This window comes from Lithobates pipiens, unplaced genomic scaffold (assembly GCF_037356315.1).
Source record: "Lithobates pipiens isolate NorthernLeopardFrog02 unplaced genomic scaffold, aLitPip1_a1.2 Scaffold_16, whole genome shotgun sequence".
NCBI lineage: Eukaryota > Metazoa > Chordata > Amphibia > Anura > Ranidae > Lithobates > Lithobates pipiens.
The window spans coordinates 115,812,136-115,884,224 of NW_027507748.1; the positions used below are offsets into that span (position 1 = coordinate 115,812,136).

The following is a 72,089-nucleotide window of genomic DNA, read 5'->3' on the forward strand; positions in this document are numbered from 1 at the left end:
GGACCAGTCATCAGTGCTACCTGTGATCTCCCTGTAAATTATCTTTCCCCCGTTACTGACACATAATACCTTGTTCTGCACTGTGTCTCTATATCAGGGGTCTCAAACTGGCAGCTCTCTCCAGCTGTTTTGCGAAACTGCAAGTCCCATCATGCTTCTGCCTGTGGAAGTCATGCTTGTAACTGTCAGCCTTGCAATGCTTCATGGGACTTGTAGTTTTGCAACAGCTGGAGGGCTACCAGTTTGAGACCCCTGCTCTATGTGGAGGCAGCCATCTTGGTAGAGGTAGGGTTTTCCTTCCTCATGCCACAACCACAATCAGAGAGAACAGTGAGCAGCACTAAAGTGACATCACTAAATCTCCCTCCACACATGGTGAGACCAGCAGCTAGAAGCAGCAGTGCATTAGATCTCACACTGCAGATGTACATCTCTAAGGCCCTTTTCCCCACCTATGTACTATATGACAATTCACTAAAACATTTCCCTACCTGTTTCATTGATCTTTGGCATCTTCTTCCTACTCTTACTGTCAGTCTCTTCGAAAAATCGGATCTTCTTCCTACTCTCCTCGGCAGGCTCTTCGGAAAAACTGATCTTCTTCCTACTCTTATTGGAAGGCTCTTCGAAAAATCCGGTCTGCTTCCTCCCCTTCTTGGCAGGCTCTTTGAAAAATCCAGTCTTTTTCCTCCCCTTCTTGGCAGGCTCTTCGAAAAATCCGGTCTTCTTCCTACTTCTCTTGGCAGGCTCTTCGGAAAATCCGGTCTTCTTCCTACTCTCATCAGCAGGTTCTTCAAAAAATTTAATTTTCTTCCTACTCTCATCGGCAGGCTCTTCAGAAAATCGTATCATCTTCCTACTCTCATCAGCAGGCTCTTCAGAAAATCTTATCATCTTCCTACTCTCATCAGCAGGCTCTCCGGAAAATCTGATCTTCTTCCTGCTCTCATTGGTAGGCTCTGCTAACTCCTCTCTGCTCCTTTTCCTCGGCACCTCATCTCTCTCTGGAGAGATCATTGCTTCCTCCACTCTGCGTCTCTTCCTCTGAACCTTTCCTGTCTCTGAAGAATTCATTGCGTCCTCCCCTCTGCGCTTCTTCCTCAGAACTACCCCTGTCTCTAGAGAGTTTGTTGCGTCCTCCTCTCTGCACCTCTTCCTCTGAACCACCCCTGTCTCTGGAGAGTTTATTGGGTCCTCCTCTCTGCCCCTCTTCCTCTGAACCACCCCTGTCTCCAGAGAGTTAATTGCTTCCTCCACTGTGCGCCTCTTCCTTGGAACCTCTCCTCTCTCTGGAGAGTTCATTTCATCCTCCTCTATACGCCTCTTTCGCAGACCTTTGCCTCCCCTGTCTGCAACCTCCTGTCTCCACTGGTTATTTGTATACATTATAATAAATTGAATACAATGAAAAAAAAACTCAGCAGAATTAATAGTAAAACCTCTTCTCTTCTGAAAGGTTGTACGCGCTATCTATATTATTAATAATACAATTGTATACTGAGAAAGTCAGAGATCAGAAATCTGTGTCTGCACTCTTCAAGCCTCTAGTGTACACTGACCGGCTGCCTGCCTGCTCTGCTATTTATAGAGGAAAAAAAAACGGCTGTGCTATGACATCATCACAGCCACTGTTTGCCATGGAGACAGGTAAAGAGCATGACTAAGCTTCTAACTGCCACTGTTGCCATGGAGACAGGTAAAGAGCATGACTAAGCTTCTAACTGCCACTGTTGCCATGGAGACAGGTAAAGAGCATGACTAAGCTTCTAACTGCCATTCAGCTTCTCTGTACAATCACTCTTAATATACATCAGTTAATCTCTGACACATATACATAAAAATATGCACTTGATAAAGAACTTTACAAATATTCTGTGAAATAAACAAATGTCAACAGCCACCATTTTATTTACCAGGACAATTTATTTCAGAAAATATATTATGTGTGTGGGTTCTAAGCCATTTGACAAATGCTGATTTTTAACAAATATTTGAGGAATGTCAACGCCCACAATCCGCCCGCAACGTGTAGAAATCCGCCCATCATGGGCATAAAGTGGCCACGGGAGCGCGGGCCACAATCTGACAGAAAATAAAAATTTTGTCGGCCATTGTGCGCCTGCGCCGTATCGCCGTCACAACGGCTGATGTTAAAATCAGCTGTTGCGGCGTTATCGTAGGGCGCATGCGCCCTTCAGCCCGGGCGCCATCTTATTGGGGGCGGGGGCACTTCTCGTCAGCGGCCTGGCTTCAGCGCCTCCGGGAGATTACCCAGCAGGCTGCGCGTTGCCCGGAAACTCGTGGGCAGTGTACAGTATGGCGGAGACTGGGCGAGTGTGCAGTAAGGAGGAACTGTCAGTCATGTTAGGAGAGCCGGTTGGTCCAGGAATGTTTGAGGATGGATACTGCCTTGGTCAGCCCTTCTCCATGGAGTAAGAGGACCTGTCCCCGGTGTGCACGGCGCTGTGTGGGCCCCGTTCCTGTCACCACATCCTATGGCACTTATTTTTCTTTTATTAACATTAATTTTTTTCTTTAAACACCAGGTACAAAAATCTTTATATACATATTCATGTCTTGGGCTTTGTGGTGACCTAAACTTTATATTATAATTGTACTATTATTATAATAATAATTTTATGCTTAATTTTTATTTTTTTTTCCCCAAACAGAGGTTCTAGAGCAGGGGGTCGTTAACCAATGTCTGCAGCCAGGCCACGGGTGCGGGCAGCATGAGACACCTGGACGGGCGGCATGAAAGAGGCTGGGTGGATGGAAGAGGCTGGTGGGCAAGCAGGGATGACATCATCTCTTCCACCTTCACAGCCGGATGTGCGGTGGGGAGCAGAGAGATGACATCTCTCACCACCTGCCCCACATCACGGCTCTCTTGCCTTTATTCGGAACCCTCCACTGCAGAGGCCTGCCTCTGTGCTCAATGGATCGGTGCTGCCACCAATGCAGTGGTGGCAGGCATGATGGCAAGTGACATTCTGCTTCTGGTGATCGGAAACATGGCAAGTGACAATCCACATCTTGTGGCAGGCAGCGTGGCACGTGACAATCTGCATCTGTTGGCAGGCAGCGTGGCAAGTGAAATTGCGCATTTGGTGACAGGCAACGTGGCAAGTGACATTCCACATCTGGTGGCAAGTGACACACTCATGGCTCCCACTGATTCTGGATTATGGTGAGTTGAACTATTTCATTTATTACTACAATGTAATAATAGAAATAATGCGCTTCAATCTCCCTGACACCATATCAAGCATGGTGCAGTGATGATTGAAGTGCTAACACCAGCCATTGCCTGCAAGAAATCATTTACCTTGCATGCATCACGTTCCACCCCCTGACATTGGCACAATATTCTTCCAAAAAAAATTTTAATGCAAAAAAAAAAAAGCAATACAAAACTTTTTTTTTTTTTGTAAATAAAATATAAGAGGTAATGTTGTAAATGAGTAAATAGATACCAAACATGTCACACTTTAAAATTGTGCACACCTGTGTAACAGCGACAAACAACGTAAATTTTACTATACATAGGCCACAATTTTAGCCACTTGCCAACCAGCTGCCGCAGATATGCTGCGGCAGAGTGGCTTTATTAAGCGAATCTTCATACCGGTATGGCGCTTCACGTAATGGCTATAGCAGGCCTGCCGCTGGAGCCGATGCGCAATGTCCGCTGGCCACCTGTGATCACTCCTCGGGCTTTCACACTGGAGCGCTGCTCTGGCAGGACGTCAGGAAAAGTCCTGCCAGCAGCTTCTTTGGAGCGGTGTGTTTACGGTTCCTCCACCGATATTCCCCTAGTGAAATCAATGGGGCAGCGCGGCAATACCGCCGGCAAAACGGTGCTATTGCGGCCGGTTTTAACCCTTTCTCAGGTTGCTAGCGGGGGGTAAAACACCCCCGCTAGTGGCCGATATGTGCTACAAATCCGATGGTAAAATGCTGCTAAAATAGCGGCGTTTTACCGCCTACGCTATGGGCACGACAGTGTGAAAGGGGTCTTACAGTATTTAGGCCTCATGCTGCTGGTAAACGGATGTTTAGAAGCAGTTGGGCATTTGTTTTTCAACTGCTCCTGAACTCTCCTCTTATCAGTACATGTACACAGGGTCGTTTACAGTCGTTTCTAGGCAGTTGAGTTTAGATGCCCCCCCCCCTCTTTTTTTTTTTTTTTTGGGCAAAAAAATGAGTTTAGAGGCATTTCAAGCGCTAAACGCAGTATCTAGTTTTGTTTACAGGCGTTTTTCATTTTTGGCTATTTAACCCCTTGCCGCCGAGCGTACGCAGATATGCGCACTTGGCTTCCGGGGGTTATACCGCACCTGCAGGCATCATCCCGTTACCGATTTTTACAGCGGGCGATTGGCTGTTATGCCGGAGGAGCGGGAGGGGACGTCCCCTCCGCTCTTACCGGTGCTCCTGCTCAATCCGGAGCTCTGATGCCTCCGGCTGCTGGGCAGGGACAGGAATGAAGCCATAAGCAGCTTCATTCCAGTTTCCTAATCGTAAACACGGAAGCGACGTCATGACGTTACTTCCCGTTTACTTGGCTGCCAATGGCGCCGGATTTAAAAAAATATATACACTATTCAGAATCGCCGAAAATGGCGATCTGAATACTGTGAAGTGTAAAGGAGGGATTGGAGGTCTTTTAGACCCCCGATCCCTTCATAAAGAGTACCTGTCACCACCTATTACTGTCACAAGGGATGTTTACATTCCTTGTGACAGCAATAAAAGCAATAAAACAAAAAACAAAACTACAATATATTAATAAAAAAGTGTGTGTGTGTGTGTGTGTGTGTGTGTATGTATGTGTGTATGAAAACTCATACGGAAGTCGTGCCCGCATATGTAAACGGTGTTCAAATCACACATGTGAGGTATCGCCGCGATCGTCAGAACGAGAGCAACAATTCTAGCACTAGACCTCCTCTGTCATTCCACGAGTGCGCGCAATTATAAAGTGTGACATGTTTGGTATCTATTTACTCGGTGTAACATTATCTTTCACTTTATGCAAAAAAATTGGGCTAATTTTACTGTTTTTTTTTTTTTTTTTTTTTTTTTTATTTATTCATGAAAGTGTCCCTTTTCCCAAAAAGTTGCATTTAAAACACAGCTGCGCAAATACCGTGTGACCTAAAATATTGCAACAATCGCCGTTTTATTCTCTAGAGTCTCTGATAGATATATATGTATATGTGTTTGGGGGTTCCAAGTAATTTTCTAGCAAAAAATATGGATTTTAACTTGTAAATGCCAAAAATAGGCTTAGTCATGAAAAGGGTTAAAAAGAAAAAAATATGAACACACCAAAGTTCCTCCCTTATCTCCACCCGGGAGGCTGCCAACAACTTGGGACATCATTCTCACCTAGGAGAGGATCCTGTAAGTGTAGGGAGAGGGAGGATCCAGAGAAAGGCATTCAAAAAGAGGATCCTCACCTTGGGGAAAAAAAAAAAAGTAAATAAAAGCCAGCATCTATAAGGCTTCATGTACACAGGAGGTTTTTTTTTTTTTTTTTTTTTTTTTTTATTATTTTTTTTTATTAAAACTCCACTAACCGCAGCATGTAAATGTTGTAAAACTGACATTTTCGATGTGGGTTACTATCTGTCAAGTTAAATCATTCAGGAGAGGTTGTAAAAAAAAAAAACAAAAAAAAAAAAAAACCTCCTGTGTACATGAAGCCTTATAGATGCTGGCTTTTATTTACTTTTTTTTTTTTTCCCAAGGTGAGGATCCTCTTTTTGAATGCCTTTCTCTGGATCCTCCCTCTCCCTACACTAACAGGATCCTCTCCTAGGTGAGAATGATGTCCCAGGTTGTTGGCAGCCTCCTGGGTGGAGATAAGGGAGGAACTTTGGTGTGTTCATATCCTAGTGTAGTACGGGTCTATATTCATAATTGCTTTACAAGAAATTTAGTAATAGTTTTATGTTGGTGTATAAGTAGTCACTTCTATCTATATACAACATGTTTATTGCAGGAGACATTTGCTTCATTATGCTATGGGAAGCTGGGAACCTTTTCTTTTCACCAGTTGTAGCTATTGTTTTCCCTGCCATATATATGACTGGAAGGCCAGGGATTGAGTTGGAGTTGGATTCAGAAGGAAAGTATGAATCAAGGACCATCGTCTCCAGGAATGCCTTCTATTGAGGGAGTTATGAACTTCCCTGGTTTGAATATGCTGTATTTATCTGTATTTTTTCATCTGTAATAAATCTTTAATCAAAGCTAAGTAAATCTCTTTTATTACCATACTACTTGTGTGTTGATTTAATCATTCTACTACTTCCACAAATCTGAAGGGAAATATATGAACCTGCCAATAAATGTAACATGGAATTTAACCCCTTGTTACACCTAGTCCCTCCAAGAAGCTGTCACTGCACACCGCCAATCATAAGGGCTCATTTACACTTGTGGTGGGGGCAGTGGTAAAACCTCATGGTCGGTGGCAGCTGGTGCTCAATATTTTGGGGTTTGGGGCAGCAAACCAATGCTGTCGGACGTCGCAGAGCCAGTCCAAACTCTGGAAGGATCCTGGCCATATGGTTGGGATTCACCAGAAGCCTGACCGGCAGCTGTCTCGGCCTGTTAGCATGGTTCTGAGAGCCTGAGCCAGCCACTCCTGCCCTCTCCATAGCCTGGCACGTGAGTGAGCGCTGGCAGGGCAAAGAGCCCATGACTGACAGTCACTGCCCTCTGCTCGGAGGGGAGAACTGAGCAATCGGTGATGTTTGATCACTCAGTTCTCAGTTGAGAGTCAGCCAGGGACAGATGCAGCATTGGATTGATGCTGAATTTGCCTAGGTGAGTACAGTACTGTGCAAAAGTCTTAGGCAGTTGTGAAAACAGTGGTAAATTAAGAATGCTGTCAGAAATAGAAGTTTTACTAGTGTGTTTTTTTTTTTTTATCAAATCAATCTTTGATGTGGCCATCCTTTGCCTTGAAAACACCATCAATTCTTCTAGACTGGGGTCAGTAGCCTGTGGGTCAAGGACGGGTGACTGGTAGATTGTGGCCTGGGCTTGCTGAATGGCCATTGCAGAGCATCACAGTGCAATGCAGAGGAACTAATTGTAAAGTTGTGGCGCTGGCTCCTGTTCCATCCTGAATGCAAGAGTTTTGGTGTGCTTTCTGAAAGTGCACCATATCTGCAGGATATAATAGAAGTGTATGGCAAAGTGTAGATGACCCAGCAGCATTTTAGGGGGCTTAGAGCAGTAATGGTCCATTTACGTTTGGGGTTTTTACCACCACGGCCCCAATCACACTCCCTTTAGCTGTAGTGGCCAGGGGTGTACACATGTCACATAAGTTATACGCCTTGTCATGGTTGGTGGGTGTAGCATCTGTCAGGCATGACCCATTCAAGTGAATGAGGCCACTCTGCAAGTGTCCTGCAACTTTGTGCAGAGAAGCAAATAAGGTGTTAAAGCAGGCAACATTGCTTTCTCACCATCTGCTTTGACCCCTAGAGGCATGCAGTGGCAGGGCACTTGCAGAGTAGCTCCAATTACTTGAATGGGTCGTGATTGGCAGACTAGCTCCCACCAAAGCAACGGGTTTAATTTTTTTTTTTTTTTTTGCTGCAGCATATGTACATCTTTTGGCTGCTGCCTCAGGCTCACCTGATTTAAACCCATGATTGCTGTGCACTGCATGCGATTGCGACACGGTAGTGCAGTAATTAGAGGTTTCAGTCGGGTGCGAGGAGGCGACACTGTGTCTGGTGATCTTTGACTTTTTTCCCATGTTGGTTAGGGAGATCTCCACCTCTTTAAGGTTACCTACCCCTGTTCTAGACAGTGAAGGAGCTTGGTAGGTAGGTTGCTCCAAACATCTCGGAGAATTAACCACAGATCTTCTGTGGATGTAGGCTGCCTCAAATCTTTCTATGTCTTCATGTAATCCCAGACTGACTCGATGTTGAGATCAGGGCTCTGTCGGGGCCAAACCATCACTTCCAGGACTCCTTGCTCTTTACCCTGAGGATAGTTCTTAATGACAACTGTATGTTAGGGGTAATGTCCTGTTGCAGAATAAATTTGGGGTCAATCACATGCCTCCCTGATTGTATGGCATGATGTATAAGTTATCTGCCTGTATTTCTCAGCTTTGAGGACACCACTGATCCTGAACAAATCTCCAACTGAAGTGCAGAAATGAAATGTAGCCTCAAACTTGCAAGAAGCCTCCACCATACTTCACTGTGGCCAGACACTCGTTATTGTACCGCTCTCCAGCCCATCAGTGAACAAACTGCCTCCTGTTACAGCCAATTTAAAAAAAAAATTGGATCAGCCCAGAGCACCTGCTGCAATTTTCTGCACCCTATTATGACAAGTGATTGTGTAATTGAATATTGAACACGTACAACTTTGATATTTGTGCAGTTTCATGTAAATTTATATTCCAGCGTAACATAAGAAAATATTTTCTCTGAACACTGCCACCAATAAATCACATGGGTTATAAATTAGTACTTTGTTTATGGTTGAATTATAACTACCATAGAACTTAAAGCAATGCTTAAGATTGTTGTTAATCTTACCTGCTCTGTGCAGTGGTTTTGCTCAGAGCAGCTTTGATCCTCTTGTTTTCTGGTCTCTCGCTCGCAACATGCTCGCTCCCAAATCGCTGCTCTGTCTATAAGATACATAGAGCCGCGCACCCCTCCCCGGCTCATTATCTGTGATTGACTGCAATGGTAGCCAATATGAGCTCCTGCTGGTGTCTGAGGCAATCAGGAGGGAGAGTCCCCATCCAGCCAAGGCTGTCGTGAAGATTGCTGGATTGGAGGGTGCTCAAGTAAGGGTGGGGTGCTGCAAACAGAAGGTTTTCTGGTAGACCTTCAGCCGTTATATGACTTTATGCCAGCTTTAAAGTGGTTCTATCTTTTCATCCTAAATACACATAACTAATGTGACATATGGGTATTATCTCTCGCAGGGCTCTCTGCTCCCCTTTATAATGGTCTTGTCTGCCTATTTCCCTAGATGACTGGTACCATCTCTTTGTTCAGACTTCTCCAAGGGCCATCTTAGATGCTTGCCCAAATATGGCACAATCATTTAAATATGGGTGTCTGTGCAGTGTCCTATGTTATTGGCTTTGGGTATACAAGTCTTTCACACAAATCAATTTGCTGCTTCCACTTCCATACTGTGATCTGCTAAATATGTGCATTTTGACCCACTAACTGAGAAAGGAGACTGAGAAAATGTTTTCCTTTTATCTGCATACCAATCACATCATTGTCAGGCAGAATTCTCAATGGTTGTGCCTAGGCAGGCTTTTCTGTGCTGGAATGCATCGGTGCGCCTTACTGGCTCCTCCCAGCAGTATGACAAAGTTGACAGCTGATATGACATAAATAATTATACATACCATACCTACAACCACACATTTTCCAGACATCTATGCTTACACTTGTAGACCGTGCTGTGACAAGGTCATCCATCGTTGAGGGGGAAGATGCTAAACTGTACCCATCCTGGGTGCAGGAGGGGGCGCTGTTAAAAGTGGCATGTGCAGTGCATGCACCAAAACGTATGTGTCATATAAGTTTAATAGCGGTACACATTCTGTCTCAAAGTAAAATATCGGCTAATAATAAAAAAGAAAAAATCATTCCAGTGGGAAGGTCTGCTCTGAGAAATAATTGCTCTTCCATCAGTGTAAAGGAAAATACCCCTGCATCAGTGGCGTCACTGTAAGTAACAAACAATGGACCTGCATTGGTTGTGACAGTGGCAAGAAAAGATGCCCCTGTGCCTTGTGTCACTGGAAGGAAAAATTGCACTTGTGTCTGTAGTGTGAACGTTAGGAAAAAACTGTTTTGTCACGGGAAGGCTTAAAATGTCCCTGTGTCAGTCTTATCACTGGAGAAATAAACACCCCTGCATCAGAGGTGTCACTGGAAGAAAAAAACTATCCTGCACCATTGCTTCGTGGCTGGAGGGTGGCATGTCATCAGATCTCCCTCTCTGTCCTATCTTACCATGCCCACTGTTTGCTGGTTTCTATGTTGTTCTCTGTTTTAAAGGTAAGTTTGGGCAAAATACATGCTATGGATATTGTTAATAGGCCCCTTTCACACGACTTGAGACTGCAAAGTTGTGTGACAAGTTGTACCCCATGGTTTCCAATGAGTACCATTCGTATCTGTACGACATAAAGTCTTCCCTGTAATACTTTTCTCTGACTTTTATGCAAGTTTACACAGGCATTCCCTGAAATTGCTTCAAAATCCCGTCAGAGAAATCGCAGCAGTGTGAAAGGGGCCTTAGAAAAGAATTATACTAAGTAAATATTGAGTGCTTTAGCTTATTGTAGCGCCCCCTACACCCTTAAGCCTTAGATTTCTCAGTGGGCTAGCATTTCAACTCAGGGCAGAATCTTTGACTCTTGAGGGGTAAAAGAATTAGACATGGCTTTTGGAAGTTTTAACAGAGTTTACTATAGGGCCAATAAACTCAGTGAGAAAGAGATTAGAGCGGAGGATAAGCCAAAAGACCAAACATGCACTCAGTATCTCTACCCAGGCAAGACAGATGAAAGGACCTTTAGGCCAGATTGACACTGCATTCTACGGACTTTAGCATAGCAATAATGCAGCACATGTACTCTTTGGATGATCCACTAGAATGTCCTGCAATGTTCACAGCTTGTACCCAGCTTTGTAGCATCATCCTAGAAAGGATGTTAAGTAAAGTTAGTTTTTTTGTTGCAGCTATCAATTGCTTTGGGCTGCTCTGGATCTCCCAGGCTACAAGTTTGATTGCTGCCTTCCGGAGGCTTCTACAACATACCAGGTTGAGCAAGGTAATTGGCAACATGAATATTTATTGTGCTGCAGCCTTTCCCTGGGGGGGTTGGCACAGTAGGTGGGACAAATAAATAGAGCTTTAGAATAGCAAGGGATCCCTGTTGGATGAATTCTATGCATCTGGATGGGGATGGCTAAGCCCCCCCCCCGCAGCACTTCTACTGATTCAAGCTAATGTTCCTCCAGGTCCCAGCTGGGGGGGGGGGCTATTTCTAAATCTTCTGGAGCTAAGTATCTGGTCTGCAGAACTCATCCGTTTGTAAGCTGAAGAATACATACTGTGGCATCGTGAGCATTAAAGCGGGACTGTACTGGGGAAAAAAATATTAAAAGCCAGCAGCTATAAATACTACAGCTGCTGACTTTTAATAAATGGACACTCACCTGTCCCGGGGTCCAGCGATGCCGGCAGCCGAGGCCGATCGATCGCTCGGCTCTCGGCTGCTGCCGCCACCATTCTAGGTGAGGGAATCAGGAAGTGAAGCGAATTGGCTTCACTTCCCGGTTCCCTACTGTGCATGTGCGAGTCGCGCAGCGCAATAGGAATTGTCCGCGCTGTCTCTGGGACCCATGTGTGTCCCAGCAGACAGCGCGGCTTTGACAGGTATCTCCACCCCCTCCCCCCTGAAAGGTGCCAATTGTGACACCGGAGGGGGGGAGGGTTCCGATCAGCGGAAGTTCCACTTTAGGGTGGAACCCCGTTAATATCTCCCTTGTTGAAGTGTGTCCAGTGGTTACTGGAGGAAGGTATCCAGCTTATCCTGTAACACTGTGAGAACAGACCTAATAAACTTCATGCCCTAGTGACTGAGTGCTGGTATTCTTTGGGTGAGAGTGCCAGTGGTGATTCTTGCTGAGGCAGCTTCCACAGGGACCCAATCTGGCTACCTTATTTTGTTCCTGGCATAAAGACTGTTCAGTGAAGCCTGGCTTGTTGAAGTGTGTCCTCCTGTTGCTATTCAGTGTTCTTGGAGTATCCCATATTTCCACAAATCTCCTGTTACCAATTGTACAAGCAATTAAACTTTAAAATGACAGCTCCTTGACTGTTTAATGAGCTGGAGTGAATGGACTGTTGCTGTGTACTCATCTGCCTCTAAAATGCACCAGTTCCTTTGGGGGTAGCGCTACAAATGCTAAAGTAATATCTACAGCTTACGGTACGTTAGCAAGATTGTAAATTATAAAAAATATTATAAAAATTATAGAAAATTTCAAATATTGAGAATGAAGAATGTGACATACAGTTGTGCTCATAAGTTTACATACCCCGGCAGAATTTATGATTCCCTGGCCATTTTTCAGAGAATATGAATGATAACACAAAAACTTTTCCTTCACTCGTGGTTAGTGTTTGCCTGAAACCATTTATTATCAATCAACTGTGTTTACTCTTTTTAAATCATAATGACAAGAGAAACTAGCCAAATTACCCTGATCAAAAGTTTACATACCCCAGTTCTTATTACCGTGTATTGCCCCCTTTAACAGCTCGAATTCTTTTGTGGTATTTGTGGATGAGGCTCTTTATCTTCTCAGATGGTAAAGTTGCCCAGTCCAATTGGCAAAAAGCCTCCAGTTCCTGTAAATTCTTGGGCTGTCTTGCATGAACTGCACGTTTGAGATCTCCCCAGAGTGGCTCAATGATATTGAGGTCAGGAGACTGAGATGGCCATTCCAGAACCTTCACTTCATTCTGCTGTAGCCAATGACAGGTTGACTTGGCCTTGTATTTTGGATCATTATCATGTTGGAATGTCCAAGTAAGTCCCATGCGCAGCTTCCTGGCTGATGAATGCAAATGTTACTCCAGTATTTTTTGATAACATACTGCATTCATCTTGCCATCCCTTTTGACCAAATTTCCTGTGCCTTTGCAGCTCACATATCCCCAAAACATCAGCGATCCACCTCCGTGTTTCACAGTAAGAATGGTGTACCTTTCATCATAGGCCTTGTTGACTCCTCTCCAAATGTAGCATTTATGATTGTGGCCAAAAAGCTAAATTTTGATGTCATCACTCAAAATAACTTTGTTCCAGAAGGATTGAGGCTTGTCTCTGTGCTGTTTGGTGTATTGTAAATGGGATACTTTGTGACATTTGCATAGTAATGGCTTTCTTCTGCTGATTCAACCATGCAGCCCATCTTTCTTCAAGTAACTCCTTATTGTGCATCTTGGAACAGCCACACCACATGTTTTCAGGGAGTCCTGTATTTCATCTGAAGTTATTTGTGGGTTTTTCTTTGCGTCCTGAACAATTTTCCTGGCAGTTGTGGCTGAAATTTTAGTTGGTCTACCCGACCATGGTTTGGTTTCCACAGAGTCCCTCGTTTTTCACTTCTTGATTAGAGTGTGAACACTGCTGATTGCCATTCTCAATTGCTTGGATATCTTTTTATATCCCTTTCCTATTTTATACAGTTCAACTACCTTTTCCTGCAGATCCTTTGACAATTCTTTTGCTTTCCCCATCACTCAGAATCCAGAAACGTCAGTGCAGCACTGGATGAAAGATGCAAGGGTCTGCCAGGAGTCCAGAAACTCACTGACCTTTTGGTGTGAGGAGGGTTACCTTTTTTAGCCATTCAAACCCCTTTTGTGTCAACTTGGGTGCATGTTATCAGGCCAAAATCACCAGGGTAAATGGTGTAAACTTTTGATGAGGGTCATTTGGGTAGTTTCTGTTGTCATTATGATTTAAAGAGAGTAAACACAGTTGATTGATAATAAATGACTTCAGCCAAACACTAACCATAAGTGAAAAAAGTTTTTGTGTTATTCATATTCTTTGAAAAATGGCCAAGAAATCATAAATTCTGACAGGGTATGTAAACTTATGAGCACAACTGTATGTATGAGTATTTTATACCCAGAGGGGATCGTTTTACAACATCCTTTTTCTATATAAAACCATAACAATCTTAAAGCAGAACTACACACTCTCAATCAGCATTGACTGTTTTTATATTTCTTCAGTTACTCCCTGGTTTCCAAGTCTGCAGAATGAGAGGATGGGTTTTTGTCAGATAAGAAAACCCTCCTGCCTGTATGTCTGAGCTACGGGCAGATGGATTCCAAAAAAAGTAAATGCTACATGAATCATCATCCCTTACTCAAGACTATGGCTAGAAAAGCAAAAATAACTCAAGGAGACATGGAAAGATAGATGGATGAGTGTGCTTTAAATATTAAAATGAGTGAATAGTGAATTAAAGAAATGTTTTTGCTTTGTGGTGCTCAGATGAAGTGTAGGTCTGCTTTAATGAAAACAATTATAATATAAGAAATACACTGTGCATTTTGTAGTATCGCTGTGGACTGGTGGCCAGGGAGGGGAGAACCGTTCCTCTACACTGGTGGTCACTGAAGAAATGATCCTCTAAGGCCTAATGTACATGGGACGCTAATGCCGCATACACACGATCGAATTGTCCGGTGGAATTGGTCCGGCAAACAATCCGGCGGACTTTATAACGAACGGACTTGGCCACACGCGGACGCTCCGAAAGTCCGGCGATTTCTAATGCGATGACGTACAGCACGTATGACGGGACTAGAAAAAGGAAGTTCAATAGCCAGTAGCCAATAGCTTCCTTCTTGTACTTGCTTCAGAGCATGCGTCATTCTTAGTCCGCCGGATTAGCACACTGACAAACGGATTGTCCGCTGAAAGCCACGTCCGGCAGACAAATTTTGAGTCAAAACTACTTTCTAAGTCCGCCGGACTTTACGATGAAAAAGTCAGCTGGAGCCCACACACGATCGAATTGTCTGGCGGACAATTCGTTTGTATGCGGCATAAGGCAACCTCTTCTGAACAATTTTTTTGACAGCTTGAAACTAGCGTTTAAAAATGCCCATTTAGCGACGTTTGCATGCTGCGTTTAGCCGTGTTCATGTCTAGTTTATTTAAGATATAAGACCCTCCCAAAGCACAAAAAACAGTATTATTTAACTATTTCAGCCATTCTATGAGACCAGAGTGAGTAGCAGCAGCTGAGAGAGCGGCAGCGTACTTGTATCTACCTCAATTTCGGTGCTTTTACTATGGATCCCATAAAAAGCATATGTGAGGAAATTCTCCTGACGTTGCTGTTGATGAGGCTGGAAAGACATTGGAAATTGCGTGCGAGTTCCTCGCTACTGGACTCATCCATTGATTGCACAGCGCATGTCTGTAGGATATTTTTCCAACATATATCTACAGCTGCGTAGTTTCCCTGATAAGTTTTAAAATTTTACTCGCATGGCCACATTTGACCTTCTCCTTTAAAAAGTTTGGCGCTGTCTGACACGCATGGACAGGAACATGAGGAAGAGTGTGCCACCAGAGGAATGTCTGTTGGTCACTACAAAACTTAACATGAGGGCAAAATGGAATTAAAAAAGCCAGATATTAAATTTCATGCAACTATGTTTGGTCAAGTGAGGGGTCAAGCTTAATGGTGGGGTCATGTGGTTCAAATCTACCAACATATAGGTCAAATTTAAATTTCTTCTTTGGCTAACAGCAATGCTAGTGGTGTATTGGATTGGATCATGGGCTCATTAGTGGAATATAAATGATCTATGACGCATTGCAAGCAATTATACGTTTTTTAAATATATTTTTAGTGTTTTTTCTTCATTTGCTATCATTTTTAAGTTTTGTATTGTTAAAAAAATAGGGCACCTTTTAACCACTTGCCGACCAGCCGCCGCCATTTTACGGCGGCAGGTCGGCACGATCCCGCGAACCATTGCAGCTATACGTTGGCTTGCGGGATCGGGATAGCAGTCACAAACACGCCCGCTGCACTGCAGGGGTGCCGAAGCTCGTGGCCGACGGTCGCGATGAGCGCCGGCCACGAGCGATAGAACACGGAAGTGTGTGTGTAAACACACAAATCTGCGTTCTGTTCTGAGAGGAGTGACAGATTGTGTGTTCCTATTAGCTAGGAACCACGATCCGTCACTTCCTCTAGTCAGTCCCCTCCCCCTTCTGTTAGAATCACCTCCCAGGGAACCCATATAACCCCTTGATTTCCCCCTAGTGTTAACCCCTTCACTGCCAGTGTCATTTTTACAGTAATCAGTCCTTTTTTATAGCACTGTATAAATGCCAATGGTCCCAAAGATGTGTCAAAATTGTCTGTGTCTGCTATAATGTTGCAGTCACAATAAAAATCTCAGATCGCTGCCATTACTAGTAAAAAGAAAAAATAATAAAAATGCTATAAATCTATCCCCTATTTTTTAGATGCTATAACTTTTGCGCAAACCAATCAATATACGCTTATTGCGATATATTTTTTTTTTTTTACCAAAAATATCTAGAAGAATACTTATTGGGAATACATATTGAGAAAAAAAATGCTTTTTTTTTAAAGAAAAATGGGGATATTTATTATAGCAGAAAGTACAAAATATTGTTGTTTTTTTTTTTCAAAATTGTCGCTCTTTTTTTGTTTATCGCGCAAAAAAATAAAAACCAGAGAGGCGATCAAATACCACCAAAAGAAAGCTGTATTTGTGGGGAAAAAAAGGACGTCAAGTTTTTTTCGGTGCAACGTTGCACGATCGCGCAATTGTCAGTTAAAGCGGCGCAGTGCCGAATCGCAAATAATGGCCCGTCATTCAGCATCCAAATCTTCTGGGGCTGAAGTGGTTAAAAACGTGGCTAAACACCTGTACCGCGTTTAGACGTGTTTGGCACCTAAAACATTGGAAAATGTTGGCGTCTGAAATTTTTTGCCTGCAAAGAAAAGCCTCTAAACACAACTGTCTAAAAACGACATTAAACAAACCCGTGTACATGTACTGATAACATTTGGATGAGTTCAGGGGCAGCTGAAAAAAGCATCCAACTGCCTCTCAACGTCTGTTTACCAGCAGCAGTGTACATGAGGCCTATTACATTCTTTCTTAGAGCTGCAAGTACAATAATGTACAATGTTTTATGTATCAATTAGGGTGAACGGGTTTTAAAGAATTTTGATGTGAAAGTGTGTTGTTGATTAGTAACTTCCAATTTGTCTAACATTATCAGTTTGTGTAGCCCATGTGCTAGTTCTGTTACTGTGAGCAACTGGGATTGTATCCAATACATCATTATGAGATTTTTGGAAGTCAAGATTCACATGTTCTTATTTGGATAATTGGGTTTTGCTTTAGGCAGTGTAATGAATTGCATGTAGAGTCATTGTATGAGAGACCTTTTACATTTAGTGAGTTGGAACATGTAGGCATAACTGTTTATGGAAGGTTTGAATCTGGGGACGGTACCATAAAAGATGGTCTAGGTTTGTGGGATTAAAAGGTTTAATAGGTTTAGACTAATGTTTGGTAAAAGTAATTTTGAGGGGGATATTTGATGGGTAGGGTAAATGTGTAACAGGCCCTGAGGGAAATTTTTAAATAAATTTCTCCAAGATTTGCTGATCACGGTATTGGGAATGCAGAGTCAACTACCCACCATCAGATCCAGGGTGTCTTCTATGATCAGGTCCCATTTTTAAATTAGTTTGGTATAGGGGTTTTTATAGTGTGTGTGTAGAGTATAGCGATGGATTTTTTTGTATTCATGGGGTATGGGTTTTTTTAGGTTTGGGGTAGAGGGATGTAGGCTCTTATAGGTTCAGATGGTGGCGAGCTAAAAGCTCCGTCGTTGAGAATTCCGCGCTCAGTGCACCGTAGACAGCGGTGCCTGTTTTCGGGCAAATATCTCCTAAACCATATAGGTTTAGGAGATATTTCTTGGACCTACAGGTAAGCCTTAATCTAGGCTTACGAGTAGGTAAAAGTGGTTTGTAAGGGTTTACAACCACTTTAAATCTTCCCTACGCTTACATTTTCCAAAACCAAAAAGGAAACATTATGGCCTACTTTAAATAGAAATAACTTAACATGTTTTCCCCTGTGCAGGATCCCCAATGAACTTTCAGACGATGAGTCAAATATGACAAATTTCAGCACTGCAATTCTCATTAGACATTTTAGTCCAGTCCTGGAGCACAGTTCTGCTTTCTTAGAACTAATCAGTATATCTCTGCTTGATGTTGCAACTACAGCCACCACTTTTTTTTTTTTTTTCTGGATGGACTGGAAAAAAGTTAGAACTTCTTTCAGCTGAACATGAAGAATTGACAGAGAATCTCTCCAACAGAGACACATTGAGAGGGGATACCTAGTTTTATTAGCTACCTGCATTCAATTCACATGACAGGAGAGTGTAACCAGCTCTCAATGGAGCCTGTTCACACACCTTTGGGGCGGCCACGGTCTGCATTGAAGAAGGGTTCTTTGTGTCTACTGGTCTGATTCAGGTGCAAATTCAGGCAAAAATTCAGACCTGATTCTCACCTGAATCGGTGACCAGGGGTGCACAAACCCTATGCCATGAGCTTCGGCCGCAGCATATGTGAACAGAGCCTTATGCCCCGTACACACGATCCGAAAATCAGATAGCAGATCGTAGGCTACTAAAATGAATAGGCTACTAAAGTCACAAATTCTAGTGCAACAGAGAAAAAAAACCTGTAAGTGATGTCATGTGTTGTGGTGTATTTGTATTCTATTTTCAGATGACAACGGTACTGACTAAACAAAAATCGTATGATGCCAGAGGAAAATTTTCACGCTTGTCCGATTGGATAATATCAGATGAACTGTCATGATCGGCTATCACAAGCTCTGTACTAACGATCAGATTATCCTACGATCAATTCGAAAGTGGTATTTTTCATACAATTTTCGGATCGTGTGTATGGGTCATTAGACTCTTGATCTCCTTAGGGCCTGGGTCGATAGGCTTTCGTTCACTTCAAACAGGTTTTGCATTCCTATACAAGTCTAGAAGAATGCAAAACCTGCTTGGAGTCAGAAGGAGGTCACCCATGGCCCAAATATTGTACCCTTGTCACTTGCAGTATACAGGAGAATGGCTCAAAAAGCAATGACCTGGCTGGAGCTTTTTAAAGAGGAAGTAAACCCTGATGGGTTTACTTCCTCTTTTTTTCCCTGCAAAGGTAAAGCATAATGGACTACTATGCATCGTCACTTACCTGACACAGGAGCCAGCGAAGTCGCCGCTGTCCCCTGTAGTCCGCCGCATCCATCTTGCTGGTGGCGTCTCGCAGCTCCGACGAATGACAGCGGCGAAGCCGCGATGACGTCACTCCCGCGCATGCGCACGGGAGTCGCGTCTCACAGCTCCGCTGCTGCCATTCGGCGAAGCCGCGATGACGTCACTCCCGCGCATGCGCACGGGAGTAGACAAATTAGGCAAATCCATTCTTGGACTTGCCGCATTTAGTGCGCCTGCGCGCCGCTGTCTACGGCGCATGCGCCGTAGACAGCGGTGCCCATTTTCGGGCAAATATCTCCTAAACCATATAGGTTTAGGAGATATTGCTTGGACCTACAGGTAAGCCTTAATTTAGGCTTACCTGTAGGTCAAAGTTGTTTGAAAGGGTTTACTTCCTCTTTAAGAAAAGGACTTTCACCTAGATTTGAGATCGATTTACTATATGGTTTGTTCACTAACAACACAATACACTGCAGAACACACAGCTTTCACATCTATTGTGCACTGTAGTGCAGATGCATTTGCTTTTTGCAATATATGTGCATGGAGTACAAGTAAAATATAGTTGCACAGCACACATATAGTGTATTGGTGTACACAATGTACATTAAAACATGGTTTTAACATGTGCTATTGTATGCCCAGCGATTTGAAAAAGGTTTTAAAGTGGAACTTCAGTCTACCTTTCAGATGACTCCAAATACTACCCCGCCATCAGAATAATTAATCAATGTTGTTGACTCTAGGCAGTGGTGCACTGCTGATTGTTCAGGAAAAAAAATAACAGGCTGGATGTACACAAGTCTATTGATTGACTTGTGTACAACCAGTCTGCCGATACATAGATTGTAATTTAGTTCCATGTATGGCCGGCTTAAAGGGTAAGTTCACCTTTTGTAACATGTTACATCCATTTTCAGGGTGTAACATGTTACATATGCACCGACCCCTGCTCCCCTGTTCTGACAGCTAGTGGGGGATCTTATCCCCCCCCACCCTCCCTTGCTAGCTGTCCCAATCTGCAACAAATGTGGCCGGGTGGGTGTTTTGTGAATAGGAAAGCTTGTAGTTCTCAATGAACTACCACAGCGCTGTTGAGTGCTCTGGTAGTTCATTCATGCTTCCTGTTACAGTGTAAGTGCCTGGCTGTATCGGAGGTACGGCCACACAGGCGGATCGTGGTTGCAATGCCTTACAGGTCCATTACATGCAACAAAAAAATGTGCTCATTGGAAACATGTTTCCTTAGCAAACAGCTTTTTATTCAAGTGTTCTTTTCTAGAGCACTGTTTGCCTTTTTCTAGCAGCATTAAATAGGGTCATTACAACTAAACGGCTTAGATGCACCGAGCTGAACCTGTAAGCAATCCCAGCCTGCAGTAATCTCCCAGGATTGTCACGGAAGAGGTTAAACAAGGAAGACAACTGCGGACACTTCAATTTCCCTAAGTCAGGGGTGTCCAAACTTTTTTCAAAGAGGGCCAGATTTTATGACGTGAACATGTGTGAGGGCCGACCATTTTGTCTGACATTTTTTGAACCATTAAAATTTGGTATGTTCGTCTGAGCAGTAATACGCTGCCCAACACAAGAATCCTCTTGCCTTTGTGGCTGTATGTGATGAGCTTGGGTGTGTTATTTGGAGATTTTATATATATATATATGAATATATATATATAATCTCACATTATACATACAAAAAAAAAATAATGGGTAAATATATATATATTTTTTAATCAATTATAATTCATTAAAGTGTATTAAAAAAAAATGCGTTTGAAAAACTCCTGCGCAAATACCGTGTAACATAAAAAAATTGCAACAACCATAATTTTATTCTATATAACCTCTGCAAAAAATTATATATAATGTTTGGGGGTTCTAAGTAATTTTATTGTAAAAAAATAGTAGATCTTTACATGTAGGAGCGAAGTGTCAAAATTGGCCAGGATACAAAGTGGTTAAAGCATGTACTTGTATGAAGAAACTCCCTTGTTCTTTGTATTATTTCCTTTACTAGAAATCCCTGGTGTTTCTGCCAGTCTCTCTGCTTTCCTATTTTAAACTGACCACACTAGCTGCTTCAGCCCTCAGGAAAATTTTGCCCCCTTCCTGATCAGAGCACTTTTTCCAATTTGGCACTGCGTTGCTTAAACTGGCAATTGCGCAGTCTTACAATGCTGCATGACTGCGCCCAATAAGTGCCCAAACAAAATTTCCGTTCTTTTTTTCCCCCCACAAATAGAGCTTTTTTTTGGTGGTATTTGATCACCTCTGCGGTTTTTAATTTTTTGCGTTATAAACACAAAAAAATAACAATTTTGAAAAAAAGAAATAAATATTATTTACTTTTTACAATAATAAATATCCCCCAAATTTAAAAAAACAACAACAAATTTCTTCATTAGTTTAGGCCAATATGTATTCTTCTACATATTTTTGGTAAAAAAAAATCACAATAAGCATATATTGATTGATTTGCGCAAAAGTTATAGCCTCTACAAACTATGGGAAAGATTTATGGCATTTTTGTTATTTTTTTTACTAATAATGGAGGTGATCTTGCGATTTTTTGGGATATTGCAACATACAGATCGGACACTTTTGACACATTTTTGGGACCATTGACATTTATACAGCGATCAGTGCTATAAATATGCACTGATTACTGTGTAAATGTCACTGGCATGGAAGGGATTAACACTAGGGGGTGGTCAAGGGGTTAAATGTGTGTTCCCTCAGTGTGTTCTAACTGTGAGGGAATGAGACTGACGAGGGGAGAAGACATATTGTTCCTACTAAGTAGGGACTAGGGTTGTCCCGATACCGATACTAATATTGGTATCGGGTCCGATACCGAGCATATGCGGCGAGTACTTGTACTCGCATAAATGCTCCCAATGCCTTAGCCAATACCTGTGATGGGAGACACAGGAAGTCAGCGATGGAGTCAGCGGGCGGAGCGGAGAGGAGCGTGAGTCCTCAAGCATAGAATGCAGGGCTTGGCGACCGGAGCCGTCAAATTCGATAATGGAAGTGACGCTTCATGTTGCTGGAGTAACGACATATTTGACGACCCATTGCAGTTTGCTACGGAAGTGCCCATCAGTGCGTGCCACATATTGGTGCCCATCAGTGCGCATAAAAAAAAAGTATCCGTATTCGGTATTGGCCAGTACTTGAAAAAAAGTATTGGTACTTGTACTTGGTCTTAAAAAAGTGGTATCGGGACAACCCTAGTAGGACCACACAATCTGTCTCCTCTCCCCTGACAGCACAAGGGTTTGTGTATTATACACACAAATCCTCGTGTTGGCTCTTGTGGCCGGCCGTAATCGAGCCCGCCGGCCACACGCATCGGATCCCCTGCTGTGCAGCGGGCGCCCCCTCTGGCGGCTCTCCTGGGCAAAGCCGTACCTATGGGATTTCACCCAGGAGAGCCTTTCTGCAGCAGTAAAAAGACGTGAGCCAGTCGGGAACCAGCTAGGCATAGAAGCACATCCTTCCCAGTGTGGTCAGTTCTCTAGCTAGGCTGGTTAGGCTAACTCAGCCTGCTCTCTTCCAATGATCAGACTTGTCCTGACACCCCCCTCTCCTTCACAGCCAGGAAGCTCAGTGTGCTGCTGTTTCTTGTATTTACAATCACTTTAACCGCTTGCCGACCACCCTATAGCAGTTTTACTGCAACAGGGCAGCCTCTGTGTGCAGGATCACACACCTGTATCTATATACGTGATCCTGCACTTCCGGGTAGTGGGCACAAATGTGCGCAGGGCTGGGCTGTGATTATTCCGGGTTCGTTGGCTCTGGCTGTGTGAGTGGTCAGAACCGCGGTAACATCTCTGACGGTGTTTATGGCACAGGACTCTGAAGGAATGGCACAGGTGGCCGTTCCTTCAGAGCGAATGCACCGGTGAGGTCACTGGCTGCATGTAACGTAAATGCCTCATAAACGGCGCACATTTAGGAGATATTTACAGTACCTGTAGGCAAGACTTATAGGCAAACTTAAAGTTAAAACTCATGCACTGAATGTGGGACAGGCTGGGGGCAACAGAAAGAGAAAATATGGTGGGCAGCCGTATCATGTGGTTGACCCCCCCAATGGAAAAATTTAGTATCTGGAGCAGGTACCCTTGCTGCCCTCCCCTTGTACCGGTCGTGCTCCCTCCACTCACTCATCAGATGCCAGAGCTCCATGTGAGAGGAATTTTTCTTTGTTCTATCAAATGGGTGGCGTGCTGGTGGCGCCCCTTTCAATACGGCACTCAGGGCACCTGCTCTCCTACCACCCCCACCCCCCCCCCCCCTCCAGTTTTGTCCCAGAACTGTAGTGATGTGAAAGTTAGCAGGAGAAACAAGTTAGCGCTATAGGAAATGGTGATGGAAGTGTTGGTTTTCAAGTGGACTTCAGAAAAAGATTTCTCTGAAAGTGGTATTAAAACCAAAACTCGAATATTGCATCTTACCACTCATTAGATATGATGGCTGCAGCTGTTTTCTTTTCTTAGGCTTTTCCCCTCTATTTTCACCTGGTGATCTGGCCAGTAACACACCTCCTGTATTGTGAAATATCAACTCTGGATAAAGGAGCACATGGGGCATCTTTCGGATTGTGTAATAGTCTGTCTGGGGAGAGGGGATGATAGATTGGCTAGCAGATTTAGATACACTAACAAATTGAAATCTAACAGTTACAGCAAACAGTTTTGTCCCTTTTGTGATAAAGGTTTTATATCAATGAATAAAAGCTGATTGTTGTAAGCACCCCTATCAGTGGTAAATTGTTTATCTCAACCCTTTTAATTGCAAGAGTTGAAAAAAACAACAGACTTACTGCCTAGATCACTGGGTGAAAATAAAGGGAAGAAAGACTAAAAAAGAAAACAAATACAGCCATCATATTCAAGAACTATTAAGCTGCAATATAATGTTTTCTTTTGGATTTAACACCTCTTGAACTCTGTGATAAGCAAATATTGTCCAAATACAAGAGGCATGAGCATTTTTACTTGGTGTGCTTTGTGTATTTCTTCCAGATCTGTGCAGTAATCTAGGGTGACACTTTGCTTCTGTGTAGGAGCTTCCTGGAATAAAGGCCACTCACTGTTCTCTATTTTTGTACAGGGTGACTGGTCCTGTCCCGGCCCCCTCCTGTTGTTTTCTATAGGCCTGTTGAGCCCCTTCCACAGCTCTGCTAAGGCTATTCACAGTACAGCAATGATGTTACTGCTGCTTTTACAAGGTAATATATTGGTTTTCAAAGGCATTTAGTGCACACAGGCACTGTTAACCACATGCCGACTGCATAATGCCGTTATATGTTGGCAAGGTGGCTCTCCTGTGCCAGATCACGTACTTAGTACATAATCCGGCACTTGTAGGTATGGGCATAGTTGCCAACATTGTAAAAAAAAAAATCGGGACACTTTTTTGGCAGTAGGCGGAGTCGTGGTATAATTAGGGGGGGCATGCATTTATAGGTGTGGCATAGAAAAAGGCAAAAATGCGGCGCGCGCAGCGGCGAAAAATGGGCGTGGTTTACGTAAAATAGCGGGCGTGGCTTACATGGGGCGTGGCTCAAAGGGGTGTGGTTAGAGTCTGAGATGAATACGGGATGGAGAGAGAAAGGAGGGGGATAGAGAGAGGGAAAGGAGGGGGGGGGAGGGAAAGGATGGACAGCAGCCCCCCTGATCCTACAACACAATAGCAATATGTGTTTTCCAGAGTTTGACAATCACCAGATAAAGATACTCCAAATACCTGGTGTTGGCGCTTCAATCATCCCGGCGCCTGATTGTTATGTTGTCAGGATGATTGAAGCGCATTATTTCTATTATTACATTGTAATATAAAATGAAATCATTCAACTCACCATAATGCAGAATCAATGGGAGCCATGAGCGCGTCACTAGCCACGTTGCCTGCCACCAGATGCCATCAGGTGTCCCAAGCGGAGTCTGTCCTTACATCAGGTGCCCCATCAGAGGTACCTTCCTCACATCTGTGTCCATCAGCGGAGCCCCTCCTTACATCTGGTGCCCCTCTGACATCCACAGACCGCCCCTCCCCCCACATCCACAGACCGCCCCACCACATCCTGCACAGACCTGCCCCCACATACTCCACAGACCGGCCCCCACATCTCCAGACTGGCCCCCGATATACCACTGGCCCCCAACATCCACAGACTGGCCCCCGACATACAACTGGCCCCCGACATCCACAGACTGGCCCCCCACCTCCACAGACTGGCCCCCCACATCCACAGACTGGCCCCCGACATACCACTGCCCCGACATCCACAGACTAGCCCCCACATCCACAGACTGGCCCCCGACATCCACAGACTGGCCCCCACATTCACAGACTGGCCCCCGAGATCCACAGACTGGCCCCCACATTCACAGACTGGCCCCCACATTCACAGACTGGCCCCCGACATCCACAGACTGGCCCCCGACATCCACAGACTGGCCCCCACATTCACAGACTGGCCCCCACATCCACAGACTGGCCCCGACATACCACTGGCCCCCACATTCACAGACTGGCCCCCACATTCACAGACTGGCCCCCGACATACCACTGGCCCCCACATTCACAGACTGGTCCCCGACATACCACTGGCCCCCACATACATTCATAGACTGGCCCCCGACATCCACATACCATGACTGGCCCCCGACATCCGACTGGCCCCCGCCCCGACATCCACATTGACAGACTGGCCCCCGACATGCCGCCGTTGCCGCACTGAGACATTTAACTATGGCGCCGCCCACCGCACTTTACACTGACACAAACACACACTGGCAGTGGGGATGGGCAGCGCCACAGGTGTAGACCAACTTCTGGTCTTCCTAAAAATGGCGGCCGGCGGAGACACTGTCTCTGCAGGCCGCCGACCACTAGCGGCCGGTGGCAAAAAAACGGGAAATTCAATTTCCCGGGACAAACCGAATTTCCCGGGACATTTCCTGGGACAAAATTCATTCGGGACAAATGTCCTAATCCCGGGAATGTCCCGGGAAATTCGGGACAGTTGGCAACTATGTAGGGGGCGCAAACCGCTTCTGCTGTGATTAGTCACCGCAAATGCCAATCAGCGGGCACCGGCCAATGGATGTCCGCCAGCACCCGCTGATCGGCAAGGAGGATGACAGAACAGAGCTCTGCCTATGTAAACAAGGCACAACTTTGTCATGTCAGTTGGGATGTGCTGGATTTTGTTTCCCTACAAAGCACCCCATCATAAACACAAAAAACACTGGTTAGACCCCTTTCACACTGGGGCGCTTTGCAGGTGCTATAACGCTAAAAATCGCGCCTGCAAAGCGCCCTGAAAGAGCCGCTGCTGTGTCTTGGGGCTTTCACACTGGAGCGGTGCGCTGGCAGGACGCTGAAAAAAGTCCTGCTCGCAGCATCTTTGGAGCAGTGAAGGAGCTGTGTATACACCGCTCCCACCCATTGAAATCAACGGGGCAGCACGGCTATACCACCGGCAAAGCACTACTGCAGCAGCGCTTTGTGGTGGTTTTCACCCTTTCTTGGCCACTAGCAAGGGGGTAAAACCGCCCTGCTAGCGGCTGAATACCACTGCTAAAATGACGGTAAAGCGGCGCTAAAAATAGCGCCGTTTTACCACTGACAACGCTCGCACCCCAGTGTGAAAGGGGACTTAGACACTCAGTTAATCCTTTGATCGCTGTAGATGTTTAACCCTTTCCCAGCCAGTGTCATTAATACAGTGACAGTGTAAATTTTTTAGCACTGATTACTGTTTTCGTGTCACTGGTTCACACAAAGTGTCAAAGTGTCAGTTAGTGTCCGATTGTCCACCATAATATCACAGTCTCCCTATAAGTCACTGATCGCCATTACTAGTATAAAAAAAAAATGAATAAAAATTCCAGTATATATACCATAGTTTGTAGATGCTATAACTTTTGCTTAAACCAATCAATATATGCTTATTGGGATTTGTTTTACCAAAAATATGTAGCAGAGTTCATATTGGGTTAAATTTATAAAGAAATTTTATTTTTTAAAATTTTTATTGAATGTGTTTTATAGCAGAAAGTAAAAAGTATTTTTTTCTTTTTTTTTTTCAAAATTTTCTTTTTTGTTTATAGCACAAAAAATGAAAAACCCAGTGGTGATCAAATACCGCCAAAAGAAAGCTCTATTCGTGGGGGAAATGGGACATAAATGTAATTTATGTACAGTGTTGCATGACTGTGCAATTACCAGTTAAAGTAGCGCAGTGCCATATAGCAAAAAATGACCTGCTCATGAGAGGGGGTAAAATCTTCAGGATTTAAAGACTACTTTCAGACGGGGGCCGCCGGTGCATTAGCGCTAAGGCGGCGTTCATTTAAGCGGTGCTTTTCAGCCACTAGCAGGGCGTCTTTTAACCCCCGCTGGTGGCCGAAGAAGGGGTTAAATTTGCCTGTGTTGCAGTGTTCCTGAAGCGCTGCGCATTCATTTCAATGGGCAGGGCGTGTTGGGAGCACTAAATACATCGCACCCCAAAGATGCTGTTCGAAGGACTTTTTCTAACGTCCTGCAATCGCACATTCGGGTGGCATGAGAGGCAGTTTTCATGTGCTTTTTCTAGTGCTAAAACGCCTGAAAACTGCCTCAGTGCGGTTAAACAGGGTAGTATGAATTAATTCATGCTCTTACTGCAGCCACAATTCTTTTAGATTTTTTTTTTCAGAATGTCAGTGCCGCTTTAAGAGCTGAAGTAGACCCAGGAACATGCCAACTGTGTGCCAACACTTCCACCCACCAATTACAGCACCCACCAACACAGCATTGGGTGTTTACGGATTTTAACAACGTGCATTACCAGCAATGTCCAGCAGGTGGGAGCAGAGCACTGATATTGCCGGCTCCTCCGATTCCCTTCCTTGTCTCACTTCCCTCAGCTCCCCGGCCGGAGGCGCCGCTTTGAATTGTCCGCCGAGCAGTGTGCAGGAGGTGGACCGGCCGGGGGAGAATGGCGGCCTCTATGGGCGCTGTGCTGCACTGGGACACTCTGGAGCAGAGGAAACACAAGGGGCAGAATCTCTACTATGACCTCTTCCGCTGGAAGCTGCTGCAGCTCCCCCCAGATGTGCACAGGTTCTGCGACCCCCTGCTGTCCGCCCCCCGCAGGAAGGAACTTCTCCACCTTCTACGGAGCCTGGAGGAGGAATCGAGCTGTCAGCGCCTGCAGATCCTCTTCTCCTTCTCTGTGCCCAGTCCACAGGTGCTGGACCTGCTGTGTGCTCTGCACTGCCCCCTGGTGTCTGCAGGAGCGGTGAGTACCCCTCCACACTGCCCACTCTACCACCCTCCACACTGCCCACTCTACTAGCCTCCACACTGCCCTCTGGTTTCTGCAGGAGCGGTGAGTACCCCACCACACTGCCCACTCTACCACCCTCCACACTGCCACCTGGTGTCTGCAGGAGCGGTGAGTACCCCACCACCCTGCCCACTCTACCACCATCCACACTGCCCACTCTACTAGCCTCCACACTGCCCTCTGGTTTCTGCAGGAGCGGTGAGTACCCCACCACACTGCCCACTCTACCACCCTCCACACTGCCACCTGGTGTCTGCAGGAGCGGTGAGTACCCCACCACACTGCCCACTCTACCACCCTCCACACTCCCCACTCTACCACCCTCCACACTGCCCACTCTACTAGCCTCCACCCTGCCCTCTGGTTTCTGCAGCAACAGTGAGTACCCCACCACACTGCCCACTCTACCACCCTCCACACTGCCCCCTGGTATCTGCAAGAATAGTGAGCACCTCACCTATTATACCACCCTCCACGGTGCCACTCTTCACACTGCCCCCTGGTGTCTGAAAGAATGGTGAGTACCCCACCACACTGCCCACTCTACCACCCTCCACACTGCCCCCTGGTATCTGCAAGAATAGTGAGCACACCACCTATTATACCACCCTCCACGGTGCCACTCTTCACACTGCCCCCTGGTGTCTGAAAGAATGGTGAGTACCCCACCACACTGCTCACTCTACCACCCTCCACACTGCCCACGGTACCACTCTTCACACTGCCCCCTGGTGTCTGCAAGAATGGTGAGTACACCACCACACTGCCCACTGCACCACCCTCCACACTGCCCCCTGGTATCTGCAAGAATAGTGAGCACACCACCTATTGTACCACCCTCCACACTGCCCACGGTACCACTCTTCACACTGCCCCCATGTGTCTGCAAGAATGGTGAGTACCCTATCATACCACCCACTGTAGCACCCTCCATTGCGCCCACCGTACCACTCTTCACACTGTCCCCTGGTGTCTGCAAGAATAGTGAGCACAACACCTATTGTACCACCCACCACACTGCCCACTTTACCATCCTCCACACTGCCCCCTGGTATCTGCAAGAATAGTGAGCACACCACCTATCGTACCACCCTCCACACTGCCCATTGTACCCCTCTTCACACTACCCCCTGGTGTCTGCAGGAGTGGTGAGTACCCCACCACACTGCCCACTGTACCACCTTCCACACTGCCCCCTGGTACCTGCAAGAATAGTGAGCACACCACCTATTGTACCACCCTCCACACTGCCCACGGTACCACTCTTCACACTGCCCCCTGGTGTCTGCAAAAGGTGGTGAGTACCCACCATGCTGCCCACTTTACCATCCTCTACAATGCTCCCTTGTGTCCGCAAGACTTGTGAGTAGTCCACCACACTGCCCACGCTAACCGCCCTCCACATTTCCCCCTGGTTTCTGCAGGAGCAGTGAATACCCCACCACACTGCCCCCTGGTATCTGCAAGAATAGTGAACGCACCACATATTGTACCACTCTCCACACTGCCCACGGTACCACTCTTTACACTGCCCCCTGGTGTCTGCAAGAATGGTGAGTACCCCACCACGCTGCCTCCTGGTGTCTGCAAAAGGTGGTGAGTACCCCACTACATTGCCCACTGTACCATCCTCTACAATGCTCCCTTGTGCCTGTAAGACTGGTGAGTACCCCACCATACCACCCACTATAGCACCCTCCATTACGCCCACCATAACACTCTTTACACTGTCCCCTGGTGTCTGCAAGCCTGGCGAGTACCCCACGACACTGCTCACTGTACCACTCTCCACATTGCCTCCTGGTGTCTGCAAGAATGGTGAGTACCCCTCCACACTTCCCCCTGGTGTCTGCGGGAGCGATGAGTACCCCACCACACTGCCCCCTGGTGTCTGTAAGAATGGTGAGTACCCCTCCAAACTGCCCACTGGTGTCTGCGGGAGCAGTGAGTACCTTACCACACTGCCCACTATATAACACTCCACACTGCCCCTGTGTCTGCAAGAATAATGAGTACCCAACCACACTGCCCACTGTACTACCCTTCACAGTGCCCTCTGCTGTCTGCAGGAGCGGTGAGTACCCCACCACACTGCCCCCTGATGTCTGCAAGATTGGTGAGTATTCCTTCAAACCACCCACCGTCCACACTGCCCCTGGTGTCTGCAGGAGTGGTGAGTACCCCACCACACTGCTCACTATACCATCCTCTACACTGCCCCCTGGTGTCTGCACGAATGGTGAGTACTCCACAAAACCACTCACCCTCCACACTGCCCCCTGGTGTTTGCGAGAATAGTGAGTACCCCAACAAACCAGCCACTGTACCACCCTCCACACTGCCCCCTGGTGTCTTCAGTGAGTACCCCACCACACTGCCCAGTGCCCACCCTACCACACTGCACACTACCCCCTGGTGTCTGCAGGAACATTGAGTAACAAACCACATTATCCCCTGCATTACCCAAAACATTGCCCCCTGGTGTCTCCAGGAGCTGTGAATACCCCACCACACCATCCTCCACATCCCCCCTGTTGTCTGAAGGAGTAGTGAGTACCCCACCACACTATGCACTGCCCACCATGCCATTCTCCACATTGCCTTCTGGTGTCTGCAGGAGCTGTGAGTACCGACTACAATGCTCACCACACTGCCCCCGATGTCTGCAGAAGCTGTGTGAACCCCACCACACTATGCACTACACACCATATCACTCTCCACACTGCCCCCCGCTGTCTGCAGAAACTGTGTGTGCCCCACCACACTGCCCCTTGGTGTCTGCAGGAGCTGTGAGTACTCCACTGCACTACCCTCCACACTCCCACCTGGTGTCTGCAGGAGCCATAAGTACCCAACTACACTACCCACCATACTGCCCCCCCCCTTGTTTGCAAAAGCTGTGTGTACCCCACCACCGTATGCACTACTCACCATATCATGCGCCACCCTGCCCCTGGTGTCTGCAGAAGCTGTGTGTAGCCCACCACACCACCGTCTACTTGGCCTCCTGGTGTCTGCAGGATCTGTGAGCACCCCACCACACTATGCACTACTCTCCATACTGCTGCCTGGTGTCTGCAGGAGCTGTTTGTTACCACCACAAGGACACCACATCACCCTCCACACTGCCCTGCACCCTGCCAAGGTTATCTTCACCAATCCTTCTAGGAGATCTATTATAATTGGTTATATGGTGGTAAAGTAGCTGCACAGCCTTGTTTTACTGCAGGATGTTTCTTCTCCATTAACGAAGGGTCCATTGGCCTTGCACTTGTAGAATTTAAGTGAACATTTTCAATTTCCTACATTCACATAGGCATTGAATTTTAAAGCAAACTTTATTGCATCTAGTGTTATTGCATGGTTCATATGTGTGCACAGGCAGTCAAGTCTACACCCCTGAAAAACAATGTTAGAATTCATTCACACTTAAAGCGGAGTACCACCCAAAAATGGAACTTCCGCTTTAAGTGATGGTGACCCCCTGACATTCCACATTTGGCATGTTTTTTTTTGGGGGGGGGGGTGGATACCCTGTTTTTATGGACACCCAGATCATCTAAATGCAGTTGAGCTCAATGATCCGAAGCTGTTAACCCCCCACAGTGATAAAAGTTCAGCAGCAGGAAGAGGACAAGGCAAACCTGCAGTGAAGATTTTTACAGAATCCAGCAGCCTGCACATCATGGGACCTGATGTGAGAAAACTGATCATGCAAATTTATGAAACAATCTGCAGTGTTAGATTTTCTGCCTACAGAGAGCTCAAATGAGACCCACACATGTATCGACCATCTTTAAGTGGTTCTAAAGGCAGAAGTTTATTTAAATCTTAATGCATTCTATACATTAAGAAAATAAACCTTGTGTGCTGCGTGCTCCCCCCCCCCCCGCAATACTTACCTGAGCTCCATCACGATCCAGCAATGTTGCACGAGAGCCTTGGCTGTCCAGGGACCTTCCCCTCTTCTTTAGCTGAGACAGCAGTGAGCGCGATCAGTTGTCAATCAAAGTAATTAAGCCAATGAGTAGAGAGAGGGGGCAGGACTGAGCCCTGGCTCCGTGTATGAATAGACACACAAAGCAGCAGCTCGGGTGCCCCATAGCAAGCTGTTTGCTGTGAGGGCACCTGGGCCGGTGGGAGAGGCCAAGAGCAACGGCCCAGAGAAGAGGAGGATCGGGGCTGCTCTGTGTAAAACCTCTGCACAGAGCAGGTAAGTATAACATGTTTGTTAGTTTTAAACAACAACAAAAATCAGGACTTTAATAACACTTTAAGCTTTAAGCTAGCCATACACAATATGCTTTCTCTCTTCAGCCCATGTGCCAATAAATCAATTAATTTCTGTTTATCCTGGATGGGGAAATCTCTGATGCTCCACATATGGCTGCCTGATTACCTGAACATCCAAATACCTGATAGGATGCAGTCGCTGTTCCGCTAAGAATTTTCCATCCGGCTCAGCAAATTTTTAAATCAACTTTTGTCTAGCAGGATGATGCTTGCATGGCTCAAATTTCCTGATAAAATTTGAGCCGTGTATGGTCAGCTTAAAGTTGTTCTAAAGCCTTAAAGTGACATTAAAGCTTTATTTTTGTATTTTACTTTAAAATAACAAACATGTCATACTCACCTGCTCTGTGCAATGGTTTTGCACAGAGCAACCCCAATCCTCTTCTTCGCGGATCTCCCACCAGTGTTCCTGGCCCATCCCTCCTGCCAAGTGCCCCCACAGCAAGCAGCTTGCTGTGGGGGCACCCAGGCTCGCTCCCGAGCTGCTGCTCTGCGTTTCCATTCACACACAGTGCCAGGGCTTGGCCCCGTCCCTCTCTTTCTCTCCTAATTGGCTCACTGGCTGTGATTGACAACAGCGGGAGCCATTGAGAGTCCCTGGAGATCTGAGGCTCTCGTGCATAGTGCTGGAGGAAGATGCATGCAGAATAGAATGCATTAAGGTAAAAAACCTTGAGCTTTTAGAACCACTTTAAGTTTTTTGTTTTACCTTGATGCATTCTATGCAATAGGGTAAAAAAAACCTTCTGTGCTGTACGATCAACCCAACCACCCCTATTATACTTATCTGAGCCCAATCCTGGTCCAACAATGTGTACAAGAGCGGTTGCTCTCGTTGCTGTCTCCCTCCTCACTTGGCATATTGACAGCAGCAGGAGCCATTGGCTTCCACTCCTGTCAATCAAATGCTGTGATGGGGGTGAGGCCAAGCCATCCGGTCTTTGTCAATGGATGCAGACAGGGTGGCTTGGGAGCGAGTTCACACAGATGCTTCTATAGAAAGAGGCTTTCTATGGGGGCACTTGTCCAAGAGGAGGAGCCTGGGGCACCTGTGGGGGACCCCAGAAAACAAGGGTCAGAGCTGCTCTGTGCAAAGCCACTGCACAGGGCAGGTAAGTATAGCATGTTTATTATTTTAATAAAAAAAAAAAACTGAAGCTTTAATGTTACTTTAACCTCTATGGGCAGACATTTTTCCACTTTCTCATAGCTCAAATGAGACCACCTGGTGCTGAGAGGCAACTCAAACTGTCTCTATATTTCTAGATCCTTGACATGGTATGAATGTTATTGTACTATGGTTGTCACCATTACATGCTTATTTTGCTTTTCTTTTGTAAATGGGGCTTTTCTTTATCCAGGGCACTGGCTACTGGGAATTTTTACTGCAGAGTCGTGGGCTTGATGTGGTTGCTTTTGACCAAAATCGAATTTTTCCACCTGAGATGCGTTACACAGAGATCATGGTAAGATCGCTTACAAGGACTATGGAAAGAGCATGTACAGCTTAGTGTAAAATGCCATTACACCGTGTCTTCCGTATATCTGTAAGGCTTCACGGTGTGTCAATGTGGTAAAGGACACGTTACCCTGAATGTTGTGGTGCTATTCATTCTTACAATGGAAGAAAATCGCGACTAACTATTCTTAACGGTTTCCCCTCCTCCGGGTATCCTGCTACCCTGTATAAAACCTGTAATACCTTGTATATGTACTTACCTTCTTTTTTTTATCTGCTTTGATCATGTGATCCTGCAGTTCCAGCTCCCCTGTCAGTGAGTGACTGCCGCAGGGAAGAGGAGGGAGTGGCATGGGAGCCTATGGGTGACTTCACAGCATTGTCAAGTGCTTCCTTACACAGGAAGGAAAAAAGAGGGCTTGGGACTTTATATGAGGCACAGTGCATGTACCTCCATCCCTAATTGCTAAGATACATTGGAGAGGGGTTTGGGACTTTACATGAAACATGCAGCCAGGGAGGCATCATGGCATGAATTTGTCTGGCGGGTTATTATGAGTTGTGACCATATATATTGCTCCAGTAAAATAATACATACAAAAATGTAAAATAGTTCAAAATTATTCCATACATAATACATAATTAGCAGGGTAGCATAATAGCATAGCAACATGTTGGTTCACCATGATATCATCATATAAAACGCCAAACTCATTATTGCGTGTCTCCACAATAAAATAAAAAAACATGATTTAAATTGCTAAGATCCAGTAGAACATAATGTTGGTAACAATCTTGAGATGTAAACAAAGGGGCATCTAATAGCTTGGCGCATTTCGTGTCTAACTTCCACTCTTCAGGAGCAGATGCAGGATAGGTATCTAAAAATGTTAAAAATCCAATATTCAATTGGGTATGTCTATAAGAGGAGGAGGAAAAGGAAGATGCACAGATGGATCCCCCACTCATACTTACAGACCAACTATGAGTTTGGATACAGGCGTGGAAAGTTGGGGGCCAGCTGGGTGGGTCATTAGCCCCGGGAGCTGAGGCGGTGACCCCCAAGGCACTGATGGAAAACCAAGCAAAAAGGCAGTTCCCAGGGACAAATTCCCCATGGATGATCAAGGGTGATGTGAACCACATCAATCTAGCCCATCGAGGGAAAAGTGTAAATTTGTATATAATATAATAAAACATGAATATATATATATATATATATATATATATATATAATTAAAATATATAACATAGTGGATAATAATAAGTGAGGAGTGTACTAGTGCTCTGACCATAAGGGTGTTAAAATGGTAATGTGATAGGGCCTGGATAGAAAGCAAATTGAAAAGTGATGAAGATAACATAATGTACACCAACAAGGGGGGCTACTATTGAGTAGGGTAGAAACCAGCCACCAAGGTAAAGGTATGAAGGAGAAAAACAATAAAGAAAAAAAAAAAAAGGACTGCCACAATAATAAGTGAACGCATAAGATCCAAATGGTGCACAGTGTCCACAGAGAGTGTCTCGTTTGGAAATGTGGAGTATAAATACTCCAATGTGACTGGGGGTGACCACCAATGTCATGCAGCGGCCAATAGGAGGAGAGGTGCCACCAGCTGAGCAGTTTGAACCGCTCGTTAAATGGCGCCAAGTTACCTTTTGTATAACAAAACGAAACGCCGGTGCACCAACGCCACTGGTGGTGATATAGTGCATATGGTATTGGGGGAGTGACGTTGATGTGCAACGGGAAGCCCGTCCGAACCCTTGCATCACCAAGGGGGAGGAGGGGAGGACAGTCGGAGCGCATTGCAGCTCCTGGTGCTGAAAAAAAACACAGCTGGACCAGAACAGCCTAACGCACCCGCAAACAAAGACATAGGCTCTGCATGTCATGGGGTGTGGTAGTAATTCTGGGTGTATAAAACTGAACCTATATGCACTCCTCTAATCTAGAATCATAACCCGGACATAGAAAAGTTGAAAAGTCAAAAAATCAAAAAAAAAAAAAGTATAAACACCTGTACTAGTGCTAACACTTGATAGTACCAAAGATATTAAAATGTACTAGGTATAGGTTTGGGACTTTATATGAGGCACAGTGCATGTGCCTCCATCCCTAATTGCTGAGGTACATGGGACTTTATATGAAACATAAGAGATTCCCTGTGGTGGATGTTTCTGTGGACACTGTGCACCATTTGGATCGTATCCTTTCAGTTAGAAGTCCTAGGTATTATTGTGGTAGTCCTTTATTTTTCTTTGTTTTCTCCTTCATACCTTTAACTTGGTGGCTGGTTTCTTGCCCTACTCACTACTAGCCCCCCTTGTTGGGGTACATTATGTTTTATCTTCATCGCGTTTCAATTTGCTTTCTATCTAGGCCCTGTCACATTACCATGTTAATAACCTTAAGGCAACAGCACTAGTACGCCACTCACTAATTATTAGCCACTATGTTATATATTTTCATGTTTTATTATATTATATGCAAATTTACACTTTTCTTTTTAGATGGGTTAATTTGATGTGGTCATGCATATAGGATTTGTCCCTGGGGACTGCCTTTTCTCTTGGTTTTCCATCAGTGCCATGGGAGTCACCGCCTAAGCTCCCAGCTTTCCATGCCTGTGTCCAGACTCATAGTTGGTCTGAGAGTATGAGTGGGGGATCCACCTTTGCATCTTCCTTTCCCTCCTCCTCTTATAGACATACCCAATTAAATATTAGATTTTTTCAATTTTTTATGGACATCTATCCTGCATCTGCTCCCGAAGAGTGGAAGTTGGTCACAAAATGCGTTGAGCTATTAGATGCTTCTTTTGTTTACATCTCAAGATAGTTACCAACATTATTCTACTGGATCTTACCAAATTAAATCATGTTTTTTTATTGTGCAGACACGCAATAATGAGTTTGGTGTTTTATATGATGATATCATTGTGAACCAATATGACTTGCTATGCTATTATGCTGCCATGTTATGTATGGTATAAATTTTACCTATTTTACATTTTTGGATGTATTAGGTTACTATGCAATATATATGGTAACAACTCAATATTACCTGCCAGGCACATTCATGCCATGATGCCTTCCTAGCTGCATGTTTAATATAAAGTCCCAAGCCCCTCTCCCATGTATCTCCTTACACAGGGAGCCGGATCTTCAGGATTATGTGATTGGAGAGGATTAAGAATAGGTAAGTACACAGATTTTTTTATATAGGTTAGGTGGGGGGAGGGAACATATTTAAGAATTTATATAGTTAGACTTTTCTTCCACTTTAATGGCACTACATTGCACCTGTATTAGTGTGCCACAAAGCACAGACACCCTATTCAAGGAAATGCATTACATAATGCACATTAGCACACACGCATTAATGATTGCAACATTTGCTCGTTATCTGTCTTTGAATGCATTTTATTCACTTATATCCTCCCTGCAATCAATCAGCCCAATGAGGAGGGAGACAGTGGTGAGAGCTGCTGCTCTTGTGCACATCACTGGATCATTGTGCATAGAATGCATTAAGGTAAAAAAACCTTGATATCTAGAACCACTTTAAGTTACAAGCTTTTCATAAACTTTCTGCAAAATAGATTTTAATAGCATTGATTGAAGAACATATTCACGTAGTCAGGAGATTATCAGAAGAGAAGACATTAAACATTAACCTCTTCATGCCCACGATATAGCCGAAAGATGGCTATAGCACAGGCTTAAATTAAATTAATTAAATTGCTGGGAGGGCGTCCATGTACTCCGACCCCCCCCCCCCCCCCCATGCTCGCGCTGCCTGCATGCTCCCTGCGGGGCGCTCTCTGTGATCCATGCGACTCTGCTGATCACAGATCGGAGTATCCCAGCCCTTTACCACACGATCAGCTGTTAGCCTATGACCGCTGATCACATGATGTAAACAGAAGCCGGTAATCGGCTTTCTTTTTCTTCACGCTAACAGCACAAGGAGAAAAAAAATTAGCTGATTACAACATCGGTCCTGCACACTGACAGTCACTGCTGCTAAGCATCCCATCAGTACTGCTAAGCAATGCTCACCAGTGCTGCCAATCCGTGCCACCTATCAGTACCTTTCAGTGTCACCTCTCAGAGCCTATCATTGCCCAACAGTACAGTCTCATCAGCTCACATCAATGAGGGAGAAATATTACCTGTTTTCAAAATTTTCGGTCTCTTTATGTTTGTTTAGCAAAAAATAAAAACCTCAGTTATGATTAAATACCACCAAATAAAAGATCTATTTGTGTGAAAAAAAAAATTATAAAAATTGTGTACAGTGTTGCATGAGTGGGCAAATGTCATTCAAAGTGTGACAGCGCTGAAAGCTGAAAATTTGCCTGGGCAGGAAGGGAATAGTGAAAAGTTATATTTTCCTAGATTATTGCTTGAAAAAAAAAAAAACTACCATCAACCCTTTTCACGAATGAGTGCATGAAGCAAAGTCTTAAAACTGAAAATAGATGACTCTCTCTTTTTTTTTTTTTTTTTTTTTTTTTTTTTTTTTTTTATAATCAACCAGTGGACTGAACGAAAAAATAAAACACCAAAACTAATTCTTTCATCCACACAAGAGAGGAGTCTTCCCTGCTGGGACATTGTATGCTGACAGTGGTAATCTCTGCTGTCAGAATACACTGATCAGTGGCTGAGGAAGAAAAATTGTGCAACAAGCCCGTTTGACAGAAGTTGATCTAACAGCAAATTTAGATGAATGTCTTCTTTTCTGTGGGGTTATAGGTACTTATACACACATAACTGTGACTGTTATAAGCAGCATGTCTTTTGGTTTAAGTGGTCCATTCAAGCTAAGCCTGGCACTCAAATTGGCCATTAAAACTGGTTACACACTAACAGATCATAAAACTGAAAATTTTCTAGATTTGACCTTTTTATACAAATGTTAAAGAAGCAGTTATTGAGAAAGAAAGCTGACAATCTATCCCGCAGTAGTTGCTATAGAAATGGGGATACCATGATCGGCATGGATAAACCATATGCGGCCTAGTGATGACCAGCTGCCTCACACATAGTTGCTTTAATATCAAACGTTAACAATGTAGATCTTTTATATGATACAGGCTGTTTTTTTATTTATTTTCTAAACAGTGCTAAAACACATCCTTTGGAACTGAATTACTATGAGTAACATCTCCCTTCTGCTCTGTTATTGCACATAAAGCCCACTACTGATTTGTGTTTTAATGCAGAAATTGAATGAATTAATTAAAAGCTGTAAGGAAGGACTTGCTGTTGCATGCGCTGTGTGTTGGTATTATTATTTTTATTGTCACACTGGTTACAGGACCCAGATTCAGCTACTGAACATACAACTTATTATGTCTAGACTGGAGGTCCTGAGCTGTTAGAGAATTACCCAGACAGAGCCTTATTCCTTGCCTGGCCGGATGCAGATGGTAAGTTATCTCTTGAAACTGTCATTCTAACAGCATTACTGTATAAACTAAGCAGGGGGAAAGGAAAGGCTCTTGGCTTCCAAAAAAGTGCTCATTGTTGTACACAGAACGCTGTAATGAATTTATGTGAATAGCATAAGCCGTATATCAAACTACACATGCAATGCTGAATGATTCAGAGGAGCGACACACCTCTCCCACTAGCAGAGATAACAGTTCTCCAGATTTTCAATCTGCAGAACAAGTCAAGTACACAAAATTTTTTGAAGTAGCGCTCTCCTCTCTTCCTGGTCTCACTGGGGGCACTGTCAGTCAAACTTTTGTGAGGAGGAAGCAGGTGTGTGACTTACTGGCGCTGTGTTTGTCTATAGATGCACATAGCCCGGCTGGGGAGCACGTGAGCAGAGGTGTACCCCTTTAGATTTGCTAAGGAGACACCCAGAGGAAAGAGCAGACTGTGCTGGCAGGGAACTGAAAAAGAGGAGGTAAGAGACCGCTCTGTGTAATATCACTGCACAGAGCAGCTAAGTATAACCTCCTTTATTTTAATTTTAAAAAATGTGAGCTTTATGCAGGCCATACATGGTCGAATTCTAAACTTATTTTCTTTCAAAAATCCGAAAATTTGTGCGTTTTATGATCCGATGATGCCACCATTGATTTTGAAATTTGACCAACAAAGCCTTCAATTTCGCCTCATGTTGCTACAGAAAAGAATTTTCATGGCCAGGAATTTCCTTTTCTTTCTGGGAATTTTCTTTTCTTGTACTCGTGTGCATTTTTTTTTTTTTTTATTCATATTCGTCACATCATTGATTATAAAATCGTTCATATTTCCAAAAAATTTCATCAAGCCTGATCATTCGATGACCGCACAAAAATCGGCCCTTGCTGCAGCCCACTAATGATGAGTAACATTTAGAATTGGTTCCATGTATGGCCAGCATTAGGCCCCTTTCTCATATGTGGACTGTCCACTTCATCAGTTCATTCACATTTTATTTTTTTATTTATTTTTTTTTTTTTAAACGGATGAAGTTTTCATCGGTTTTTCATCAGATTTTCATCCGTTTCTTATCAGTATATCAGCAGTTTTTTACATCCACTACCAATGCAAAATGGATCGTTTGCCCGTTAACATGTGTTTTTTGCCTGATCCATTTGTTTAACGGAAGACAAATAGGACTTGGATCCGTTCCAAAAAATGGACGTCTATGGAAGCGGAAGTAAACAGATGTAATTGGATGATCATTCATTTACACCCCTTTTTCCATAGAGATGCATTGATGTCCATTTTTCATCTGTCAACAGATGGTCCATATGTGTGAAAGGGTCCTTGGTGTCAATTTAATCTCCAGGTGACATGATATACACAAAGGAATGCAGCTCTGTAATCATAAATACAGTAATACATGTACATTGTTTTTAAATATAAGCAGAGTAAGTACAGAATTTTGACTTTGTATCAGCCTCTTGCAGTCCCAGTACAGCAGAGCTCAGACTTAGGAGAGGAAGAAACGGCTCACATATACTGTATGTATTTCATCTGTCTATTTAGCTGTGTACCTGGAGTTTGGCTTTAAATAAAACTAACTAGAAACTAGTATGGTTTCCTTGTCAAATTTGGCCAGAATGGGTGAACATTGTCTATGAGTAGCAGCAGACTTTGGTTATATCATTGAGCAGCCAGTTGGGGAATCTTTACTCCTTTGTTAATGTTTCTGTGAGAGTAGACCGACACCACACTGCACCATTTCGTGTTTGCATAGGCATGCATGCTTGCGCAATAGAAGCATGCGTGGTAATGTGACAATCATTTATGAAATAGGTATAGGTGGACCGAACCGATTCACCCATCCATACATTGGAGGTGGTTGAAGGACTGCCCCCCCCCCCCCCCCCTCATGCTTTTTCTATTGTATTCTGACAGTGAGGACTCTTTCTCTGTCAGAATACACTGATCAGTGCTGCAGCTGATTGGCTGCAATGCTGATCAAATTAAATTATTAAAATTTTCTCAATTCACAGGCATAGATGGACCAAAATTAGTCTGGTTCCTGCTGAACTGTCCAAAATGATGATCAATCTATGGCCTGCTTAACTCTTTTTGAGGCAACAATTGATTATCTGGAATTTATTGTTCCAGATTTTTTGGTTCCTGAGACAGCTTATGTCTGCAGAGCTTACAGCTCCCCTTGTCCCTGGCAAACACGTACAATAATGTCATACATGAATGTCCATTTGGTGGCCTGATACAACATGCATAACAAACCCTAAACAGCAAACGCATACAACTGCATAAAGAAGATATTTAACAAATTTAGAACTATCGAAAGCCAAAGCCTCCTTCATGCGCTTACAATCTACAGCGAAGAGTTGAGGATGAAATTTGGTCACATAAATAGCGTACTGTTTATGATGTCATTTATCATACATATAGCTGAACTTCGTTCGCATGGATGGACTATAAACATGAGATATAGATGCTTTCATGTAAAGGCTAAGTTCAACTTTAGGAACATGTTCCACCTCTATTTAAGGTGTAACATGTTCCTAAGCAACCCCCCTCAGCCCCTGAGCCCCGCATCCCCTATGACAGTATGGGGGGATCCTCTCCCCTGCACATTTAAATTCAGCTTGGCTGTGCAGAGGTCCGCACGCACAGCTGCATCATGCATTCACAGAGATCTGTGAATGAATAGTCTATAAGGCCCATCTGCCACCGTGGCAAATTGACTTGTAGTTCTCTATGGACTACAAGTGCAGTAATCTAACTGAAAGCTCACAGTGATATGAACGGAAAAGTGGTGGAAGTGTCTGCAGAAGCCTGACATTGCACCCACAATCCACTGATCGCAGGTGCAATGCTTTGCAGGCTCCTGTAAAAAATAATAAATGTGTTTTTGTTTTACTGCAAAACATTTACATTTATAATTTTTTTTTTTTTTAAAGGCAATCCTAACCTTCACCTTTGAAACATGTTCCACCTGTATATACTGTAGGACATGTGACATGTTCCAGTTCCTGCCTTGTCTCCTCCTACTACCCTCCTTTCTGTGACAGCGGCAGGAGATCTTCTCCCCGAACCCCCTGTCACAATTTGATAACAGCATGGCCGTGTGGGGTTCTGCCCACACAGCCACATCATTCATTTACCGTTTTCCTGTGAATGAATGCCTAGAAGTACTGTCATACATTGCAGCTGATGGCTTGTAGTTCCAAATGAACTGCGAGGGTGCTGGTGTGCACTATTGTAGTCCTTTGATTCTTCCTGCCGTTCAGTAACTGAGGTACAGGCAGATAGCTTACTAAGTGTCTGCAGGATCCAGGCATTGCGCTCACATATCCTAATCGCAGGTGTGTTGCTTTACAAACTGCAGTGAAAGAAATGATAAATGTACTTTTTTTTACCTGAAAAAAGATGTGCATTCATTATTTTTTGTAAAAGGGGAATTTATCCTTTAAACAGCAACAAGAATATCAAGAAAAATCCTGCTGCTATGTCTGTAGGCGGGAGTACTGCAGATATGATCAGTAGAGGGCAGTATTTATATACAAGTCCTGATAATAGGGATTTTCCAGCTTGCACTTAAAATCATAATGCAGAAAAATCAATTTTAATTGTAGCATCAAATGACATACAATAGCTAAAAGTTAATCTTAGGCCTTTACTAAAATGTGTGCATGTGAACTACACCCCATATGACCTGTATAACAAATGCAACAATATGACAAAAAAAAAAAATATGCTGTGGAACACTTATTTCATGTCACCTCCATCGCACCCCAACTGACATGCTAGCCTTTTTAGGATTCTTCCTAGCATTAGATGTCAAAGACATGAAAGGCACACCGAGACTGAAGAACTAGCAGAAAGAGACCGTTTGCTCGGTTTGTGTCAATACACGAAGAATGATCACCCCGCACTTCTAGCAGTTTAGTTTTAGGCGAGGGACCCACAGTCAGAGCTGTATATATTCAGCACACTATTCCACCAACATTAATGCAATGAAAGCAACAGTGAGGACCCAGCCAGATGGTACTGGTAGGCAGGATGATAGCATGGAATCCTTTATTAGACATGGGAACATTTTGCTGATAATAATATATTTTTGTATATGTACTGCATCTGCATATGTTGTCTTTTTTTCTAAAATGCAGGCTTAGAGGCATCTATCAGTCCAGAATTAAGTTTCCTAATCTGCCTTTCCCTGGTTATGTACCGTAGTTTTATAAAGTAGTAATCAAATACCTCCCCTCCTCCTAAATGCAATGGGCACATACCCTTACAACACATTCTATGTGTATTCCTGTACATAATTCAGAATTAGGAGTTTGAACGATAGACTTGTTGTAAAGCTGAATGCAAAAATAACCGCAGCTGAAATTTATGGATGTATGTGGAATATGCCGTCAAAGAGATTGGGTATTCATTACATGGTTTATTTGCAAAGAACACTGCATTTGTATTCTTAAGTGCAAAGACAAAATGTTTAACAAAATTCCCATTTTGCATTTCTTTGCATTCACCTGAATCATAGTACTAATCCTATGCAGATGCTGCAGGCACCATTTATCTCTGGCAACTCCGCTTGTGTGCTGATATACCATTCAGCCCTGGCATCTGGGGAATGCTTGGCAGGCATAAGGAACAACTTGCAGAGTGCCATTTTTACATTCCTGTTTTCGGGGCTTTTTTATTCTTCCATATGAAAAGCTCAGGCTGATGCAAATAATTGTATCAATGTTTAGTACTTTAAAAACCTTTTTATCTTAAGAAAAAAAGAGGCAGAGAACAGCCATATTTGCTGATTACACATTTAGGCTTTGCATACCGCTTTGCAATGCTACACAATGGTTGTACTTTACCGCGTCTTGACATACCGCGTCTACAAATTGATGACTTGGTAACAACAATGCATGCCTAAGTGGCTCCTTTCTAAATATCTATCAAATAGGCATAGTAATTGTGGTAGCTGATCTTTTATCCCTTTTAAAACTGGCCATACACATGGCAATTTGATATAGTGATCGCACTTTCAATTCCAGTTATTGTCAAAAAGGTTTCTATTGACCAACAAAAAAAAGGATTGAAAACAGTCTTTTTTACATTCCTGTTTTCAGGGCTTTTTATTCTTTAGTATAACCCAATTGCTTTCTATGATATTTCCATAGTTTTTTCCCTTCTTGACTCAATGTTTCAATAAACTGTATTGAAGCTTTCAATTTATTGTCCGGATTGGACGTCCCAATTGACCAAAGGTTGGTGGTTGATTGAACTTGTGGGTGGCAGATTGCCTAATTTCTGAAAAATACTTCTGATCATGTCTTTGATTCCTAGTGGATGGATAGTGTATGAAGTTGGTGGAAAATGACCATGCCTATCGCTAGCTTAATTGTAATCTTCAAATCTATAGGCGGTGTATTTATCAATTGCTCACTGGTAATATGTTTATTCACAGTTTTAGCACTAGGAGGGTTGGTGTCATTTTTATGTTTGTTATGTTTTGTTTAAAAAAATTCTGTCTCCCCAACTAACCAGCCTGGCATGCCAGCCATGCAGGCTGATATCCCCATAACAAGAGAGAGGCAAGCATGCAGCCCTCCTGCTATACTGATATCGGCCCCACATTCCCATCATTGTCCCAAGTTGAAACACCCTAGCTTCTCCATTCCCATCCAAGGTCCTCCTGGAGCCACCTTTGCATACATGCTTTCAGGACTATAGGTATGCAGAGCCGGCACAGATAGCCACATATGTAAACTGCAGTGCTGCTCCATCCATTGTATTCATTGACAGCTGATCTCCATGTCATTGGCTCTTGCATACATGATGTAAACAAGGTGTGCTCCCCAAGGGAACATTTTGGGAAGCAGCACAGTGTCTGATAAAGCAGCATTAATTTCTAAAAATGTAAAAAAATATATATATGGAAGCAAAATTAGAAAAAATAACGTTGTCACTAGAGGGAAACCTTAAATAATAGTTGAATTGTAATACTACTTTAATTTGATTCATTATATTATAAATACATGCAGCAATGGAAACACTCTGACTTTTTAACACATACTATTCAAGAATGTTTCAGCAAGCACAAAATTAGTGGTATATTGAAAAATCTTGGCAAATAAAATTTCTACTGCATAAATATGCTTGTTATCAGTCACATCTAAAAGGGTGATTAGGAGATGCTGAGATCAGTCTAGTTATTTACGAGCATTGCACAATCAATCCGTAACCCTTGATCTTGGCCTATATGGATGGAGCATTATTTCACATTGTCTTCTCTTTTCCAGAATCTTCACGTTTTTCTCTGGATTGTCTGGCTTACTTCAGGGGACACACACTGTTCCATGTGGGTGAACTGCTTGGTGAAACATTGTCTTCCAATCCCTGGGGGCAGTCCACATCACGTGACTTCCAGCTTGCATTGGCTGAGGATTTCTGCTGTGTGAAGAGGATACGGCTGCCCAACTGGCCAGGGCATGTTGATTCATTCACTGTTTGGAAGAGGAAAAACCCTCAATTTGTGCTGTGTGATGGTGCCCATTTCCAGTATGTGGATACACAGCTGGAAGCAGATCAGTAAAAAAAAACACAACACATGAATTTCATGTCTGCAGATTCAATACAGCTTCCATCGGAATGTGACTTGACAATCGTCTGTGTATTGCTGTGCCTACCCTACCTCCACCTATTTATAGGAAGATCTTCCGTCGTTTGTACATTTTGTGAATGTAAAAATTCATCACTGTTATGGAAATCATCCTTTGGGGATGCCTACGCAACTTCCGTGAACCTCTCCACCCAATGCTAATATTTTTTATTATGGGTGTAAATTGTTAGGTTGGAGCGCATATCAGCTGCTTAAAGTTCACCAGGCCTTCTAAGGGGCGCCATTATTTTTTGGGGGTTTGTTTCACCCTATTTTCCACAAATTAGCATTTTCACCTGCTTGTAAAACATGGACGTAGTAAGCGGTATCGGTGAATTGCCAGTGAGACAAAGCCCAAAAACTTGTCGACAAAACATGGAAACAATTTCATTAGCTCCATCTAAGTCCTTCTCCAAATTATGTTGGAAATGGTGGATCACACCATGTTTAGGATAAAATGTACGCTATTTTTTTTTTACTTCTGACTGAAGTTTTTAAAGAGGACCTGAACTCTGGAAACTGCATCCAAAAAGCCAGACAGAAAACATAGGACTAGTCGCCAGTATTGCCTGAGGGTTCCTTGCAGCTGATCATTTCCCCATTACTGACTTACCATGCCTTGTTGTTCACTGTGTCTCTGTGTAGGGCAGCCATATTTATAGTGGCAGGGCTTTGCTTCCTCATATTAGAGCCTCCAGCAAGGAAAGCAGTGAGCAGCACAGTAGCAGCATCACCAAATCTCATGAGACCAGCAGTCAAAAGCAGCAGAGCCTTAGATCCCACACCACAGATATAAAGCTATGAGGCTGTTGGAACATGCCTGGACACCCTCATACACTGCTATTTTTCAAGAAGAATTCCAGACAAGAGATAAATGTTTCAGGGTACTGCTTTGGCACAATTCATATTTTCAGATGTTCCCTATTACTTACAAAATATTCACTTGAGTTCCTGTCAACGCTAATGTGGTTTGAAAGGATTTGAAATGCGGTGCTTGAATTTTGGCTTCAGTCATATGGAGCAGTGCAAATCTGGGTAAACAGAGCGTGTCTTATGCTGCTGCATTAACTGCTTTTACCCTCTATACTGTTTTCTCCCAGCCTGTGAATGCAACATAAAATCAGCAAGTCAGGAAGAAATCAAAGGTGGGTCAGAAGCAACTCAAAGTGATCTAACATGCAAATTTAGAAAAAAAAAAAGTAACAAAAAATATGCTGCATCTGACTTGAACGCACATACAGAAATTTGGACATATCCAAAAAAATTGATTTTGCCAGTTTGTTTTGGAGAGTCAAAAAGTGCTAAAGAATAAATCTGTACAAAGGCAAAATCCCCAACCTGGAAAACGATTTTGCCTATAGAAACTATTGCAGAATTTTGAGATCTAAATTAGGGAAATAAGGGCTTTGAGGAGATCTCACCTTCGTACTTCTGATCAGTTTTAATGAAATGCAAGGTGCTTTACCTACTGGGATACAACCAGAACTAACAAATATATGTTTTAGGTGTAGTCCTTAAAGTGAAGTTGTCAGTCATTTAAAATACGTAAAAAAAACAATAAGAGCAGACTCTGTAAGATGTATTACTTTTTTTTAGCCAAAAAAGCCCTTTGTGTGTGCTTCATTAAAATTAGTTTAGTTTAATTTGGTTACTTAGGTAATTAGGGAGTGGGACTTGACTTTGTGGCCAACCCCCCCAGCTGCTTATCACTTGTCTTATGAGAGTAGCTTCTAGTAATCAAAGTAAAATCAGTTTCAGAGGGAAATAAAGATGAGACCTTTTTTGACTAATGCCATGTACACATGATCGGAAATTCAGCCAGCAAAAGACCACTGAGGGCTTTTGGTCAGAAAATGCGACCGTGTGTATGCTCCATGGGACTTTTGCTGGCGGAATTGAGAGCATGTTCTCAATTTTTCGGTCAGAAAAAGTTCAGATCAGAAATTCCAATTGTCTGTAGTAATTCCGACATGCAAAATTCTTACGCATGCTCGGAAACAATTTTACGCATTGCTCTAAAGCATTGAACTTAATTTTCTCTGCCTGTCGTAGTATTATACTTCACTGCGTTCTTGATGGTTCGAAAGTTCAGCGAACTTTTGTGTGACCGTGTGTATGCAAGCCAAGCTTGAGTGGAATTCCATCCGAAAAAAACATCCAAGATTTTTCTGAGGAAAATCCACTCGTGTGTACGCGGCATTAGTGTGTGAACTGATGACCATTTTAGAGGTTACCAAACCCTACCTGCATGGTTTGCATGTGCACTTGGTTGTTTTACCAGTCATGGAGCAAAGGATCTAAATAGGAATGTCCAATGAAAGTACAGTTTGGATAGGCTCTTAAAAGGCCATCCATCTAAGCCCCAACAAATGCAGTAGTGGACAGCTAACAGTATTTTCTCTTAGGACTTTACTTAAAATTGATGCAAGTTTCACTTTAAAGATAACATTTCAGTTTTGTTAAACCTTGACATAACATTTATCAACTTTCTACTCAAGCCACATTACCATTTATTGTTTAATTATTTATCTATTTCAGTTTGTAGCTGTCCACAGGTTTCTGGAACTGTTTTTTGCTTCTGTAAAACCAGGGCTCAGTACTCATTTTTATACTTGGGGATTCCCAAAATAAGCATTCCTCTGCTTTAGTAATCGTCTCACTGTTTTGTCTAAAGATCTGCAAAGAACTCAAAGGGACTTTCCCATGCTTTTAGCTCTACAATAAAGTGAAGATGCAAGTTGCTGGAAAGTGGGACTGGTAAGGCTGTATTTGGGTTGGATTGACACCCATGCAGTCTTATTTAATTAATTTCCATTGCTTATCAAATTGTATGTGGTAAGATACACATCAACTCATGTCATGACACATTGTTAATTTTCAATGCAAACTGCATTGCAACACGTGTTAACAATTTTCATAAAATGTAATGTTTTTTTTATCGAGAGGAAACATGGATAAGTGTAGTAGAAATGTACTTTTATAGACTTTTTTTTTATATAAGGTTTAAAGCCTAATGCTGGTCATTAATAACTTAAAATTGGCACTAGCTAGGTTCAAATGCTTGTTTCATTTAGGGGATATAAAACAGAGTATTACTTTCCTTTACCCAGAGTCCTACATTCTTCCATGCTAGATGCTTCCCTTCGATGATGAGCCTGTTGTGGCCCCTCACATTGGCTCCATCACATATGAAAACAAGCAGCCACGTCCCACCCTGATGACATAAACGCTTGTCCTGTGTTGTTTGTGATGACATTAGGAGCCCTGTGTCTATAGAATAAAGATTAGTAAAGCAGCTGCAAAGAAGTTTGCTAAAATCTGTACAATGTATGTTTTCTTAAAAACTGAAGTTGTACTTTAACTTTCTGCACTCGCTGATATTACAGGCTATTTACAAAGTCTTTACTTGTAGGAAAGGTGCTGCGTGAGTGAATAGAATACATGATCTCTCTCCATAGAATGTTTTTTCTTCCACAAATTTTATATACATTTTATATATTTATGAAAACAGATTGTATTGTGGTTCTTCCATTCAAAAAACTAGTTAGATGGCGTTCTATCCTGTGTACAGACATCGTCATTAAACTAAGTTGCCTATCTGTGCTTTATGATGTGAAGTTGATGCTGATTGGGGATCAGGAATAATTATGCCCCGTACACAAAGTTATGATCAATGTCTCAATCCTGGTGAAAATCATTCTAGGTTCCGAGCATCTTTTATTATTTTGTTTTTGCATGGATACTTTATACAAGATCATTAAAGCAGCTATTAAAATAATGCAGTTGATCTTAAAAAAAGAGTATTTAATTATGGGTTTAAATATTCATTTTGTTGTAAACTAAAATTATTTAGATTTTTTTTTTTTTTGTGTGTGTTTTACCATTTTAAATAAAAACTCTTAAACAAAAAAAAAATGACTGAGCTATCTTTATAAACTTCCTATTAACGTTGCACTCCAGTTCTTTGAACACAACTTTGGTACAAAATACCAACAATCTAGTTTTAAACTACTAACACATTGGTCTAGAATTCAAAGGCCTTACACCAGTTGTTTCCATCAAGAGCAGACATATGCTGGGGATGCAGAGCTTCACCAGTTGATCTTCTGCACATTTTTAGTCCTGCCCCCCTTTTGAGCAGAAGTGCATCACTGCTCCAAAAAATTTATGGATGATGTTCTCCTGAACAAAACCGCACCACAACAATTTCCCCAGACATAGATACAAGAGCTCTACCCTACCTCATTTCCTGAATGGTGCTTGGAGTTGAATTCTGTTATTGTGGAAGAAACCATATGCTCCCTCTATCACTACACGGATAGCTAAAGTACAGTAAATTAAATCAAATGCATGAAGCACCATATCCCCTTTAGCAAAGGCATACATATCAAGTTCTATTGAACCTGGTTCAATTAGGCAGAATACACTACTACACCTGTATGTGAGGCCCTTCTGAGACTTGCTTTTCTACCATGATTTCCTGAGTTTCAGAAGAGATGGGGGATACAAAGGGACCTCCCATCTCCCCAACCTTTTTCCTCCCCATCCCTTTTTTGGACCCTTCTCCACCCTGACGTCCTGCCTAAACTCCTTTTTCCCATTTCATTCCCCACATCTGAAAAACTACTTGCGCATTGGTGACTTCTCATTGAATGTTCCCCTATCCACAAGTTTAACACTATGTTTGTGGCAAACTCTCCTCCCATATACCACAGTAACCAAAAGATGATATAGTATGGCTGTATTGATTGTAACTTTAATTGAAAAAATTAAGTCCGGCTAGATCACTACAGGCTGGCCCTTTTGCAGGTATAGCTATGTACAACATTAAGTGCCTATACTGTTTAAAATCCAGTAATACATTGTCTCACCCTGCTCTGCACATGCTCAGTTGCTCTCCATTTTTAGGCATTGCTGAGTTTGTAGAGGTCAAGCTGCTGACAGCCTTAAATCAGAACTGAACCCTCCTATGCTTTACAGCCAAGGACGCTGCTTCTGTTTGAACTGCAACTGCCATGGTACTGCACGTGATCAGTTGGGACATTGGACGTTTGATGGTTTGACAGTTTAGTTGAGGACACACTCAAATCAAACTGGTAAATTTATGGGTTTTGTTCCACTTTATGGTTTACAGCTGAGGCTTTGGGCTTCAACAAAATGGCAGCCTCCAGCAAGAAGCAGCAGCAGCAGTGCTGGAGGCAATATACAGCACACACTATTTTGGTAGCATAATTATTAATGTGGAATGTGTGTTCCTTGCTAAAGAACATTATTTTTTATCAAGTTATGGATAAAGTCTTGCTTTAAGTTCATTTTATTGTACTTTGAACTTGATATATAACCAACGTGTGAACCTCTGGATAAATAAAGAATGCAAAACAAATTAACACTTCAGGCAAGCTCCAAGCGATGGTACAGCTACCGAAAATATATGTGACATACTCTTGAGGTTCAAGCAGCTCTTAATACATAACTTTACCATTCTGTTTTTTGTGATGCATAGTAGTCCATTATGCTTTGCCTTTGCAGGGAATGAAAGAGGAAGTAAACTCCCTTTTTTTTTTTTCCCTAAATAACAAACATGTCATACTTACCTGCCCTGTGCAGTTCTTTTCACATAGAGCAGCCCCAGTGCTCGTCTTGGTTCCCTCTTTGCTGCTCCTGGACCCTCCCTCCTCCTATCGTGTGCCCCCACAGTCAGCAGCTTCCTATGGGGGCACTGGAGCCAAGTCACAGCTCCGTGTGTCCATTCAGAGACAGAACCCTGCCCCCTCTCTCCTCTAATTGGCTGACTGACTTTGTTCGACAAGTGGGGAGCCAATGGCGCCACTGCTGTGTCTCAGCCAATCAGGAGTGTCCTGGACAGCTTAGACGTTCATTGACATCACTGGCGAAGGATGAGGAAAAGGTAAGTAATTGGGGGGGGGGGTGCTGGGGAGGCTGCTACACACAAGTTTTTTTTTATCTTAATGCATAGAATGCTTTAAGATAAAAAAACCTTCTGCCTTTACAACTCCTACAAGCCCTTCCCATCAGTTACAGTGGACAAAGCATGCATTTAAAGATTCACCATAGTTTAGTAAAATTTTAAACCACCTCTCCACGTGCCCTCCCCATTAACTCTATATTGCCACAACATATACCTCAGATCAGGTCACCACAATATTTCAAAGCTATAGCCTATTCTTGGTCTGGCAATGTTTCATTTCTCCTATGATCGTGCCAGCAGGATGGTTCCAGTTGCAGTACTGTTGGCCCATAAGATCGCCAATGAAACTAAAATAATCTTTGGAACAGATTGAGGTTCATTTTGGGACAGGTTAGTGATGGGTAAGGGGGCTTGTAAATATTTTACTTTAAAAGAATTCCATTTTAACAGACCTATCAAAATACTGTAGCTTTTTTATGTTCAAGCAGTGTTCTTTGTAAACTTGATGCAGAAAATGTCAAAAGTGACACTAAACACTGGTTTTAAAAATAATATTTTATTTCTATTAATATTACATTTCAGTATGCAGTGTGGGTTTTCAAAAAAAGGCAATCCTACTCGCCTAGATGATGCATCTTTCTCCCTCACTTTTAAGACCAAGAACCGAGCAAAGACCACTGATTGCTCAGTTTTCGGTCTTCAGTAAGCAGGGAGTGGTGACTGTCAGGCCGCGTACACACGGGCGGACTGTTCGCTCAACTTTGTCCGCTGAACAGTGTTTCAGCGGACAGTCCGCTCGTGTGTGGGGCTTCAGCGGACAGTTTCAGCGGACAGTTTGACGAACAAAGTTTTTCGGAAATTCCGAAAAACTGTCCGCTGAAACTTGGTTTGAGCGGACAGTCCGCCCGTGTGTAGGCCACTTTCGAAATGAGCAAACTGTTCCCGCTCGGAGGAAAGTCTGCTCATTTCGAGCGCGTCTCCAGGTAGGCGGGGCCCGCGAAGGAGACGTCGCGGGCCCCGCTGCCTGGTATGGACTTAAAGGGGACCCCCAACGCCGAAAAAAATCGGCGTGGGGGTCCCCCCAAAGTCCACAACAGACCCTTGTCCGAGCACGCTACCCGGCCGGCCAGGAAAGGGGGGCGAGCGAGCGCGCCCCCCCTCCCGAGCCGTACCAGGCCGCGTGCCCTCAACATGGGGGGTGCCTTGGGGAAGGGGGGGCCGCGTGGCCACCCCACCCCAAAGCACCTTGTCCCCATGTTGATGAGGACAAGGGCCTCTTCCCGACAACCCTGGCCGTTGGTTGTCGGGGTCTGCGGGCGGGGGGCTTATCGGAATCCGGGAGCCCCCTTTAATAAGGGGGCCCCCGGATACCGGCCCCCCACCCTATGTGAATGAGTATGGGGTACAATGTACCCCTACCCATTCACCTGTAAAATAAAAGTACCCAAAAAAAAACAACACACGAGATAAAATATTTTATTGCACAGCTCCGGGGGTCTTCCGTCTTCGGGGGTCTTCTCGCCGGACTCCTCCGCTATCTTCTTGTAGCTCTTTTGCTAGCGGAGGAGTCCGGCTTTCTTCCTCCCCGCCGCCGGCCTCTTCTCCCGACTTCGGGGGTCTTGTCCCCCTCTTCGGTTCTTCTGCCGGGCCACCGCGCCTTCTTATAGCTCTTTTACAGGCGGTGGCCCGGTCTTCTGTCGCCGCCGCCTACCTGCACACGCGTTCGAAATGAGCGGACTGTTGCCTCGTGTGTGGGCGAGTCCGTTTATTTCAAAAGTTGCGCGGACTTAGTACGACGAACAAAGTTTGCCGTATTTGTCCGCTCAAAAAGTGCCGTGTGTGGGCGTGTTCGTTCATTCAAAAGTTTGAGCGGACTGTTTGACGAACTTAGTTTCGGCAGACAGTCCCCGCGTGTGTACGCGGCCTCAGTCACTGCTCTCTGCTCTGCCCCACCAGTAATCAATGGAGCACTTGGTTGTGGAGGGGTGGGCGCGGCTGGCTCAGGTTTACAGCAGGGAGCTGAGAGGCTAAGCCAGCTGCCGGCCAGGCATCTGGGCAGATCCTGACATTATTGTCAGAATCCCTGCAGATCTTGGACCAGCTCTGTAACTCCATCTGCTGTTGGCTGAATCTGGGTCAAAGGAGTGCAGAGCTAAGTGCACTCCTGTGACCCAGAGGAGAAATATGGCCAAAAAAGTTTTGGCCACAGTTCTCCTTTAACTCAAAAAAGTACGTTCTATTGCTCTTGACCTCCTCCAGATAACCAAATTCCTTTTTTTTTTCCTGCTGGGATCTGATTCCTTGTGAGAGGTGGCTTTTTTCGTTCTATGCATTAAAGCGGAGGTCCACCCTAAAGTGGACCTTCCGCTCATCGGAACCCTCCCCCCCTCCGGTGCCACAATTGGCACCTTTCAGGGGGGAGGGGGGTGCAGATACCTGTACAGTACAGGTATCTGCACCCACTTCCGGGATAGCTCTCTGCGGAAAGGGGCGTATATTACGCCCCTTTCCGCAAGTGCCCGCCCCTTTTCGCAAGTGCCCCGCTGCCTGCTGGGAAAACACACAGATCCCAGAGGCAGCGGGGACCGTCCTTATTGCGCAGCGCGGCTCGCGCATGCGCAGTAGGGAACCGGGAAATGAAGCCGAAAGGCTCCATTTCCTGATTCCCATACCCAAGATGGCGGCGGCAGCACCCGAGAGACGATCTACAGATTGGCTTTGGGTGCCGACATCGCGGGCGCGCTGGACAGGTAAGTGTCACTATTTTAAAAGTCAGCAGCTGCAGTATTTGTAGCTGCTGGCTTTAAAAAAAAAAAAAAACGCGGAGTCCCGGCAGACTCCCGCTTTAAGGTAAAAGACCTTCTGTGTCTGGGATCCCCCCCCCCTTATACTTGCCATGATCCAGCGCATGATCCAACACTGTGCACCAGACAGGTCAGGGATAAAACTGTAGAAAAGTTTAAAGGAGGTTTGGGTTATAAAAAAAAATATCCCAAGCTTTGAACATCTCCCAGAGTAATGTTCAATCCATCATCTGAAAATGGAAAGAGTATGGCACAAATACAAATCTACCAAGACATGACCATCCACCTAAACTGGCCAGGCAAGGAGAGCATTAATCAGAGAAGCAGCCAAGAGGCTCATGGTAACTCTGGAGGAGCTGCAGAGAGCCACAGCTCAGGTGGGAGGATCTGTCCACAGGACAACTATTAGTCGTGCACTCCACAAGTCTGGCCTTTATGGAAGAGTGGCAAGAAGAAAGCCATTGTTGAAAGAAAGCCACAAGAAGTCCCGTTTGCAGTTTGCGAGAAGCCATGTGGGGGACACAGACATGTGGAAGAAGGTGCTCTGGTCAGATGAGACCAACATTTAACTTTTTGGCTTAAAAGCAAAATGCTGTGTGGCAGAAAACTAACACTGCACATCACCCTGAAAACACCATCCCCACTGAGAAATATGGTGGTGACAACATGTGGGGATGCTTTTCCTCAGCAGGGACAAGGAAGCTGGTCAGAGTTGATGGGAATATGGATGGAGCCAAATACAGGGCAATCTTAGAAGAAAACCTGTTAGAATCTGCAAAATACTTGAGACTGGGGTGGAGGTTCACCTTCCAGCAGGACAACGACCCTAAATATACAGCCAGAGCTACAATGGAGTGGTTTAGATCAAAGCATATTCGTGTGTTAGAATGGCCCAATCAAAGTTCAAACCTAAATCCAATTGAGAATCTGTGGCAAGACTTGAAAATTGATGTTCACAGACGCTCTCCATTCAATCTGACAGAGCTTGAGCTATTTTGCAAAGAAGAATGGATGGGAAAAAATTTCACTCTCTAGATGTGCAAAGCTGGTAGAGACATCCCCAAGAAGACTTGCAGCTGTAATTGCAGTGAAAGGTGGTTTTACAAAGTATTGACTCAGTGGGGCTGAATACAAATGTACGCCACACTTTTAAGATATTTGTAAAAAAAATGGAAAAGCATTTATCATTTTCCTTACACTTCACAATTATGTGCCACTCTGTGTTGGTCTATCACATAAAATCCCAATAAAATAAATTTACGTTTTGGTTTTGTAACATGACAAAATTTGGAAAATTTTAAGGTGTATGAATACTTTTTCAAGGCACTGTATTTCCTCCCTTGACCCTGGCTGCTTCAGAGGCAAACCTTGCTACATTGGAACATATGGGGATCATGAATTGTAGCAAGGACCTCTTGAGGCAATTCAGAGTACTATGTTGAATTGGTTTGAATACCCCTTGGATATTGATCATTAGGGCTTTGGCTCATGAACTAACATTGCTGTGATTGTAGCCCCATGGCTTTGGGACATTGAAGGGACATTTACTTTTGTACCGTTTTTGGCGATACTTATGCAAGGGAGGAAATACATACTTGCAGAGCCGCCATCAGAGGGGTACAGTCCATACACTTGTAAGGGGCCCCAGCGTCTGGATGGGCCCGGCCGACTGGCAGGGATATGACAAGGCAGGGACGGGTGCAGAGGAGGTCCATGGATGCTGCTGTATGTGTATGAGTCGGAAGGCTGCTGCTCTGTCTTGAGCTGACATCGGGCTCTTTGCTGCCAACTCTGGCCATTTCTTGCATGTGCACCCCTCTGCATATGGAAACAAGAGCTGGGGCTACGACCACCTTACAAGGGCAGCTGTGTGTGTGTGACTATGTACATGCCTGTGTGTCTATAGTTCTGTGTGTGTATGTGTCTCTGTGTGTGTGTACATGCCTGTGTGTACATGTCTCTGTGTGTGTGTGTGTACATGCCTGTGTGTGTGTTTGTACATGTCTCTGTGTGTGTACATGTCTCTGTGCGTACATGCCTGTGTGTGTGTGTGTGTGTGTGTGTGTACGTGCTTGTCATATACACACACATGTGAGTGGTGCTAAGAGTGTACAGGTGTGAGAGGGGCTGAGGCACTGAAGGACTTGGTGGGATGGCTAGTGGGCAGATTCGGTGGGACGGCCAGAGGGAGGACCCTGGGAAATGTTGGTGGTCAGGCCTAAAGCTGTGTAAGGGGCCCCACAATTTCTGATGGCTGCCCTGCATACCTGTGGGTGAGACAAGGCATAACAAATTTTACAACCTCCTCTGGACCAAAAGTTTCCTAAACGCACGTGAGAGGCAGGCAATATGGGCACAACAACATGGACATATTACATGATGCTCTGCAATGGAATATAAACTGAGTTTATTTTGAAATAGTTTATGCATTCTTAAATATAATACATCTAAAGGATCCAGAAGTGAGGCACAATTGCTAACAGAAATAAGACCAATATAAGCATGCTCAAGCAAATTGTCCAATGTTTGGGGGTCTGAGCTAATGTATCTTTTCCAAGACCAACGCGCTTGAGAGCACGTCATAACCAACTCTGGATATATGTTGGCATTGCTCTTTAAGCATGAAACCATCACGATTTATATGTAACATTCAGTTTAACAATAATTCTCCCACACCTACCCTGGATATAGGTCTGGTGTTTACACATATGCAGTATATCACAAAAGTGGGCACACCCCTCACATTTTTGTAAATACTTTATTATACCTTTTCATATGACAACACTGAAGAAATTACACTTTACTACAATGTAAAGTAGTGAGTGTACAGCTTGTATAACTAAATTTGCTGTCCCCTCAAAATAATTCAACACACAGCCATTAATGGCTAAACTGCTGGCAATAAAAGTGAGTACATCACTAAGTGCAAATGTCCAAATTGGGTCCAATTAGCCATTTTCCCTCCTCGCTGTCATGTTGTGACTCCTTAGTTTTACAAGGTCTCAGTGTGAATGGGGATCAGGTGTGTTAAATTTGATGTTATCGCTCTCACTCTCTCATACTGGTCTCTGAAAGCTCAACATGGCACCTCATGGCAAAGAACTCTTTGAGGATCTGAAAAAAAGAATTGTTGCTCTACATAAAGACCATACAGCAGTTTAACAGGACAGGTTCTACTCAGAACAGGCCTCGCCATGGTCGACCAAAGAAGTTGAGTGCATGTGCTCAGCGTCATATCCAGAGGTCGACTTTGGGAAATAGACGTATGAGTGCTGCCAGCATTGCTGCAGAGGTTGAAGGGGTGTGGGGTCAGCCTGTCAGTGCTCAGACCATACGCAGCACACTGCATTAAATTGGTCTGCAGTGCTGTCGTCCCAGAAGGAAGTTTCTTCTAAAGATGATGCACAAGAAAGCCCGCAAACAGTTTTCTGAAGACAAGCTCAACATGGCACCTCATGGCAAATAGCTCTCTGAGGATCTGAAAAAAATAATTGTTGCTCTACATAAAGAATGGCTATAAAAAGATTGCCAAGACCCTGAAACTGAGCTACAGCATGGTGGCCAAGACCATACAGCCATTTAACTACTTCAATACCAGACACTTTCCCCCCTTCCCGCCCAAGCCAATTTTCATCTTTCAGTGCTGTCGCTGTTTAAATGACAATTGCGCGGTCATGCTACACTACCTAAACGAAATTTTTATAATTTTGTTCCCACAAATAGAGCTTTCTTATGGTGGTATTTGATCACCTCTGAGGTTTTTATTTTTTGATAAACAAATTAAAAAAAAAACGAAAATGGAAAAAATAAGTTTTTCTTCGTTTCTGTTATAACATTTTGTAAATAAGTAAGTTTTCTCCTTCACTGATGGACACTGATAAGGCGGTACTGATGGGCACTGATGAGGTGGCACTGATGATGGGCACCGATATGCAACACTGATGGGCACTGATAGGCGGCACTGATAGGAAGCACTGATGGGCACTCATAGGTGGCACTGTTGGGCACTGAACGGCTGCACTGATGGATACTTATGGGTGGCACTGATGAGTGGCATCGATGGACACTGATAGATGGTACTGATAGGCATCAATGCTATGGAGGCACTGGCAGGTATTGCTGATTAGCACTGATTGGTATATGTGGGCACACATTGGAATCCCTGGTCTCATACATGGTGGTCATCAGTGGTGGCCTTCCCTGGTGGTCCTGGTGGCATCCCTGGTGATTCTGGGTGGGTATCCTCGGGGGTGCTGTGCTGATAATCAATCAGAGCAGACCCACTTCTCAGGAGAGCAGCCAATCGGCTCAACTTTACTCGTGTCTATCAGACGCGAGTTAGGAAAAGCCAATACACGGCTCTACCTCTGTTTACATCGTGACTAGCTGTGATTGGATTCTTTACCTAGATCAGAGTTGCGGTGTTTCAGACTGACACACCACAACAGCGTTCGCCACGCAGCGTGCCCCCGGGGGCGTGTATTGGCTGGTTATCCTGAACATGTCATATGATGTCCAATCAGGATAACAGAACCACTTTGCCGACTTCATATTTCTATATGGCGGGTAGCAAGTGGTTAACAGGGCAGGTTCCACTCAGAACAGGCCTCATCAAGGTAGGCCAAAGATGTTGAGTGCACGTGCTCAGCGTCATATCCAGAGGTTGTCTTTGGGAAATAGACGTATGAGTGCTGCCAGCATTGCTGCAGAGGTTTAAGGCTTGGGGGGGTCAGCCTGTCAGTGCTCAGACTATACGCTGCATGCTGCATCAAATTGGTCTGCAAGGCAGTCGTCCCAGAGGGAAGCCTCTTCTAAAGATGAGGCACAAGAAAGCCCACAAACAGTTGGCTGAAGACAAGCAGACTAAGGACATGGATTACTAGAACCATGTCCTGTGGTCTGATGAGACCAAGATAAACGTATTTGGTTCAGATGGTGTCAAGCATGTGTTGCGGCAACCAGGTGAGGAGTACAAAGACAAGTGTGTCTTGCCAACAGTCAAGCATGGTGGTGGGAGTGTCATGATCTGGGGGCTGCATGAGTGCTGCCAGCACTGGGGAGCTACCGTTTATTGAGGGAACCATGAATGACAACATGTACTGTGACATATTGAAGCAGAGCATGGTCCCCTCCCTAAGGATACTGGGCCACAGGGCAGTATTCCAACATGATAAACGCCAATTAATGGCTGTGTGTTGAGTTATTTTGAGGGGACAGCAAATTTACACTGTTATACAAGCTGTATACTCACTACTTTACATTGTAGCAAAATGTAATTTCTTCAGTGTTGCCACATCAAAAGATATAATAAAATATTTACAATAAATGTGAGGTGTGTACTCACTTTTGTGAGATACTGTACAGTTTGCTACATGTGACATTGAGTATTTGGGTGGAATGTGGGCAGTGGGTTGGTTTTAACAATTGCGTATATCTATGTGTCTCATGTGTATGAATTTATGTATTTTAGAAAGAATACAGATATTAGTAATTTTACAAATGGGAGCTAAGAGAAAACTGGGCATATAGCTCAGAACAACCAGGAGGAAACAACCTCAAAGAGATGAATTTCCAATTGGTTCAGTGGGAACAGGGACTATTACGGTATCAGAAAATATTGTAGAACAATCGTTAAAACAAAATTACATTTTATTATAATTTAATCCATATAACAGATAATACAAAAACATTGCTGTAGCAGAACCACAATATTAAATCCAATCACAGGACCCAATTGGTTCACATTCTAAACAATTAAATGTTTTACGGAGATACAGGGATGACGCATAAATCCGACCGGTTTCGCGGTACTAAGAACACCGCTTCCTCAGGGAACGTCACTTTTAAAAATCTAGTATGAAAAATATATATATAAGTATACAATAATATCATACAAAATATCAGAAAGTTTTTTACAAAAAAAGGAAGTAACAATAACAGCAATAGTAGATAGACAGTACATCAGCATTGTATTAGAAAAAACAGTGTTGGATCATAACTCACCCCTGGAGCTCCCAACCCACAGCATACGAGCGACCTACTTCGAGACACCCTCAAAACAGGGTGCCCCCCCTAAGGGCGGACACGGGGGGCAAGGTGGAGAGACTCTGAACAGCGCATACAGGGACTGAAAAAATAATGATGCAATGGTCCATTTAAATGGTGTTCAATAGAGAGGGATAAATATATCAGAGACCATGGGCTGGTAAGATAGAGCAGTATAAGAGAATAAGTAAAGAGATGGATAGATAAGATCTCTCATGTTAACAAAAGGCACCCAGTGAGCCATGGTCAATAAAAGCAGTGTGCACCTCAGAGGGTTATTATTATTTTAGGCAGAAGACATACCCCAAATACATTGGATAGTTAGATCAAATACTTCTAAGGTGTCACCAAATTTTCTATAAGGGATGTCCAGAAATTCAATTACAGATTTTTCCTGGTTCAGAATAAAGGATAAGCATAATTAGTCAATGACCAAACATCTGAACGGACCAGGAAAAGAAATGCATGTAGCTGAAACATATATAGAGTCAGAATGGAGGGACAATACCTGAAGCTCAGAGATCCTACGCATTGCTCGTCTCAACACAGGCAGCGCTCTGAAGATTCAAATCTCGAGCGCGCCATTTAAACCCCCAACCCGGAAGTGTTAAGGGCACAATGGTGTGCTCCTTAGTCCTGTCCCCGCATCACGGCGCATGCGCGGATGTACTAGTGCGCACGGCCAAAGCATTCCCCATGAACAAAGAACCGGGGGGAATGTCTAGGGGCGTGGCTGGGCGGGGATTTGTGTGACACATAATCCCCGTTCACCATCGCCTCAACCAAGCAGGGATCAGTCCGGGTCAGGCAGCCTGCGCATTGTATTGCGCTCCCATGTAAAGCTGCAGAGAATATCTGCAGTGAAATGGGAGGTGTGAAAATCACACCAGGGTGCCACACGTCCGCCCGAGGGGGGGAGAACAAACTCCTCAGGTCTATCCAGCTGCGGGACACGGAAGGACCAATAGGGGAAAGCATAGCAGAGTCATGATCCAAGACTTTGTTACAAAGTTTATTGCTGTGAATGGACTGGGGAATGTCACAATGCCGCGGACCCCCGTCACCAAGCGGGGCGGCAACAAAGGCCACTCTCACCTGGTGGCTCAGGCCGGCCTGGTGTGATTTTCACACCTCCCATTTCACTGCAGATATTCTCTGCAGCTTTACATGGGAGCGCAATACAATGCGCAGGCTGCCTGACCCGGACTGATCCCTGCTTGGTTGAGGCGATGGTGAACGGGGATTATGTGTCACACAAATCCCCGCCCAGCCACGCCCCTAGACATTCCCCCCGGTTCTTTGTTCATGGGGAATGCTTTGGCCGTGCGCACTAGTACATCCGCGCATGCGCCGTGATGCGGGGACAGGACTAAGGAGCACACCATTGTGCCCTTAACACTTCCGGGTTGGGGGTTTAAATGGCGCGCTCGAGATTTGAATCTTCAGAGCGCTGCCTGTGTTGAGACGAGCAATGCGTAGGATCTCTGAGCTTCAGGTATTGTCCCTCCATTCTGACTCTATATATGTTTCAGCTACATGCATTTCTTTTCCTGGTCCGTTCAGATGTTTGGTCATTGACTAATTATGCTTATCCTTTATTCTGAACCAGGAAAAATCTGTAATTGAATTTCTGGACATCCCTTATAGAAAATTTGGTGACACCTTAGAAGTATTTGATCTAACTATCCAATGTATTTGGGGTATGTCTTCTGCCTAAAATAATAATAACCCTCTGAGGTGCACACTGCTTTTATTGACCATGGCTCACTGGGTGCCTTTTGTTAACATGAGAGATCTTATCTATCCATCTCTTTACTTATTCTCTTATACTGCTCTATCTTACCAGCCCATGGTCTCTGATATATTTATCCCTCTCTATTGAACACCATTTAAATGGACCATTGCATCATTATTTTTTCAGTCCCTGTATGCGCTGTTCAGAGTCTCTCCACCTTGCCCCCCGTGTCCGCCCTTAGGGGGGGCACCCTGTTTTGAGGGTGTCTCGAAGTAGGTCGCTCGTATGCTGTGGGTTGGGAGCTCCAGGGGTGAGTTATGATCCAACACTGTTTTTTCTAATACAATGCTGATGTACTGTCTATCTACTATTGCTGTTATTGTTACTTCCTTTTTTTGTAAAAAACTTTCTGATATTTTGTATGATATTATTGTATACTTATATATATATTTTTCATACTAGATTTTTAAAAGTGACGTTCCCTGAGGAAGCGGTGTTCTTAGTACCGCGAAACCGGTCGGATTTATGCGTCATCCCTGTATCTCCGTAAAACATTTAATTGTTTAGAATGTGAACCAATTGGGTCCTGTGATTGGATTTAATATTGTGGTTCTGCTACAGCAATGTTTTTGTATTATCTGTTATATGGATTAAATTATAATAAAATGTAATTTTGTTTTAACGATTGTTCTACAATATTTTCTGATACCGTAATAGTCCCTGTTCCCACTGAACCAATTGGAAATTCATCTCTTTGAGGTTGTTTCCTCCTGGTTGTTCTGAGCTATATGCCCAGTTTTCTCTTATATACGTATTGGGACGATGGTATCCTATTGATTTTGGAGGCTTTTTGACTAACTACAAATGGGAGCTGTCAGTATTTTTTGGTCCAAACATTTCTCTATTTAGATTTCTAGTCTATTTCTATTTGGATTTATAGATATTCACATGAACTTAGTAGGGAAGGGGTAGAGCCCATATACATATATACTGTTTTGTTTTTATTAATGATGTTGTGGAGGGCTGCCCCTACCAGAAAATAAATTGTGTAAAATACAGACCTAGTGGAGTCGGGTGTGGGTCTTTTCTAAGTAGGAAGGTAGCCATCCTCTCTTGCTTGCTCCCAAGAACTGCTCCCACTGTGAACTATGGGACATGTAGTGGGCATAGAGTAATGCACATGACCTCAACTATAATACACTGCACTTCCAAACAAATGAGGGAGGGAAAGGAAAGGTTTGGGAGCACAAGGATGAGGTTCCAAGGAGGCAAAAAAACACATTAAGAAACAATTTACTTAAAATAGATTACAGGCCTTTTAATAGTAGATGTGTATGGATTATTTTTGAGGAAAAATGATAACATTTAGTGTCATTTTAAGGATAAATAATTTTGAGTAATATATAAATAATTACTCAGTTTACATTTACTGACTATAACCGTGATTTCCAACAACACGCATTGATGACATCTCCTAAGTCCAGTATTGCTTCATCTTGCTGCAACTTGTTTTTACAGCTCGGAAATGTTATCTCGTACACTTTTTAAAATGTAATAAATTGTTAATATGAACTACATGCCAGCTTTATAGAGCGAATCGAGCTGTAAAACAGCCTAATGGCTAATTACAAGGTGCAGGCTGAGACCTAGAGCAATTTTAAAAATATTATTATTTAAATAGCCAAGAGAGTGAAATTATGGAAATGTAGTGTAACCTGCCAGCAATTTGATGATACATAAGGAAAATATGTGCTATACTATATAAACATGACTCATACTCTTGCTGGGTAGATCTGATCACTTCTATCATAGTCTTCTCACTGTATCTTTCTGAGGCTGGAGAATTATTTATAGTATAGTCATCAATCAGACCAATTGAGGCGGCAGTTATGGTGGCACAGTGGGGGTGGCACTGAGAACAAAGTGTCCATTCCGTCCTCAGTGCATGTTGAGCCCTGCGTATTTTCAGCCCCCAGTCCACACAAAATGATTGTTAAGGTGAATGGCTGTGATTGTAGTTCACATACCATAGGGGTGCAACAACAGCCATAGCAGACAATGCAACCACTATGAGCTTTTCTATTGCCTGGCTGCATTGGGATTTATCAGTTATAAGTGCAGCAACTAAGGTATAAACAATATATGCAGTATGTATAGTGCAAATGGTATCCCAAAATATCTGTTTGAGACATCTTTTTATCTCTTTTATTATATTGGAAATGAAATTGCTTTATCAACAAAAGACTGTTTGATAAAAAGAATTCCAAAGCAAAATGGGGAGAATGGCAATTGACATCAGATAATGTGGACTGACCAGGGGTGGACTGACAACTCATGAGGCCCCCAGGCAATCCGAGATTATGGGGCCACACAGTATACAATCACACAGTATACACATACATGTACACACAGTATACACAGACTTGTTTCTATTGGCTGAGAAGGTACTGGAGAGGTGGGGCAGCTATAATCTCGGGATTTTTAGACCAGAAGGATGTCGGTAAGGGACATTTCAGAGACAGATGTAAAAAAAACACAGCTTTTTACATACTGTGCCTGGTTTTACTGAGGCTGGCAACCCTGATGGGGCCCCCTAGTGGCTAGGGGCCCTCGGGCAGTGCCCGAGTGGCCCAATAGTCAGTCCGCCCCTGGGACTGGCTCTCTGTTTCATTCATACTGAATACACAGCTAGTGTGCCTTTAAATATCAGTGCATGTGCACCCATTTATCTGCAGGCAGTGCTCATGGTTGCCCAATGCATGACAGCTTAACAAAATTTTATTTTTGTTACCATGGACATGAGGAAGGAAGAAAGCAGCACAATACATTGATACCCCTTAAGGGGACAATTGTGTGATCTGGTTAAAGACAATGTTCCTCCTAAGGCAGGGGTGTCCAAACTTTTTTCAAATAGGGCCAGATTTGATGAAGTGAACATGCGCGAGGGCCGACCATTTTGCCTGACATTCTTTGAACCATTAAAATTCGGTCTAAGTGTGTTCGTTCGAACACTAATACACGACCCAACAAGAATTCTCTTGCCTTTGTGGCTGTGTGTGTTGAAGAGATGAGCTTGGGCGTGTTATTTGGATATACCGTATTTATTGGCGAATAGCACGCACCTTGACTTTAAGAGGAAAGTTTCAGGAAAAAAACGTAAAATTTTAAATAAAGAACTGTGAAGCAAAATAAGGGTCAGTGCCCATCTGCGCGCCCACCATTGCTGGGAATGCAGCCCCCACCATTGCCAGGAATGCACCCACCATTGCCAGGATTTCACTCACCATTGCCAGGAATGCAGCCACCATTAGCCAGGATTGCAGCCACCATTGCCAGGAATGCAGCCACCATTAGCCAGGGATGCAACCACCATTAGCCAGGATTTCACTCACCATTGCCAGGAATACAGCCACCATTAGCCAGGAATGCAGCCACCATTGCCAGGATTTCACTCACCATTGCCAGGAATGCAGCCACCATTGCCAGGAATGCAGCCACCATTAGCCAGGAATGCAGCCACCATTGCCAGGAATGCAGCCACCATTAGCCAGGAATGCACCCACCATTAGCCAGGATTTCACTCACTATTAGCCAGGAATGCAGCCACCATTAGCCAGGAATGTACTCACCATTGCCATCAGTGCAGCCTTGGAGGGGACATGGAGTGGGCAGGACGAGCGCCAAAGAACAGGAGAATCTCCTGTTTACACAGCGGCCTCTTTACGAGAAAGTCCCGCCTCCTTTGATGGACAGAACAGTCGTCCAATGGCGGAGACGGGACTTCCTATTACAGAGGCTGCTGTGTAAACAGGAAATACTCCTGTGTGCACGGCGCTCGTATCGCCTCCCATCTCCGAGGCAGCCAGACTGAGACTATATATCTTTTGTGGCCCCGGCGCTGGGAGAACGTTGGGGGCCACAAAAGATATATAAGTTTAGATAACCAGGCAGGCCGTTCAAAACCGGGCCGCGATTGGCCCGTGGGCCGGACTTTGGACATGCCTGTCCTAAGGAGACCATTGCTTGATCTGGTTGAAGATATCCAGATTGGGCAGCTGTGGTGACTAGCATTATTGTCACATATGACAAACAATGATCCATTTTAGTTTTTTTTTTGTAATAGCACCTTGTTAGATGTCTTTACTAGTTATCTTATCTCATTTTAGAATAATGTGTGATATTTGTACATTTCTGATATCTATATTAGGTATGTCCCAAGGCAAGAAAAACGCCCAAAAAGTTGGGCACAGAATGGCTAAAGAAAATCTGCAGCCACTGTGTTCCAACCATTATTACAAAGAGTCGGTATGTCCAGTTGCACGCTCATTGACTTTGCTCCTCTCTATAGCACCCATGTACTCTGGAAACCGGGTTTGGCTTATACTGCATTTTTATTGTGAGTCTACAGGTTTACTTTGGAGGAAACCCATACTATCATTGCTGACCACCCTCTGCAAATGTGGTGTGCATGGCTTTATCTGGTATTTTGAGACCCAGCATAAGCACACAGCTACAGTATCTCTCAAAAGTGAGTACGCCCCTCACATTTTTGTAAATATTTTATCATATCTTTTCATGTGACAACACTGAAGAAAGGACACTTTGCTATAATGTAAAGTAGTAAGTGTACAGCTTGCATAATAGTGTACATTTGCTGTCCCCTCAAAATAACTTAACACACAGCCGTTAATGTCTAAATGGCTGGCAACAAAAGGGAGTACACCCCTAAGTGAAAATATTCAAATTGCGCCCAATTAGCCATTTTCCCTGCCCAGTGTCATGTGACTTGTTTGTGTTACAAGGTCTCAGGTGTGAATGGAGAGCAGGTGTGTTCAATTTGGTGTTATCGCTTTCTCTCTCTCATACTGGTCATTGGAAGTTCAACATGGCACCGCATGGCAAAGAACTCTCTGAGGAAATGAAAAAAAATATTGTTGCTCTACATAAAGATGGCTTAGGTCTGGTATATGCAATTAGCTGACTCCCAGCTGTTGCAAAACTACAAGTCCCATCATACCTCTACCTCTGGGTGTCATGCTTGTGGCTGTCAGAGTCTTGCTATGCCACATGAGAACTGTAGTTCTGCAACAACTGGAGGTCCGCTAATTGCATATCCCTGGCCTAGGCTATAAGAAGATTGCCAAGACCCTGAAACTGAGCTGCAGCATGGTGGCCAAGACCATACAGCAGTTTAACAGGACAGGGTCCACTCAGAACAGGCCTCGCCATGGTCGATCAAAGAAGTTGAGTGCACATGCTCAGCGTCATATCCAGAGGTTGTCTTTGTGAAATAGAAATATAAGTGCTGCCAGCATTTCTGCAGAGGTTGAACAGTTTGCTGAAGACAAGCAGACTAAGGACATGGATTACTGGAACCATGTCCTGTGGTCTGATGAGACCAAGATAAACTTATTTGGTTCAGATGGTGTCAAGCGTGTGTGGTGGCAACCAGGTGAAGAGTACAAAGACAAGTGTGTCTTGCCTACAGTCAACCATGATGGCGGGAGTGTCATGGTCTGGGGTTGCATGAGTGCTGCCAGCACTGGGGAGCTACAGTTCATTTAGGGAACCATGAATGCCAACATGTACTGTGATATACTGAAGCAGATCATGATCCCCTACCTACGGAGACAGGCCCACAGAGCAGTATTCTAACATGATAACGACCCCAAACACACCTCCAAGATGACCACTGCCTTGCTAAAGAAGCTGAGGGTAAAGGTGATGGACTGGCCAAGCATGTCTCCAGGCCTAAACCCTATTGAGCATCTGTGGGGCATCCTCAAACAGAAGGCAGAGGAGCGCAAGGTCTCTAACATCCACCAGCTCCGTGATGTCATCATGGAGAAGTGGAAGAGGACTCCAGCGGCAACCTGTGAAGCTCTGGTGAACTCCACACCCAAGAGGGTTATAGCTGTGCTGCAAAATAATGGTGGCCACACAAAATATTGACACTTTGGCCCCAATTTGGACATTTTCACTTAGGGGTGTACTCACTTTTGTTGACAGCGGTTTACACATTAATGGCTGTGTGTTGAGTTATTTTGGAGTGACAGCAAATTTACATTGTTATACATGCTGTACACAGATCCTCAGGGAGTTCTTTGCCATGGGGTGCCATGTTGAACTTCCAGTGACCAGTATGAGAGAGAGAAAGCGATAACACCAAATTGAACACACCTGCTCCCCATTCACACCTGAGACCTTGTAACACTAACAAGTCACATGACACCGGGCAGGGAAAATGGCTAATTGGGCGCAATTTGAATATTTTCACTTAGGGGTGTACTCCCTTTTGTTGCCAGCCATTTAGACATTAATGGCTGCGTTAAGTTATTTTGAGGGGACAGCAAATATACACTGTTATACAAGCTGCACACTCACTACTTTACATTGTAGCAAAGTGTCATTTCTTCCGTGTTGTCACATGAAAAGATATAATAAAATATTCACAAAAACATGAGGTGTACTCACATTTGTGAGATACTGTATGTCTGAGTGAAGTTAGTACTTCAGATGTGGTTGTACTTTTTCTGGGTCAGTGACTCAGAAAGAATTGGACCAAATGGATCAATGTAAGGGTCTACTGGTGGGAGCCATGCAGTAAAGAGGAAGGATGACAGAGAATGATCTGTGCCAATAGCAGGATTGTGGCAGCCTCATGCAAAGGCACACAGGCTCCAGAGGTGTTTGCTCTTACCCAGTGTTGCGTTTCAGATTTTTTCTGAAGTGTAAAGCCAGGATTTCTTAATTTATGACACACAGATGGACAGTGGAGCTGAGGCAGAGTGCAAGGCCTTGGATGTAATAGTCGGACCAGGAGTCTGATAGCAGGAAGTTAGAGAGAAAGGTACCAAAACAGAGACAAAAGCAAGATCAGCAACACAGGTTAAACTAAGACAAATGTGCAACCACATCCCAAAGAGCAAACTCTATAATGGGCAGTTTTGCTTGGGAATAACAGGCCCTGTAAAGTCACTGGGTTCCTCTGTTGATGCATGTCCACGTGTGCACTCATAACAGTTAAAGTGATTGTGAAGATTCAATTTTTTTTCTTTAATAATAATCATGTTGGTGTTGTACAGAGCAGCCCTGATCCTCATCTTCTGGGGTCCCCCACCATGGCTCCTCCCTTCTGAGTGCCGCCATAGCAAGCCACTTGCGATGGGGGCACTCGTGCAAGCTTAAAGTGATTGTAAAATCTATTTTTTTTTTAAATTAAAAATAACATGTTATACTTATATTACCTGCTCTTTGCAGGGTTTTTGCACAGAGCAGCCCAGATCCTCCTCCTATATAAGTTGATACGCAGCATGTCCACAGCATTACAGTGGGAGAGAGCATCGTGTCAACATCGGAAGAACAGAAGAAGGAAGAAGAAGAAGACAACGGCGACAACGAAGGAGAAGACCGGGCCAACGCTAGCAAAAGAGCTGGAAGAAGATAGTGGAGGAGCCCGGCAGAAGAACCAGAGAGCGGAAGAAGAGGCCAGAGAGCAGGAGAAGAACCAGAAAGTGCGGATAAGTCGGAAGAAGACCCCCGGAGCTGCCTAATAAACTATTTTAAAAACCTGTGTAGTGTGTTTTTTTTATTGACACTTTTTCCCCCAGGTGAATGGGTAGGGGTACGATGTACCCCATACTTATTCACACAGGGTGGGGGACCGGGATCTGGTGGCCTCTTATTAAAGGGGGCTCCTGGATTCCGATAAGCCCCCCGCTCCGGCCCCCGACAACCAACGGCCAGGGTTGTCGGGAAGAGGCCCTTGTCCTCATCAACATGGGGACAAGTTGCTTTGGGGTGGGGAGCCCACAGGACCCCCACGCCATTTTTTCGGCGTAGGGGCTTCCCCTTAAAATCCATACCAGGCGACGGGGCTAGCAAGGTGTCAATCTCGCTGATAAAAGTGGCGAGATTTACTTCCTTTTCTAGTCCCGTCGTAACTCATCACGTTCAAAATGAACGGACTTTAGTCTGTGTGTGGGCAGGTCCGTTCATTTGGAAGTCTGCCGGAAAGTCCGCGGACCTAGTCTGCCGGAAAGTCTGGTCATGTGTGGGAAAGTCCGCCGAAATTTTGGCGGAAGTCTGTCGAACCCTAGTCTGCTGGAAAGTCTGGTCGTGTGTACAGGGCATAAGTCCTGTGAGTAGGGAGAGAGCAGTGGTGTTGCTCTGAAGCACGGAATTGAATTGAGAACTGGTAAGTATTTAGGGGGGGGCTGGGGCGGAGCTGATCATAGAAAGTTTTTTAGCTTAATGCAGAGAATGCATTCAGGTAAAAAAAAAAAACTTCTACCTTTATAACCACTTTACCATAAATAGCATACCTACACGGATATGAACTGAAAGCAACCAAGGAAGCTGTACCGGGCAAGTGTCTCACAATCAGCATAATTAAGACAGCCAACTAGCATTTTCAGAAAGGTTAGCAGTGGCAGTGCCAAGTGCAGGCTTGCTTTAATACTCCTTAAATATTCATGTGAGCAAGACTAACTTAAAGAAGAACTGCAGTCTGCTCATATAATTTGTAATAAAAACATCTTTGCCATTCTGAAGCTTCCCTCCAACCACCTTGCATATTATCTTATATATACTGTGATTCTGTACTTGCCAAATATGCTGCAGAAATCTCCCTCGACTGAGTCTGGCTGCAATAATTTTAACTGTGGGCAGCTGTAGCTGCTGCCTGTTCACTTCCTGGATTTACACAGACATACACAGAGGCACACCTCCAGCTCTGCAGCTCTCATTGGCTCTCTTATGACTCATCCCCCCTCCCTTCCTGGCAAACTCTCACAGAGAGAGAGCTGTGCATGATGTCATAAGCCTAGGCTTTTTACCAGACCAGAAACAAGAAGTGGGCTGTATAAAGTATTTACTGGCAGAAAAAAAAATGTTTTACTATCCAAAGTTAAAACAACAAGGGTAGAAGATTTAATAGATGGGAAGATGAAAAAATGACTGAAGTTACACTTTAACCACTTCAATACTGGGCACTTTTACCCCCTTCCTGCCCAGGCGAATTTTATGCTTTCAGCGCTGTCACAATTTGAATGACAATTGCATGGTCATGCAATGCCGTACCCAAACAAAATTTTTATAATTTTCTTGAGACAGATAGAGCTTTCATTTGGTGGTATTTAATCACCGCTGAGTTTTTCATTTTTTGCTTAACAAATGAAAAAAGTCCAAAAAATGTTGAAAGAAATAAAGTTTTTCTTTGTTTCTTTTTTTTTTCCCATAATTTTTATTTTTTTTATGGATAATTTGTTCAAACAAAAAATTATCATACATAATGTGTCAAACAACACTTACTGTAGATTGGAAGAATGGTAAATATAGTATGTGCGGTTCTTTTCTTAGTTGTTATAAAATTTTGTAAATAAGTGATTTTTCTCCTTCACTGGTATGGGCTGATGAGGCTGCACTGATGGGCACTGA

The 72,089-nt window shown here is 44.0% G+C and overlaps 1 protein-coding gene and 1 long non-coding RNA gene across 3 annotated transcripts; both read left to right on the forward strand.

Moving 5' to 3' along the window:
• The first annotated feature begins 2,229 nt into the window (after positions 1-2,229).
• On the forward strand, positions 2,230-6,287 carry LOC143982003 (uncharacterized). 2 transcript variants are annotated; one of them, XR_013274397.1, is made up of 3 exons: positions 2,230-2,546; positions 2,673-3,190; positions 6,011-6,287. It is a non-coding gene; the product is annotated as an uncharacterized LOC143982003 (long non-coding RNA). The 2 variants fall into 2 exon arrangements; XR_013274396.1 differs by having other exon boundaries at positions 2,230-3,190.
• Positions 6,288-27,825: 21,538 nt separating this feature from the next.
• Positions 27,826-50,005, forward strand: LOC143982004 (uncharacterized). The gene is made up of 4 exons (XM_077480325.1): positions 27,826-28,238; positions 33,941-34,045; positions 39,413-39,482; positions 45,780-50,005. The coding sequence occupies exons 1-4, from the start codon at positions 27,936-27,938 to the stop codon at positions 46,070-46,072; spliced, it is 771 nt and encodes a 256-aa protein (XP_077336451.1). The 5' UTR covers positions 27,826-27,935; the 3' UTR covers positions 46,073-50,005.
• The last annotated feature ends 22,084 nt before the right edge of the window (positions 50,006-72,089 follow it).

Excerpts from the sequence above, each read along its gene's own strand:
- LOC143982004 (XM_077480325.1), top strand. The coding sequence starts at position 27,936 with ATGGCGGCCTCTATGGGCGCTGTGCTGCACTGGGACACTCTGGAGCAG. Across the intron at positions 28,239-33,940 it reads CCCTGGTGTCTGCAGGAGCG|GGCACTGGCTACTGGGAATT; the intron begins GTGAGTACCCCT and ends TTCTTTATCCAG. Across the intron at positions 39,483-45,779 it reads TGCCTGGCCGGATGCAGATG|AATCTTCACGTTTTTCTCTG; the intron begins GTAAGTTATCTC and ends TCTCTTTTCCAG.